The sequence below is a fragment of the Bombus pascuorum genome, chromosome 9 (genome assembly GCF_905332965.1).
Source record: "Bombus pascuorum chromosome 9, iyBomPasc1.1, whole genome shotgun sequence".
Classification (NCBI taxonomy): Eukaryota; Metazoa; Arthropoda; class Insecta; order Hymenoptera; family Apidae; genus Bombus; species Bombus pascuorum.
The window spans coordinates 15,504,178-15,562,547 of NC_083496.1; the positions used below are offsets into that span (position 1 = coordinate 15,504,178).

The 58,370-nt window shown below is 38.9% G+C and overlaps 1 protein-coding gene across 1 annotated transcript; it reads left to right on the forward strand.

Annotated features, from left to right (window-relative positions):
• The first annotated feature begins 27,904 nt into the window (after positions 1–27,904).
• LOC132910368 (homeobox protein engrailed-1a-like) lies at positions 27,905–33,300 on the forward strand. Its single transcript, XM_060966017.1, has 2 exons — positions 27,905–29,232; positions 31,990–33,300. The coding sequence occupies exons 1-2, from the start codon at positions 28,533–28,535 to the stop codon at positions 32,343–32,345; spliced, it is 1,056 nt and encodes a 351-aa protein (XP_060822000.1). The 5' UTR covers positions 27,905–28,532; the 3' UTR covers positions 32,346–33,300.
• The last annotated feature ends 25,070 nt before the right edge of the window (positions 33,301–58,370 follow it).

Sequence of the window (58,370 nt, forward strand, 5' to 3'; positions counted from 1 at the left end):
AATATATGAACGTGCTTCCTATTGATTCTATTGTATTGTAACACTAGAGAGCATCTGGATCAGCATAAACTTATACTTATTTTAATATGTTTTTCTATTACAAATTCATCCACTCGTTCTTCTATTAATCGACCTCAACAAATATAACATGATACGATATAAAATATAGAATCGGTTTTATAAAAAAAAAATGCAATTTTTATAAAAAGATAGCATATGTATATTGGACAGTAATCGCGAAGAAAGCAAAAGAAAAAAGATAATGTAAAATGTTGATAACTATCGTGCCAAAGTATACGATTTTTATCAAAGAAATTAAAACTTAATCCATACAGTTTGCAAAAATTCATTGGAAATTGTTATAAATCTATAGCATTTCTAGGAAAAATTGGCAAATATTATTGTGTACGTAGAGGATGGTTAATCGTGAGATGTATTAAACGAGATTGCTCGTTGTTGAAACCGTCAAGTGTATTTAAAATAATAAATAAATTAATAAATACAGGTAATGTCATTAAGACGCTTGTACTAACGTACTCGCTAAGACAGTGTATAAGTCGTTGATAACAAAATAAACTCGTTGATAACTGATAGATAACTGCTAGACTGCCTTTCTTACGATCGCGTCTGTTTATTTATACTGGTCGGGGGAGAGTCAGAAAATTAGAATTTGTGTACGTTCGACGATTGCGCGTAGCCGCGACATTGTTTTGCTCGGAGTTTATTTATTAATACATGTTTGTGTGTATTAATAACTAACGATATTGCTACTCCAAGACAAAACAACAACATGATTCGTATTGTCCTCTAGCTCATGTGCTGCTACATGTATAAGAACTTTGATTCGTGTTATGGGATGCTGAGGCAATAGATGTGCGAGATTTGGCTAATTGACAAGAGGAATGCTGAGTTGTTAAACAAAAGCTGAATAGATATATTTTAGGATTATTTAAAAATGTATAATGAAGCTAAGAAAACGTATGGGGTAATTTGGAACGTTCATCTCGGTCTCATCTACAGATGATGGTGATATTTGAAATATTATGGACTCACCGTAAAGCGATATTTTTCTTATAATGCGACATGTCAAATAATTTGTTAGAAAAGTTACTTTGAACGAAGATACGTTGGTGTGCGTAATGAAATGGTTACTAGTATCACATCTACGACAGAAATCGCTGATTCGACTCTGCATATTCTTCAGATTTACCACCCTCAGACTTCCATCCAAAATTAAGAAATTTCTTGATAGTCAGCGATTTCCGTCGGATGATGAAGCAATAGCCGCAGTAAACAGCTATTTCCAAGAATTCTAAGAAATGTATTTTCCCACGAGTACATGAAGTACATTAAAGTTGAAGAGGACCATATTGTTAAATAAAAATATTTCGCTTACTTGTTATAGAAAATTTTTACAGATATATTACATGGGTTGTAGGAAGCTTTGTAAAATTTCATTTGTACTGTAAAGAGACACGACCATAATGATTGTATTGGTAAGATATGGAAGCAATCTGAAAATGTATATAAGGGTTGCAATATATTTATTGCAAACTAATATTACGAATAAACGCCCTTAACCCTTTGCACTCAAAAATTTATTTCAATTTCGTTAACAGCAGTTCCCAACACTTTTAAGTGTTTTATTTGAAATTTGCTTTAACTAAAAAATAAGACCATTGGAATAAATAAAGGAAGAAAGAAATTCACTTAAATTCCCCTTTATTCACACTATTGTTGTACTTTGTAATTTTTAAGCGTATGATATATCTTGAAACAATTTCCAGGATGAAATCCTGGTTTTCTAGGACATCTATTGATTTGGACATGAAAGAACTGGACATAAGAGTGCAAAGGATTAATAATAACAAGTTTGCTAATGTCAAATGAAATTGTACAAGTGTTAGAATTTAATCTTGAAGTTAAGATTAATAATCTGTGGAAGACACAATGTTTGTGTTGAAGTAATATTCAGTGATGTTTATTAAACAGAACTACAGAACCTGATGTATATAAGTGAGTGTTATAATTAACAACGTATGGAGATTGTAGATTGTTGGCCAGTTACTCTCAGACTAGACTTAGGTAGTGACTCATGATCCCTTAAGTACTGTGAACCCCACTCTCTATACAGTAATGAGTATGACCTGTGTAAGTGTCCTGTTCAAATACCTGTGTAATGTTTATTAAACAGAACTACAAAACCAAATGTATATAAGCGAGTGATATAATTAACAACGAATAGAAGAATTGTTGATAGTTGGCCAGTTACTCTCAGACTAGACTTAGGTAGTGACTCATGATCCCTTAAGTACTGTGAACCCCACTCTCTATACAGTAATGAGTATGACCTGTGTAAGTGTCCTGTTCAAATGCCTGTGTGATGTTTATTAAAAATAACTACAGAACCTGATGTATATAAGCGAGTGATATAATTAACAAAGTATGGAAGAATTGTTGATAGTTGGCTAGTTACTCTCAGACTAGACTTAGGTAGTGACCCATGATCCCTTAATCAGTAATGAATATGACCTGTGTAAGTGTCCTGTTCAAATGCCTGTGTGGGTGTCTGTGTAAGGGTACTTATGCCTATGCGTGAAATATCGTTGTATTCCAACAATAAGTAAACTTGTGAGTTTCCTAATATTATCAATCGGTAAATTATTGTTCAAGTAGTTGCAAATAAATTATTTCATCTTGAAGAAAACGATCATCGATACCCCGCACGAGGCAACATCTGCCAGCGCTCTCATCCCCTAAAAGGTATACCAACTACTTACCAAAAAATCATCTTCCTCGACATGGTCTAGTTTCGAATCTGTTTCGCGGATCTTGCAAGGAAGGAGCGTCTCTAGTTTCTCTCGTTCTCCTGTTAGACGAGGAATTGGAAAAAGTGGTGGACACGGGCCAGGATCCGTATCTTCTTCGGTTCTGGCCTTCTCCCCTTTTGTCGCGGGTCTTTGTGAGAGGTTGTCCGGCCGTCGTTACGTCACGCCGCCACGACGTTCCTCTAACAAGGTGCAGTTTTTACGGGCTCGCAACATAATTGGCCGCTCATTTGCATAGATTCGCGGTACTGGGATCGGTTGAAATCGCTGGAAGGCTGAGGGCACATGCGCGTACGCGAGCCAGGCTTGCGCGCGCACGCCACGTAAGCTGAGCTTAGAGGAAGAATCCGCCTCTTACTAAGCCTCATTAAGCTGCCCCGAAGTTGTTTATCCCCTCCGATACTTCTCTTTTTTTTTTCACATTCACACAGTTGATTTTTCACCCAAACGGAATCCATTTTTTCACACTAAACCTTCTATGTATATTTTCTCTCAACAAGAAATTTCCATTTATTTGTAAAACTTCAAATTTCGAGTCTTTCAGAAGCCAAACTGATCAACTTCACTTTTATATTTTTTTTTATATTCAAGAAATAAATGACACTTTCATAAATTCATTCGCTGCACGAAAATAACATAAGGAAATTCTAAGGTAAATTTAAAAAGCAATGCTTGTAACATCATCTCCTCTTTCTTCTCTCCTGTTTAGTCACGAAATCACACGAAAGTCAGAAAATCAACAAAAATGGGCTTATTATATCTTTCCACGTGAGATCCTCGTATAAAACTTATTATCAGCTACAGATTGTATCAAGAAAAGATTATGCTAATAGACTATAGGTCAACTAGACCTGCATTCTTCCATTAGCTCTTTCTTTTCGTTCATGAACAGACTATGTACGTACATAATGCATATAAAGCTTGCCATTGCACGTAACGATCATTGCCATCGCATCGACTACCGAATAAACATAATCTCGACTTATTAATACTTGGTATAATTCGCTTCATAAATATAATAAGCATCTCGGTGAAGGATGAAAATACGAGTAAAAAATAGTGATCAAGTGAAACTACAAACGAATCAGACACTGCATTCCTTCCACCGGTCTTGCATCCATGGACAGATATACATAAGATAGCATGTAGCGAACGCAGACGTCTCGTCATTACAGGTAACGATGATTTCCACCTCGTCCGCGACTGATTTTCGTCGGAATCGTTGGGGTCTCGAACGTTGGATTAGCAATCCAGAAGCCGGTCGTTCAGAGAGAGGAGAGACGGTGGAGATACGAGGCGATGCGAGAGCGCACCTGAGCGTACCAACGAGCCCGTCCAGATCCTAACGAGTGCGACAAGGACGGTATTAGGCGAGCCGGTAATAAGCCGAGCCAATGGGAGAGTCAGAGAGGGTTGCATGTCCCCTGGGACGAGTTGAAAGAGGACATGGCGAACCCACCTAAAGTAGATTCGTGCCGAGCGGTGTGCCGGTGTATAATGATGCGGTGGCGCGCGCGCGAGTGAGCGAGCGAACTGCGGACCAAAGAGTCAGAGGACGATAGAAAGAAGCAAGAGAGCGAAAGAGGAACGACGGGAAACGAAACTCTGGGACGAGTACCGAGGCTTGGTGGAGGAGCGACGCAGCGAGGATGCGTGTCGTTCCTTCGTTCCTCTTCGTCTGAGGTTTGCTCGCGAGCGACCGAGACGAGCGAGAACGACGGAACAGGCAGAGCGAGGAGGCTAACAATGAAGGGCAGAGGAGAGAAAACAAGAAAAAAACGCGACGAGGAAGAAAGAAGAAGAAGAAGAAGAAGACGAAGAAGACGAGCAGAGGGGGAAGCTTCGAGTGTCGGCACCTCGCCGCTAGAGCGGACCACACACGTCGATGAGTGGCTCTCAACTCGTGGATCTCTTGCAGATTTAAACTGACCGAAATGCTTGTAATGTCACGCCTGAATCTTTGTCGTCGACCACTTCCTTGCGAAGGGTGCTTTTATACTCGTCTAGCTCTGCTATCGAGGAAAGAGGTCCTTTAAGATTTGACTTAAATGGATTTATGCGTTTGCCTGAAAGGAAGGATCTTAATTCTTCCTTTATACAGGCTTTTGTTTAGTTGTGCCGTTTCTTTAGATTGCACAGATTCCTTTGTGTCTTTATCTTTGCCCTCTGTTGTCGTTTCACTGATCGAATGGAACTTTTTGGAGTACGTTACAATTATCTTTTTATTACATCGGTCATTAATTTCCTGACAAATATTTTCTGAATTTGTACAAGATGGAATATAGCCACGAGGTACGTAAAGATTCGTGAACGTTTGTTTCTTAATTTATGCAAAGTTTGGCAAAATAGTAGCTTCGAAAACGCGTGGAACGTTCGCAAGTAAATAGGACAGTCGCTGAAGATTAAACACCACGGACAAATTCGACTCATCGGATTACAATTTATACGCGTTCAAACGGGCGCACGATTTCGGTGCCGATCGCGACCCAACAGCGATATTTTGATGTCGTGACAGTTGAAATCTCAACGAGCATCGTCCGTCTCGCTTTGTACCACGAGCGGTGTTCACCGTCTCGAATCTACCTACCACCGGCAATTTTGCGAATCTCTTTCAGATGAAATCTGAAAGTGCACGCGTAATGACTGGTTTCACCAGGTGGCCTCGCATCCGGAACTAGATGACACGCACAATGGCCTGGGTTGTTCTTCAAAAATATATCGATCGTATCACGCGAGTGCAATTAGCGAAATTAATGAAAATTGAAGTAAATTTCAACGTAATAACACGAAAGTAAATATTCTAGATATTTGAGAGTTGGTATTAGGCTTAATATTAATTCTATCCGATTGTATCTTATTTAGAATTATAAACATGGCATAATTCATATTACGAGCTTAAAGATCCTACGTGAGTTCCAATGAAAACAATTGGAATCATTGAAAATTTCTCACTCTGAGATTTATCTTCTCAGAAATTTTCTCAGGCTCACGTCGGGAAGTGTTAATTTTCCAGCATGAAGAACGGAACTTAATACTAATATACTTAATACTCAAGCTCTATTAGTCAAAAGATTATTGATCAAATAAAAGCAGATCAGAAAACTGTCAGTGGCAACGACTTCACGAGTAGCCGGGCGGAACTTAAAATGAAGATAAATAAAATAGAAGAAGAAGTAGATGTTTTCGTAGTACGCAACGATAACTTCACGTTCGACCTTATCCTAGGATTGGATGCCATAAGGAAATACAAATTAAGACAAGATGAAGACTTAAGAATTACTCAAAAAGTAAATCGCAAAGAAGAAATAATATTCAAGAAGAAAGGAATGACCAGAAGAGAAAAAAGATAAACACCATTACATTTTCCTTTCGTTGTTCCGTTCATTTATTTTTCCTTTCTACTTGCAGCCTACTCGTAGAAAAGCGCTACCAATTAATTAGCCGACACAGCGCATTATGATGAAACGGATTATAAATTGGTGCAACGTTTCCCACGTTGCGTATTATTATTAAAAACTCTAACGGAAAGAAATTTAATTCGATTCAATTTCAATTAAAAAAAAGAATATAGATGGATATATAATATAGTGCTAATTTCCTGGAATCTATTTAGTAGAAATTTATTTGAATTTTTTCTTACATCGGGTATGGAAATATGTGGACATCGGTATAAGCAGATATTCGCAAAAATACCAGCTGTCGACCTCGTGATAACGAGGCTTCCGTCGAAATGAAATCAATTACAAACTCGCAATTACCAGGTGACTTCCGTGAAAGAAGGAAATCGATGTGAGTTAATGACACGTCTTCGCTTCGGTTTAAGATTTCTTTGGCCGATCGACGAACGAGCATGACATTAAAATGTCATGAAACGCGACGAGCCGAATTTCACTGTCAGACAGCCAACGTTCACCGTTCGTTTTACATCGCTGCTTACAATACCGTGATCGTTCCAACCTATACCCGTGTCATAATTTCACAGAAGAATTTCACTGTGAGAAGTTCGTAAGAGGAAAGAAAACCGTCGCATGTTCCTGATGGAATCGCGGCACACTCGCGAGCTTAAAAGGCAATATTAACGCTTTCGCGATCTTAACGAGACGTAATTGCAGCTTTTTCACTGAAAGATGGAAATCATTTTCTGGCACTAAAGAGCCTGCATCGTGGAGTAGAAATATTAAGAAGAAAGAAAGCTTTATTCCCTTCTGTTACGAGAAAATTATAAAACTTCCGCGAGTTATTTTAATTTTGTACACAAAGCTAGTTTAATGCTCGTCTAGGTAACCTGAATACGAGATTATTCAAGTGTATGGAAAAGTTTGCAGCTTCAATATTTGAAACATTTGCATAATACAAAATTAAAATTGACCCTTTGCACTCCTATATCGAGTGTGACTCGACATCAGTTTTTATCTCAGGAGCTCCTTTGTTGAAGTCCTACCTTTTTTATGAAACGTGCGAAAAAAAAAATCAGGATTGCATTCTGGAAATTGTTTCAAGATGTATCATACGCTTAAAAATTATAAAATACAACAATAGTGTGAATAAAACTGGTATCTAAGTGAATTTCTTTCCTCCTTTATTTATTTAAATTGTTTTATTTTTTAGTTAAAGTAAATTTCAAATAAAACAGTTAAAAGCGTTGGGAGCTGCTGCTAACGAAATTGAAATAAAATTCTGAGTGCAAAGGGTTAATGCAATGTAAAATTTCAAATAAAACACTTAAAAGCGTTGGCAGCTGCTGCTAATGAAATTGAAATAAAATTCCGAGTGCAAAGGGTTAATGTAAAATTAAAAAATTAAAGATTGTTAAAAGAACCGTAGAGACCAGTACCTGTATATCAAATTGCCTAATATGTATAAATGATAAATAAACATTTTATGAATGTTTTCAAACATTTACAAATACCTTAACACTAACATGATATATATTTAAATTTCTTGGCGATATTTTTAAAGATAATTTTATCTATCGTTTCTTTATTTCGGTTTTAAATTACATTTTTTAATTATCCTTAGCTGATTTCTCAAAAATGGCTATGCGGTCAAAAGGATCCTCAGTATGATAAACATTACTTTCGATCGTCCTTTGGAACCCTGATAGATATATCAGGTCAGTCAAATACTACGCGATCCCTTCCTTAATCTTCAAGTAATATCTGATGAAACTTGTTTTTCATTTTGTCGCGAGTCATGAAAATCACGTTAACACTTTGACTGCCACGCCGAAATCTCATGTTTCGCTCAGAGTATTTTTATTATTCAAAGCATATAATGATAAAATAATAATAAATAGATGATGTAAGACAATATTCTTCCCCAATGGACCGTTTATTTCATTGGTGGTCACGAGTGACCATCGTGGTACCTTGGTAACAGTTGATGGCGACATATCGTAACAAGGTTTTGTTTACTTCAACAAACCATTCGCATTCGTTATTTCGTCGCAAGCAAAACGTCCAGAATATATTGTAGAAACGTGTATAAGATATTAGTAAACAGTACTTGCTCGTTCTATTTATAGTAGTAAGGTGGAGAGACAAGCGTGACATTGTTATGATTTCGACGAAACATTCGGCCGAAATGGTAGAGGTCTCCAAAACAAATAATGTTTGTGATAAACCAATGGTAGTGGTAGATCACAACAGAGGAAACTGTGCTGTAGATTTATCGGATCAAACGATAGCATGTTCTACTCCACATAGAAGAAACCTCAAGTGGTATTAAATTAGCTTTAGAGTTATTGTTAAATACATCAATTTCAAACGCGATGATACTCTATAAACAAGCAACAAAAACAAAAATCGAGGTATCAGATTTTAGAATGGCACTCGCAATGCATCTTACACAGTGCCATTCACCAGAGCCGTCAAATATACTTATTCGACAAAGATCGCGACACGAAATGCAGAAGAAAGAAGGGCAAGCGTACCTGGCACGAAAATTTTGCAGAGAGTGTTATAAAAAAAATGTTAAACAGTCAGGATCAAAAATTGCTAAGAATCGGACCAAAAAGGTGACCACCTATCGTCCAGATTGTATCGATGAGCCACATTTATGTTTAAAGTGTTTTAACACAGTGCACCGTTAGATGCAAGATTTGTTCTCATTTTTTTATTGATGTTCTAATGAAAATGTTTAATCGCTCAATGGGACACTTTCTATTTCAAAGTATCTTCTATTTATCGGTTATATTCAAAATTTCCTAATTGTCAATTTTCATTCAATTTTTACAATTGTAAGAAGTTGAAGCGCTCCGGTGACCAATGACCACCGTGGCGTCACAGGAGAAACCATGGCGGGTCATATACGACCAACGTGGCAGTCAAAGTGTTAAGAAGCGATGCTTATCGATGAATTACGAATCGATCGCGTTCTCCGAAGGTATCGAGTCGATAGCTTTTGTCGCATACATTGACGTGCCAATTTTAATGCGCGAAACAACGACCTCACGATTATTCAGATTATTCCAGAAGCTAGTGCCGTTTCGAGCGTGCGATTCGCCAACACAATTTCTCGCGCGTGTAATCTTTCACGTCCACATGTTATTTCGAATGGCGGTTAATGACGGTCGTTCCTGCACGCATCCTGAAAACACGATTTATTACTCAACACTGCGGTTGAAATTAATCCTGCCCGTCGATTGCGTGTTTGTCAACTGTTTTTTAAACGACGGCCGTACACTCGAACGATTCTCTCGTTTTTTCTCCATTTGGAAGCTTAAAATTATTAGTACTTGAGAAATAGTATAATTTTCATGGCAAATAATATTCTCGTTTAATCCTTTGACGATGTAATGAAATGCAAGAGAATTCGAAACGAAATATTTAACAGATAATTATTTCCTTATCAAGATGTTTTACAATTCCTGATGCCAAATATAAAAGTATACATATAATAGATATTTTCATTTTATTTCTTAATGACAGATGGATATTGTTAATCGCGTTGTGTATGGCGACTAGATTGCGAATATTTACGCAAATTTATATTTTTATGAAGATAATTTGAAAAACGGAGCTCCGGTAGAAATTTGCTTCACCGACTACAAATTAGAACCAGTAATATAATTTGCATAGTTTATATATTTTTGCACATTAGCATGCATTCTGTGCAATCTTGCTCTTTGAAATTTCCCATAAATGTATAGAGGACTTGCGTAGAACATGGTTGATCGTGAGATTTATTAGACGAGATTGCTCCTTGTTGAAACCGTCAAGTATATTTAAAATGTTAAATAAATAAATACAGTTAATGTTCGCAAAGACGCTCGTACTATAAGTCGCAAAATAAGATCGCTAATAACTCGTTGATAACTGATCGATACTTGGTAGATACTGACTCGTGCGACTAACTGATAACTGTTTGATAACTGAACTTTCTTACGATCGCGTCCGTTTATTTATACTGATCGGGGGAGAGCTAAAAATGTCAAATTCGTCTTCGCTTGATGGTTACACGTAGCGGCGATATTATTTTGCCCCGAGTTTATTTATTATTACATTCCTTGTATCCTAACGATATTGATACTCCGAGGCAAAATAACAAGATGGTTTGAATTGTCCTCCAGCTCATGTTTTTTTTTTTTATTTTGGTTTTTTACAATTTATATCTTATTTTATATTTATCAATTATATCTTATTGGTGAAAAAAAAAATAAAATAAAAATAAATATAGCATGTGGGTGGCTACCCCCAGCGGGGTGCCAGTTTCGTTTTTTTTCTAAGTTATATCTTTTATGCCTCCAGCTCATGTGTCGCTACAAATCCGCAATCTGATGATGACATTTACAATATGAGATTTATAACAGCTCCTACTCCGAGTTTCTCTTGTACTAACCGTGAAAGAGTTAATCAGCTGTTCACCGATGCTGTTCGATCTTTTTCTCGTTGAAGTTTAAATTAGCTATAAATAAACTAACTTACACTAACTACTGTAAACTACAAATTTTAACATACATCGACAACCATATATTTTTTTATAAATATGAGAAACTTTAATGCGATGAAATATCGCCTTAAGGTAAAGCGAATGGAATCGAGCGTTGAAATTAACGTGTCGTCACCTGTGTCTGGTAACCGGTAGCCATTATTACCTGTGTAATCTGCCTTCGACTGATAATTCCCACGTTCTCTGGCCTCATCCTTTTCTCCAGGTGAACGACTGTTGCCTTCCTCGCTGGTTTCTTCGCTAACGAACTTGGCAAATAATATATCTACTAGACGTTCGACTGGTAATTGCAAAAGGCTGGAAGCGATTATTTAAGTAACGATTCCTCAATCGTTCTATCATAATTATCAATTAGAATTTAAGGGACATCGTTAAAGAACCGATTTGTTAGCGACCAGGTGTTCAGTTAAGACGATTTTATAGACGATGAAACCGTGCACTCTAATTTCTACTTGCAAGTTCAAGGTATTCTCTGTTACAAAGAATCATCAACATCAGCAAAGCAGGATATAAAAATAGAACCTTCATTTACCAACGTTTTTCTCTCATGGAAATCTTAGATGTTACGTTTCCTTCGTGTTATTCTCTTCTTCTCTTTGCAATCTGAACGATCTCCTCGACAAAATAAATTTCTTCTTGTCGACCATCTCGCGCTACGATACGTCTTCCTCCTTTCTTCTAGTCTTATTTTCCAGACTGGAATTGCCGTTCGCGTTCTCCCGTTCACCGTTTCACACCACACTCAGCAGAATTACGATTTCCTTGGTGAGCCGGTCGTAAGGCTTCGCTATTTCAATTAAGCGCTTCGTGTTCCCCCCATATGCACTATTATGGCACCGCGGTATCACGACCGATAACGAATATCTCGCGACACGCGAATCCACACTTTTTCTTTTCCTCATTCGCGATTTTCAACTCGTGTTCCAGTCTACTTTCTATTTTTTCGCCTTCCTTCACTCTTACCATAATCTAAACACCTTTTCTTTAGGCTCTTTCTTCCTTTTATTTACGTGCTTCTTGGAATTGTCCAAGATTATAATACACGATATTAAAAATCAGATAGCTACAATGTAGGAGTTAATATAAATGTGCGTTTCATGGTATCGTAGTTGCATTTATTTTTACTTTGCTAACGTGTTTAACGTTTGTAATTATTGGGGCATAAATCTAGCACCGCGCAATTACGGCATCTGTAGTTATAAATTTCCATATAACTGATTAGTCATGCATTTTCATAAGCAGTTGTTCATTTGTTATGGCACAATTGTTCCTCTTTACACGTTATGAAGTATTAGTTATATTTTGTACAACATTAGTCATTTTAACGACTGAGAAAACTTCACATATAGCAAGTAATATTCCTCATTATCGGTTATAATTATTAAACAACAATTATTAGTTATATTTTGTACAACATTAGTAATTTTAACGACTGAGAAAACTTCACATATAGCAAGTAATATTCCTCATTATCGGTTATAATTATTAAACAACAATTATTAGTTATATTTTGTACAACATTAGTAATTTTAACGACTGAGAAAACTTCACATATAGCAAGTAATATTCTTCATTATCGGTTATAATTATTAAACAAAAATTAATAACCAAATACCACGTTGAGCTATCAACCAAATGTAAAATATGCAAATGTAAAATCTGGAAAAAGTTCGTTTCAACAAATGGTACCTCGCCATAATAATTTACTTATAATTCTCAATGAGAATTGATTGTAAAATTCTTCCAAATAATAAAAAAAAAATTAAGCAACATTTTAATTGCGATGGAAATTTTACTTGAAGCTTTCACAAAATAATTCGTGATTCGAAATGGGGAAAAGAATCTTGGACTTTTTAATCGAATCGCAGAAGCAAACCGCAGCGTGGTAAACGAATGTCACAGACAAGAAAACAAGATCGACCATCGTAAACGGGTATTGTAAAACATTGTGGCCGGTCTCGGGCAGAAGCCGCCGTGAACGATCCTTTTCAAGGATCTCGGAAACAACTATGCAAGGTGTACGTTTATCCGCGGGAGATTCGTTCCAGTCGGAAGCCGAAATTTCCTGCGTGTTGAGAAGTTAAAACGTCGACCCTGACCTACTGCGCTTTGTAGTTGCGCTCCAAGATATCACGAAGGTTCATGGTTAGTTGGAAAGTTAATCGGCAAATCCTGTTTGCTCGAGGCCCCAGCTTTCGACACGCTCGTCCTTTGTAATTTCTAAACGTGGCGTCGATGGTTTTCCTCTGACGTGCCTCGCTACCCTTTGCGATCCTTCAAATTTCAGGTCAATTATCCGTAATCCAGTAGAATTTTGCTGTAGAGTTCTTACATCTAAATTTTTTAGAAAATTTTTCCACGCTAACATTTAACTCACAAAGATTGTATGGAATATAAGGGAGGATTTTGTTAGGGGTTATAACGGTTTGATAAGACATTATTGTTACGAATAACGGAGGAATTGTTTGTTATTGTAAGGTCGAAAAGTCGGAATAATCAGCTTGCTTTTATGTAAAGAAGGATTAAGGAAAATGCGAAACACTGGCTTTTCTAGGATTTGGTAAACGTAAATATGACTTAATGACTTCTTAACCTGGATAATAAGATGAATAAATAACTCTATGGTCGACCGACGTGAGGAAGATTATTTTAAATCGCAGGTACATTTTTACTTTCGCAGCTGTGACTAGGGTTTCTGGTCTATTTTCCATGTTTAAACTAAAATTTCATTATCAGATTCAAATTAAAATTAAAATAACGTTACACAACGTTCCTGATTGAAGACTACAATTTTCCTTAACATTAAAACCATTTGCTAAAATATATGAAAAAATAGATATAATATAAACTGCTATCCATATATTGGCGCTATGCACATTCCTTTGTTTTGTCAACGTGTTCAAAGCACCTCTTGTTGTTTGGACTCCCACCTTTAATTTATTAAAAAATTCTATCGATTAGTTGTTTAGTTTCGTTTTATCTCAATTTAAAAATGGAACAACAAGACGCGCATTTCAGACATATTTTATTCTATTATTTCCGAAAAGGCAAGAACGCATCGCAAGCGCACAAGAAGTTACGTGCCGCATATGGGAGTGAAGCCTTGAAAGAAAGGCGGTGTCAAAATTGGTTTGCCAAATTTCGTTTTGGTGATTTTTCACTGAAAAATGCTCAACGGTCTGGCCGTCCAGTCGAAGTTGATGAGATCCATATCGAGGCCGTTATCGATTCAGATCGTCATAGCACAGCGCGTGAGATTGCAGAGAAGCTCAATGTATCGCATACGTGCATTAAAAAAAATTAAAAAAGCTTGGCTATGTCAAGGAACTCGATTTATGGGCCCCTCATCAGCTTAAGGCAATTCATTTGACGTAGCGCATTAGCATCTGCGATTCGCTTCTGAAACGCACCGAAATTGATCCATTTCTGAAGCGACTGATTACTGACGACCAAAAGTGGATAGTTTATAACAACGTTAATGGGAAAAGATCGTGGGTGATGCAAGACGAACCATCCCAGACGACACCAAAAGCTGAGATTCACCAAAAAAGATTATGCCGTCAGTTTGGTGGGATTATAAAGGAATTCTGTACTTTGAACCTTTACCAAGAAACCAAACGATTAATTCAGACGTGTACGTTCAACGACTCGCCAAATTGAGCGATGCAGTTGAAGAAAAGCGGCCAGAATTGGCAAATCGTAAGGGTGTTGTTTTCCAGCATGATAATGCAAAGCTCCACGCGTCTTTGGTCACTCGCCAAAAATTATGGGAACTTAGGTTGGGATGTGTTGTCACATCCACCATATAGCCCAGACCTTGCGCCTTTAGATTACCATTTATTTCGTTCCATGCGGAACTCCTTAAATGGTAAAATTTTTTTGACGCTGATGATGTAAAATCACATTTAATTCAGTTTTTTGCTGGCAAAAGTCAGAAGTTATATGAACATGGAATTATGACACTGCCCGAAAGATGGCAAAAGGTCATCGACAAAGACGGACAATACCTAATTGAATAAAGTTATATTTTTAAGGAAAAATTTTGAATTTTCTTCAATCACTTAGTTGTCAACCCAATATTTTACAAAAAAATTTGTAGATCCTAAAACATGTACCATCTATAAAATTTCTATAAAAAATTGCCAATTAGTATAGCGTTAGATTCAACAGTCGCATGATTTCCAAAATTGCCTGTTATTGTAGAGGACGTTTGTTGGAAAGTCATTTTAGGTGATGCTGGAACTCAAAATATTTTCAAGTGTCAGAAGGACGAGGCGAATCACGTTTCTGCGAAACGTCGTTCGAAACCGAGTTGTCAAGGACGACACAGTTTTGACAACTCAGTCACGGGAAATCTGATTATCTCTGCAGGATAACGGACCCCTACTGTATTCAGGACAGCCGCGACTGGTATACCTGTAACTGCTACCTGAAAACATTTTCCGCTCGGAGTAAGCGCGATGTCCTTCGCGCCGCACGAGAAGCCTTCAATAGCCCTTTCGATATACAGAATGTTGGGAACGAATTGCTGGTAAAACATGTTTTCCTTGCCCGATTTTGTGACCGGATAAACACGAATCGAATGGATGTAGAAAAATATTATTTAGCCTATAGATACCTACAATGTATGTGTCACTCAGGCTGACCAATCTTATTTTCCAATTCCAATTTTATTTTTGTATCAAAATACACGATTAATATTTAATTTTTAGGAAGCAACCGATTAATCTCGACGTAATATTGCTGCAATCCTAATCGATATTATGATTTTATTCTAATTAGATTTTATTTCCAAGTGAAATCTTTTTACTGCTCTAGGCTTTCAAAAATATCTGAAAAATTCTGGAATATTTATCAGTGTGTATAGTTACCGAATTATACAACCTATTGCTAAGTCAAATGTTTAAAACTTATTCGATAAACATACAAATTTGAGGAGAAGAATTTAATACTGAAGATTCAATTTTTCTACAGACGATTAACTTCGACTTAATCGAAGGAGACAGACATCTTTGTGCAGCAACAAGAAACTGGACGCAGTAGTATTTACTGGATTAGGCAAAGATAATTAAGAGATAACGAGACAATAACCTGATTACTCTTGATACGATTTCAAAAGGTAACCGATTCTATGAACTAAAAGCTAGTCTTTTTAATTACTCTACCTCATCTGGACATTCTAGGCCAGAAATGAAAAAGAAGATCGTTGAGAAGATCCTGAGCCAGGAATCTCCTGGTGAGCAATTAGTCATAGCAACAGCAACGAGGCCTTCTGTAAAGCACGAGTATAAACAAACTCCTTTTTCATTACCAGCTTCTTCTTCCAACTACCGCAACGAACAATGCAACACGTATTCTCCTGCTGTGGACGTCGATTTCATTTTTCGTCTACAAATCGGAGGAAACAGAAATAAAATTCAAGATAAAAATGTGAGAAAATATTTCTCCCACAAATTGTCACATTGTAAGATATTATTAAAAAATTAGAACGATGAATCATTTATATCTCGTTGAGGATGAAGCAAGAGTCCTTGGAATTGCTATTGTAAATTGAAAAAAGTTGGAATAGCGGTCGCGAGGGAAATCGTGCAGTCTGGAAAAATTGGTCGACTGACGAGTTCGGCGTGACGAAAACGATGGCTTTTTCAGGTACTGGGCTGCCTTTTCCGGTGATAACAATCCGAATGGAACGAATTGTGTTTTCGAAACATAGACGCCTCTCTACGATTGTTGCGAGCTGCCGAGTCAGCCTCGCCGACACCTGCGCTTCGTTTTTGAACCGGGACTAATCCAAGGGCTCGTTCTTTTTGCCCCACTATTTTCTTCAAAAGAGGATAAAATATATGCCATTTTAATCGATAGACACGATAGAAGAGTTCATTCTTTAGGATACAGAATTTTACGATAATTGTGATACAGTGAACGACTGTACTGACAGCGTAAATCGTACGAATATTTTTAGAAATGTACTTTTCCTTTCAGTTATTGAAAATGTCAAATGCGAGATTTAAAAAGCATAATTAATTACATCGATCAATATTAAATTATCTGCATCAGTAGTACTTGAATTAATTAATTAGTAATAATTTTCTTGAGAATTCTTCAACTCGAAACATTCACAATGTATTTCATTCACAACGTCTTAAGATTGTTATCATTCTGGCTGATTAACAACAACTAAGAAACTGGAAACGCAATCACGATTCATCAGAAAATAATCGAGGCAAAGATCTTCGATCCCAAACGCTCCACTCGAGGATCTTCGACGTACTTTAATATAATACGCATCTGATAAGCCATCACCAATGAAAGAGGGAGAGGGAGAAACGAAAACTACCTCTCAGCTGTCTCAGCTTACCATAATTGCGAACTTCTTTCCGCGCTTAATGCTTCCACTATTACACGAGTAGAACCTGTTTTTCCACGTTGCGACGTTGGACAACGGCTAATTTTCTTTTCTGTCACATCTTTCTCTAAAATATACCCAGCGTTCGTGCGGTGGTGATCAACGACGCGTTTGAGAAGCAAGCGTCTCTCCTACGAACCCTTGCAACCAAGTCGATTCACGTGGACCAATACCTACAGGTTGATTCATAAATTCATGTGAATAGAGGGTGAATCTGATTTGAAAAATAAGGTAATTATTTAGAGTGGGGTGCATTTGGTTGATTTTGATGACCTTGAAATATGTTGTCAGGGTATTTTTTGAGCAGTTTCATATCCATTTTCGATTCTCTCTCCCTCACGTCGATCGTCTCAGCGTAAGTTCGTACATTTTATGATTTTTCGAACAGTCATTGGTAGACTGCATACTTTAAATTTCCCATAAATGAATAAAAGATACGAACTCGTGGATGTTTGTTGTAATATTTAACCCTTTGCACTGCTATGTCGAGTGGGACTGCTGAGATAAAAACTGACGTCGAGTCTTTCAGTCCCAGCTTTTTTAAAATCAGGATTGCATTCTGGAAATTGTTTCAAGATACATCATACGCTTAAAAATTACAAAATACAGCAATAGTGTGAATGAAACTGGTGTTTAAGTGAATTTCTTTCCTCCTTTATTTATTTCAATTGGCTCATTGTTTAGTTAAAGTAAGTTCCAAATAAAACACTTAAAAGCGCTGGGAGCTGCTGCTAACGAAATTGAAATAAAATTCCGAGTGTAAAGGGTGACTAGGTGAAAGGAATCTCTGCCTTGGATTTACTATTTTATCAACTTCGCATAAATATTCGCGCTCTAGTAATTCGGTCTTATTCACATTGATTGATATTGTTCGTAAAGATTAGTTGAAAACTCAAGACGTACTTAAACTGTGTATGGCCAATGTTAGTGTGTTGGGACATGAGGAAACTACTTGGAATGTATTAGTTAGTCCGAAAAGTTTCGTTTTATAAGGAAACAATAGACGCACAATGTTCTTTCTTTTATATTAGTTGATTGAATTATGCACGAACGTAATAATATAGGGATCATACCTAATTCAATAAAATAATATAAAACAAAAATTGCTGTTCATCTATCACCCACACCCAATAGACCTCATAAAAGATATAACTTAGAAAAAACGAAGCTGGCACCCCGCTGGGGGTAGCCGCCCACATGCTATATTATTTTTTATTTATATTTTTTTTTTCTAATAACATATCACTTTACCAAATGTCCGCAAGGACAAATTGTAAAATAACCAAAATAAAATAAAAAAAAAAAAAAAATCTATCACCCACATAAAAGATATAACTTAGAAAACACAAAGTTAGCACTCCGCTGGGGGTAGCCACATGCTATATTTATTTTTATTTTATTTTTTTTATTACCAATGAGATATAACACTTTACCAAATGTACCACGTTACCAACACGAAGTTGGCACCTCGCTGGGGGTAGCCACCCACATCTATATTTATCTTTATTTTTATTTTATTTTTTTTATTACCAATGAGATATAACACTTTACCAAATGTCCTTCAGGACAAATTGTAAAAACCAAAATAAACTATAAAAAAAAAAAAATCTATCACCTTATGAAACGAAAGAAACTTTTCGGACAACCAAATATCATCACTCATAACTCAACAACCAAGTTACGTTGATCGTGTAACGTATAATGTTTTTTATTTATTTTAATGCACACCACTTGAAGTATCGACGCGCGTTTATGCATCAACCTGTATACAACGAGGGAGGAAGTACGAATCTCGTTTCGTCTACTTAACTTGTGGCGAACGTTGCCTCGAGTGTGTGGTCGAGCCATGGCAAAGAAGCTGGTTACGAAGGAAGAGCTGACGACCATTAGAATAGAAGGCACCAGGCACAGGTTCGCTTATGCGAGCAGCACGGCTAGTGCCATATTCGGCCGGACCGAGGTGCTGGATTACGCAGAACACGTACCAATTTTACATCGGGTTCCGCGAGGCCTCGCGGTTCCACCGTATTCGTGCGTTTTTAGCCTGGCTACAGACCAATGTATATATACAGGGCTGGCTGGCTGGCTCGTAAATGGATTAATGTGATTAACGGGCAGAGGGAAAAACTTCGTCCCGGTAATTGGTTCTCTTGTCGGGGCTATAGAGTCTCGTGCCCCTTATGCCCCCTGTGCCCAGTCTTATTGTTCCCTTTTGGCTGCGGACAAGATAGTAGAATGCGGCTTAGGATACGATCAGGGAAAAAAGAAATCCGTGTGACGAGGCGATTCTTCGTGTTTCCCTCTTCTTCAACGTCATAAGAAGAATAGAATTGTACTACCTACATGACGGCGTAATCGGTGTGCGTCGGAGGAAAAAATTGGAGCGCGACAGGGCATTCGAATGGACTCGTTACTCGGCTATTCGTCCGAGACCCTTGTCTACAAATAACGCAAAGAAAGTGGCTCTGCTTCTTACCGACCCGTTCACTTTGTAACTGATTTTATCCAGGAAAAAGTTGCAAGCAAGTTGTTCAGTGAAGAAAGAGAGAGAGAGAGAGAGAGAGTAGTAATATCCTGAGTTTTTATGTATTTATATTTCATTTAGTATAAAATGGATTAGGAACGATTATGGTAAATATTATGATAATCGGATGCGACGAAAGAATATCGTGTAAATAATATGCAGATGTATTGTATTAGGTTGTCCGAAAAGTTTCTTTCGTTTCATAAGGCGATGATGGATGAACAATTTCTGTTTTATATTATTTTATTGAATTAGGTATGATTATGTTCGTGTATAATTCAATAAACTAATATAAAATATTGTGCGTCTATTATTTCCTTATAAAACGAAAGGAACTTTTTAGCGAACCGTTAATTTCTGATATAATAAATAATTGTATATTTGTTTAAATAATCCAACGCGTACTCGCTGAAGCAGAAGCGAAACTCTCGCGCGACAAAATCCATTCATATACATTGAATTACCCCAGTAAATGCAACCGTATTACATTTACACTAAGAAAAGGGAAACCACCAAATATCCAATTGAATGGCACGCACATAACACAAACAAGGCAAGTTAAGTACTCAGGACTGCACTTAGACACACAACTCACTAAAACAATTATAGACAAAGGACGGATAAAAAGAAGACAGATGTACTGGCTACTTCGTCCGAACTCTGAACTCAGCATAGAAAATAAACTAAAAATCTATAAAACGATAGTAAAACCAATTTGAACGTACGGAATATCACTATGGGGTACAGCGGCAATGAGCCACATAAATAAAATAGAGTCGCTACAATCGAAGATACTTACAACAATAGTCAACGCTCCATGACATGTCAGATACGAGGATGTACGCAAAGAGATAAAAAAATATATATATCAGGTTGTCCAAAAAGTTTCTTTCGTTTCATAAGGTGATAATAGATTTTTTTTTTTTTTATTTTATTTTGGTTATTTTACAATTTGTCCTTGCGGACATTTGGTAAAGTGTTATATCTTGTTGGTGAAGAAAAAAAAAAAATATAAATAAAAAATAATATAGCATGTGGGCGGCTACCCCCAGCGGGGTACCAGCTTCGTTTTTTTTTTTTTTCTAAGTTATATCTTTTATGAGGTCTATTGGGTTAGGTGATAATAGATGAACAACAATTTCTGTTTTATACTAGTTTAATGAATTCGTGCATAATTCAGTAAACTAATATAAAACAAGGAACATTATTTCCTTATAAAACGAAAGAAACCTTTGAATTGAATTTTAGGTGAATCTCAGCCTCATAGGCATATTATTGGGTTGGCAACTAACTGTCATTAGCGCCTAATGACAAAATCCGCAGTCACTTAGTTGCCAACCCAATAGAATCTCTAAATATCAATGCATACGCCTATCCTTCTTCGTCACGTCGTGTTAAGTTCATTAGTAGGACAGTTGTTCGAAACGTGGATTTTTTGTCATTACTGTTAAGGTTATTCAGTGGATGGAATTAAAGAAATGCGTGGGCAAACTGCAAGGTATTGAAAGTATATATATATTGAATAGTAAAATACAAAATATGTGGTACTATGTAAGCTGATCCAAATCCTCTCGCTAGCAACGTTACCCTGAGACTAAAGACTACTGCCGAAACCAACGTCGCACGTGTACCGCTTATCGTCTTTCCTCGACGCATTCTTTTGTCTACGCGCTATCGATGACCTTAGGCTCTTGAGAAACCGAAGACCAGATGTAGAGTTTTCTCAGAAGTGACGATCACTTCAACAATTACCACCTGATGACAAAATCCGCAGTCACTTAGTTGCCAATCCAATAGAATCTCTAGATATCAATGCATACGCCTATCTCTCTTCGTCACGTCGTGTTAAGTTCATTAGTAGGACAGTTAATCGGAACGTGGATTTTTTGTCATTACCACCTGATTAGAAACACACCCGAACCAGCTGGCAGCTGAAACGTGCAACACAACAAAAATCGCAAGAAGACTAAAAAGGAAACACCCAATAGACCTCATAAAAGATATAACTTAGAAAAAAACGAAGCTGGCACCCCGCTGGGGGTAGCCACCCACATGCTATATTTATTTTTATTTTTATTTTATTTTTTTTATTACCAATAAGATATAACACTTTACCAAATGTCCGCAAGGACAAATTGTAAAATAACCAAAATAAAATAAAAAAAAAAAAAAAAAAATACCACCTGATGACAAAATCCGCAGTCACTTAGTTGCCAACCCAATAGAATCTCTAGATATCAATGCATACGCCTATCTCTCTTCGTCACGTCGTGTTAAGTTCATTAGTAGGACAGTTGATCGGAACGTGGATTTTTTGTCATTGCCACCTGATGACAAAATCCGCAGTCCCCCCCCCCCCCAAAATCCCACAACGCATAAAAGTAATACACCGAGGAGTCCTGTTTTGCGGCCAAGTTTCAGGACAAAATACAACACACACAAGAATACACAAAAATCACGCTCCAATGCGACTTAAACCCAAAAAAACAAAAAAATAAACGCAAAAACCGAAAATCCACGACACATATTAGACCATGGCTACGTCGTACCGACGCGTATCGGTACTTTTGCCTAAACACACTATACTCAAATTCATTGTTTATTGTGAATCTCAAAAATGTACAAAAAATCAAATATTGGCTAAATAAACTATTAAAAAAAAAAAAAAAAAAAAAAAAAAAAAGAAAAAAAAAAAAACGGCAGTCACTTAGTTGCCAACCCAATAGAATCTCTAGATATCAATGCATACGCCTATCCTTCTTCGTCACGTCGTGTTAAGTTCATTAGTAGGACAGTTGATCGGAACGTGGATTTTTTGTCATTGCCACCTGATGACAAAATCCGCAGTCCCCCCCCCCCCCAAAATCCCACAACGCATAAAAGTAATACACCGAGGAGTCCTGTTTTGCGGCCAAGTTTCAGGACAAAATACAACACACACAAGAATACACAAAAATCACGCTCCAATGCGACTTAAACCCAAAAAACAAAAAAATAAACGCAAAAACCGAAAATCCACGACACATATTAGACCATGGCTACGTCGTACCGACGCGTATCGGTACTTTTGCCTAAACACACTATACTCAAATTCATTGTTTATTGTGAATCTCAAAAATGTACAAAAAATCAAATATTGGCTAAATAAACTATCTAAAAAAAAAAAAAAAAAGAAAAAAAAAATCCGCAGTCACTTAGTTCCCAACCCAATAGAATCTCTAGATATCAATGCATACGCCTATCCTTCTTCGTCACGTCGTGTTAAATTCATTAGTACGACAGTTGATCGGAACGTGGATTTTTTGTCATTACCACCTGATTAGAAACACACCCGAACCAGCTGGCAGCTGAAACGTGCAACACAACAAAAATCGCAAGAAGACTAAAAAGGAAACACCCAATAGACCTCATAAAAGATATAACTTAGAAAAAAACGAAGCTGGCACCCCGCTGGGGGTAGCCGCCCACATGCTATATTATTTTTTATTTATATATTTTTTTTTTTTCTTCACCAACAAGATATAACACTTTACCAAATGTCCGCAAGGACAAATTGTAAAATAACCAAAATAAAATAAAAAAAAAAAAAAAAAATACCACCTGATGACAAAATCCGCAGTCACTTAGTTGCCAACCCAATAGAATCTCTAGATATCAATGCATACACCTATCTTTCTTCGTCACGTCGTGTTAAGTTCATTAGTACGACAGTTAATCGGAACGTGGATTTTTTGTCATTACCACTTAATGATAAAATCCGCAGTCACTTAGTTGCCAACCCAATAGAATCTCTAGATATCAATGCATACGCCTATCCTTCTTCGTCACGTCGTGTTAAGTTCATTAGTACGACAGTTGATCGGAACGTGGATGCACCGTACAAACAGCTGCAAACGGTAACCTAAATTGTACGAAACACACAGGTTCCGTGAAAAAAAATCTATATATAAGGGGGAAGCTTTGAGTTCTCCTTGAAGAGGGAGAGACACGATTTCCTCGTTCATCACCATCCCCGCCGATAAATCAGTACACTTTGCGGTTGCCCATCGCGTTAGAACGGTTTATAAGCAACATACCGCATGCCAGGGGTGCGGTTATCTTCGCATGTACCGGGTGTGCATTATCTCAGTATAAATACACTGGAGCGATCGCCGGACGCGTAACAGGCCGTGAAAATGAGCGACCGACGTATCTCCTGCACGAGGGTAGCAATGGTATCATCCCTCCGCAGCAGGGGAGGTGGGAGTGGTCGTCGAGTGTTTATAAACGAGATTAGGGGAATCATCGATGGTGTCTCGTGTGGCGCAGGGGTGTGTCTGGCGTTAAGGGAAGGAGGGAAGTGCACTTTCGTGGATGTACGACAGGCTTGCCCGTCGGATACTTTCAATCAGCCCGATTGATCGTCTAGTTATTTCGATTCGCACCGCATTCGACGGCCGCATTTATTATCCTTATCCCCACCCTACGGTGTAACGATTGTTCGTGTTACGCTGTTTGCCAGGCTGTTGGAGGGTTCCACCGATCACTGGTTCGATATGCTTCGTGTATAGGGACGAATCTTCCAACGAGTGGAATTACGATAATTTGAAGTTCTGAATCCATGTTACGTCTCTTTTGGAATGATCGTATATTAATTAAGAAGATGTTTCTTTGTGAGAATACGAGCGTCGATACTCGTGGATAAATAAATGGAATATTAGTTGCCAGGAAATTCTCAATTGTCAGCTGTACTCTACATTCACAAAAAACTTATCACGATTATAATCGTTGATAGTTAAAATTGAACACCTTGTATCTGGTTACAAAAGGAAATGATAGCCTGAGCAAGATATCTGGTAGTCCAGTAATTTTTAAACATTTGTCCGAAGAAAAACTAGTGTCGAAAGTTTCGTGGGATCGGACGAATAATGTTGCGCGATATCTGGTCCGGACGCGCATGGCTACGCGCAGGTTCGCTTCTGCTCTAGAAAATATCGCGAGGCTCTGGAAAAAGTGGCGATACCGCGAAAGGGAGAGAGAAAGAGGGGAAGCGGAGAACTCGCACGCCAAGTTGCATGTGGATCGAGTGCTATGGGCGGCGCCAATTCTTGGCCACGCCTCTCGCTTCCCCTCTATGGACTGCGTGGTGGGGAGACCTTTATCGCGATTGGCCGGTAACCGGTTCGTGAGGTCGTACCAACATTAATTATTCTAAATAAGTCGTCGCCCCTGCGGCGGCTGATTATAGAGTTTGCAGTGCCATAAATAGAACCCGTTTACAAATCGCGTTCGGGGAATAATGATCGTCGCTGCAAGATCCCGCGTCCCGTTCTTTCTTTTGCAAGCCAAACGAAAAACCCAATCAATCCCTGACGTACGAGACGTCGCGATTGGTCTCGCCCTAGGCGTTTTCTCTTTTCGACCAGCCAGTCCTTCCGAGTGACGCGTCTGCTCACGTATGTATTCCTAACGAACGAATTAACCACGCTTGCCCCCTCGGATGAATCCGCTTCTTGCTGGAATACATTTGGACGGCAATCAGCCCGCAGACGGATGACAGCGTCAAACTTTCAGGTAGATAAATCCTTGCCTCTTCTTTTTTCCTGCTGCTTCAGCTGGAATTTTGGCTACGCAATGAATTAACAAAGTGATTTTCTTCAGAAAACCTTTGTAATTGCAATATGTATCATTATTTTTAGTCTGCTACTTTCTAATCCTTACATATCGAGTTCATGTAAAACATAGAGTCGACTGAAAATACAACTTTTTTTTTTTTTACCAAAAGTACCGTTTTCTCATGGCTGAATCATTAGATTGATCGTTAAATCAATTTACAGCGATCGATCTCTCCTTGACAAATAACAGTGTACCGGGTTTAGAGACCAAAGGAAGACAGCGTTGGAAACTAGTTTAGAGGATCTCTCCCCTCCAAACGCTGCAATGTTCCAAGTGGAAAGTGGCGTAGAGCGGTGCTCCATTCTCAGACGAGGCCGCTATTGATGGATAGACACGTTATGGTTATTTATAGCGGCTATCTCTATTATTGTTCTTACACGAATCTAACTAGGAACTAACGATCCTTTTGTGGTTCACGTGGCAGCTGGTATCCCTAGGTGTGGTCATTAATAAAACCATGCTCTTTAACAACCATACAGCTACAGCATAGAGTTCCTTCGCCAACTTCAGACTGGCGAAACAAAGGAATTGCCTTCTGTTCCCTCGGCTAACCCGACCGTGGCGTGGTTAGAAATATAATTTTGCAAGCCACGGGTGAAAACGTGTTATGCTCGTAAACACGTTCACGGAGAACAGGTGTTGCGTAACGTAGACAATTTTATGGACATGTAAAGAGCCGACTTTTCGCGATTACAGTATTTCTTCGTTCAGTTATAATCGAGAACCGCCGATTATCATCATTATCTTCGCTAGCATTACCTATTATGTTACCTGCTATCTTGTAAAATGTTCAATTCCACGCTCTTTCCAATAGCCACGTTTATTCCGTCTAATTAACGTTTCTATTTTACGCAACAATTACAATCTCCGTGATTACCCCTGATACGAAAGTTTATTTCCAAATTAGTTGTCAGATTATTTATTAACATCCGGTGAAATTTTCGAATTTTCGTTAATTACGATTCGATAATGTATCGGTTCGCACGTGACGCGGGGAATCACGTTTCCTTACGGGCTTTAATTGGCACGATTTTAACGACGGCTCCTTAGAAGTCTCGCGTGCTCCTAATATATAGGTTGGCTCGTTTCATGTCGTGGGCAAATAACGTTTCCACCAGAACAGCAGAATCTCATGCGATTAGACGTTAAAAGGGTTAATGACTGTAATTTTCTCTTTACTGGTTAATGGTCGAGTGTGTCGTCGCTATTTCTAATGAAGTTAATTGCGCCAGCGGAGTGTCCGCGACAGACGTCGCAATCATGACGATTTACATCTCACCTGAATGATAAACGTTTGTTTAAAAATTACAGTGGAAAAAACGACGTTCTTCGCGATGAGTTTGCGAATAGATACGACTGCAATCGAATAACTTGAGAATTTTTTCATTTTATCACACTTGACAGGAACGATAAGGGGCGTTTGATATACGAGCTTCTAACCATCGTGAGAGAACAAATTCCTAGAAGTAAGTCGTAATGTACGCGGATTGGCCGATGAACCAAGTTGTGCCCGCCCTTAAACAAACAATCAATTGGTGCGCGTAAACCGAAACAAAAGAGAGGCAAGAGGCAACTGTGGATCAGCATCTGCATCACGGGTAATACATTTGTTCGTTAACCGTCACGGGGATGCAACGAAAAAGAAGAAGAGCAATGGCGAGAAGTGGTTCGTTCGATGTGGATGCTCTTGTAAATTTTTGTATAAAGCGATTTCGACGTCGAACGATAAAATTCACGTCAGTGAGAAAACGCCTGTCGACTCAAAGAAATGAATTAGCTGCCTCCGGATAGAAAACCGGGGTGGGGAGGAACAAAAGTATGGAGTAGTGGGCATCGAAAAACGAGAGAGGAGGATCGGAGGGCGTGGCTAGCCGGGGAGGGGCAAGATTGTGGGCAAGATCTTGCCAGAGGATGAGAAGTGGGAGAACGAAACGGGGCGGGGAGAAGCTGGCACTCTTACTGGCATTCGCAGTGGCGCGGATATCTTTGTTTTTTGGAGCAGCATTGCCAAATTACTTGGAAACATTACGAATATTGTACACCTTTCGCGAATTGCAATTAACACGTGTATGCTAACGTGTGCACGTCCTGTAATTACAGTTCTTTGTTCCTTGTATTAAAAAAACGTATTGAAAAGAAGGTAAAACCTTGTACATACTATCTTAAGTAACGATGCTTTTACTTTGTATAATTCCTTCCGAAAATGGACGAGTATTTCATCGACGTAGAAGGAAAGTCGTGCCTCGGAAGAACTTGACAACATATTTTTCCCAAAGTAGCTATACGTAGAAGAGAAGGGAAAAAAAACGGTTATAAGTAAGACAAAAATCTGGTCGCCGTTGAAACGAGACTGGAACGATGCAGTGGCATCGATCGTAGTGAACTCCAGCTCCCTACTCTCCGTACCACTGCTGATGGTGGGGGGCGAACAAACGGAGGGGAGTAGGGTAGAACTTACGCCAGTGGGCGGAGCTTGTGACTGAAGAGTTAATAGAGATACAATCGAGGGTGTCTAGTGCACTGCACTCCAGACTGGGGCGTAGGAGGAGTGAAGGGACGAGGGGGTCGGAGGGGAAAGCGGTAAGTAGGGACCACAGGTCCCCTAGTTTAGACATCACTGAGCGACGGATGGACAGCCAGTCAGACCCGTCACAGCACTCGCTCGAGTCCTCGGAAACCTCGAGAAAAGCCAATACTAAGGAGACTTGCAGCTCTTGGAGCTGATCCAGAGTCGAACCTTTCATCTCGCTTCGGACAACAGCAACGTTCGACGCGACAATGTTTGCGGCTAGATGAGCCTGTCACGTGAGCGCGCAATACCACGCAACATCCGCCGACGAATACGCGGGAACAGAAGTTTCAAGACGTTGTAAGTGGCGCACGAACGGCCGAATGTGATCAATGAATGATCAGTGAATAAAGTACAGTGACGCGTGCGGTGATCCTAAGGGAAACTTTAACGAGCGAGATATGAAACAGTGAGTCAGTGTCTTAAACCAGTGAACTTTGAGCTCTGACAGACTAGATACGCGACAAGTGTGGCTCTGTGCACTTTCACAAATATGACGACAGAGGGTTAGCGTTACGGTTGAAACTTCACCGTTCAACTGTCACGGCTGACATTTACATTTGAATCGTATACGTGACAGAAGATTCGCAAGATCGAAAGATGAGCGTAGCTCTCGTGACGATGGATTCCGCGTACGGTCTTCGACTGGGAATTGGCAGCCATCATCATCATCATCATCATCATCATCATCACCATCATCGAGTGCGTTCGCCCGAAAGTCACGTGGCTTCTCGCCAGGATCAGCAACCAGATCACAAGGACGACATCGAGGCACCGTTGAGATTCAGCGTGGTAAACATTCTGAGACCAGATTTTGGACGAGAGGCAATTCTCAACACGAAAACACCAAAACAAAGCGCTTTGACGCCCGGTCACTCGACGACGATTCCAGTTCCGATACCTCGTCACAGTCCTCTTTCTTTGCCACGTGATCTGACTCTGTCGTCCAATCGATTGTCGCCCACGAGGCCTCAGCCTGGCAATTTTTCCCTGCACAGAGAAAGGGATCTGTTTTCTTCTCACTGCGGGCTGACGTCACCCCTTCAGAGGAACACTGGTCTCAGCAGAAGCGGAAGTCTCGAAAGCCTAGCGAGTAGTAGAAGTTCCGTCACCGGAAGTTCCGTAACTGGAGCACCTTCGCTGGGTTCCACGTCCTCTACCATCGGCAGCGACTCCTTAAGTGGAGACAGCAGTGCCGGAAATGCGAACACCACCACCACCAACCAATCTGCACTCAACGGACAGAGTCCTTGGCCTGCGTGGGTTTATTGTACCAGATACTCGGACAGACCTTCGTCCGGTAGGTTTGTCAGATATTTAAAATCTGAATTTTTTCAAGACAAACTTTCATACTCAGAAAAATACATAAGCATTGTAAAGATATTTTTCATAATAATTTCATCGAAATAGAAAATGTAACAACGTTGATTTCACACGAGTGGCTTTCCAAAACGAAATTTACAATTCCAACAATTTCTAAGAATTTAGAAGAATGTACGTAAATAACTTTTGTACGTCCGTTCAGTTCTTATCAGCAACGATAGTATTTAATAATATTGTTAACAATAAAAGATTTTACCATCGATCATATCGATTCGAGTATGAGAAAAATTGATAGATAACTTTAACATACGCGAGACGCGAAACTCATAGATGACAGGGTGGTCCCACTGGAATTAATACGCAAGATTAATCAAGATCCTACGACCCAATCTGTATCGAGAGAGATATATCTCAGTTAATCGTGGGTATCACGGAAGCGGAGGAACGCAGCTAGCTAGCCATAGCTCGCCACTCTGGTACCACTATTTCTCTGTGTATCGGCTTAATCAATTTACGTTCGGTGACCGTTACATCTGCAAACCAGTTTCTATGTAAATGAACGCGCGTTTCCCGGCACGTCGTGGAAAACGCTACATAAAGTTCCCCTAATTACAGTCTCCTCCGGTGTAACGCGATCGGACTCTATAAAGAAATACCAGTTTAGACTCTAGTCTCAGAAGGAACCGATCGGTACCGAACTACCGGACTGCATACTTTATGTATAATTGCAGTTTCAGCTCAGGGTGAACGTACCGCTTTGAATACACCACCTGTGTCAGTTCACAGAACTCTTGGTTCTTCTGAACCTATAACCGCGATCTACTATCTGCGACCATCGTGTCCCAGATATGCGACTTCTATCTAGTCAACAGGGTGGTCCGCGACCCTACCACCCGATAATCACGGTTACTAATTACCGTAAATCGTGATCGATGTTCCGTTTCTTGATACCGGCTGCTTCTGCGGTTAATTAAATGCTGTTCGACGCTAAAGAGTGATCGATGACCGATGCTAGATTTTAATCGAGCTATTTTAGCTGGTGCTTATCGTTGCATGCATGTATCCTCGAATTGCAGCGATATTAGTTGAGATACTTTGAGGAAATCGACGCAAGCAAGATGTGTTAAACTTGAAAGACAAGTTGCCTCGACAATTTTTTTATTTCTCCCTGCTTCACAGTTTCAATTGGGTGAAACTAAATATTAGCACGTAAACACCTGTTCATTTGTTAACATTCGCGCGTTTTTCAGTTAAACACTTGGTTTATTTGGGAATTTTATTGGAACGATGTTTGGTGTTAATACGCAGATACTTGGTTCATAGAACTTTTCAGTAGAATGATTTGTAGTAAATGTTAACATGGTAAGGTGAATTAACACGTCACTGGGATCTTAGCTTTTTGAATATGTCTAATAATCTTTCTATTTAGGAATTCTTGAATTTTAATTCAACGTAGGGAAATGAGTTAACTCGTAGCTTAAATTTTTAATTTCTTGAATATAGGTAACAATTTGTTCTTATTTACGAATTTTAGACACGTCTTTTGGACGTTATTTCGTTGGCTACTGTTAGGAATAAATTGTATTTAACACTAATTTTACAATTTTACAATTTTATTAAAAGAATAATATAATGAATTTCATTTTGTTTTTTATTTATTCAAACTCAAAATAATCTTATATCAAAGGCTACTTATAACACTATTATAACTAACTTGTCCGATTAACCCTCCAATTAGCCAGTTTCCTAGTTTTCTACAACTTGCCACACGTTTTTAAAATTTTTACTGCGTATCATTCGATATGATGATATCAGCTATGAGGTAAATTCCCCATCGATCGCTAGATCGCTGGAACTACCACAGCAGTTAAAATAACTGGTTCTACAATTTTACCAATGTGTCAACCCTCGTTCATTCAATAAATATAAAAATATTCTATTATTAGGTATTTTTTAAACACCAGTCATTTTGGTTGATTTTGATAAAAATAGCTTCGTGTTAACTATGGGTAATTCTAGTGTTAAGAGCGTAAGGTTTGACACTGATTTGACTGAAATTGATTTGTCTTTATTATCCTTCAACTTTCTGATTGCAGAAATCTTTGATTAACGAATGAGTTGGGAAAGGTTAGTTAACACGTGAGTGCTAAATGTTTGAAGGCAATTCATTAGAAACTTTGCTGGATAACTTCGAAAACACGTATTTCCGTTCCTTTAAAGAAATCTAAATGCTTAAACGATTTGTTTCACTAGGAATTTTAGTTCACTCTCTTGTTAATGTAGTATTTATTGATAAGTTGTCTTATGAATATTCAATAGCTGCCAGCAGTGTTTCCAATAATTCTTCTGAATGTTACAAAAACAGGATAGCAGGTTAGATCGCTAGATAAATTTACACGTGATATAAAAATCTAATCTCCGATCTAAAAGTCCAAAAAGAATTTATCCTCTCCTGCTTCGTTACTCTCTACGTATCTGTCCAACGGAAGGTTATTCGACATTCTCCACCGAATCACCGCTTTCTTCGACGTGCGAGCTTCTGATAATCAACGCGAATGCGTCGCTTACTAAAACAGGATTCGCAGCGTGTAACTCGAGCGAGTTTGGTGTTAGAAATTCCAGAAAGGCAAAACGATGATGTTCGTATGGTTTACTCATAGCTTAATGAAAATCCAAAACAATCATTCTATCGAATGGAATTAAAATTAACCGGCAATTAACCGTTCCGTTCCAGGGCCACGAACGAGGAGAGTGAAACGATCGCAAAACAACGGAAAGAGCGGGTCCCCGGAAGAGAAAAGACCACGGACCGCATTCAGCGCGGAGCAACTGGCTAGGCTGAAGAGGGAATTCACGGAAAATCGATACCTAACCGAGAGAAGACGGCAGCAGCTCTCTCGAGATCTGGGTTTAAACGAGGCGCAGATCAAGATCTGGTTCCAGAACAAAAGGGCAAAAATCAAGAAGGCCAGCGGCCAGAAAAATCCGCTAGCTCTTCAATTGATGGCCCAAGGTCTGTACAATCATTCGACGGTGCCCGTTGACGAGGACGGCGAGGAAATCGTGACTGGAAGCAATCATTCGCACTAATGACGAGTAACGTGTCGTCGAAAAGATTGTTGTTGTACTCGTAAGAAATTTCACTTGTACGATGACTTGTACGATGAAACAATCCGCTCGCCGCTTTACACCAACGTTCTAACCCGACGGAAGTAGTTAAAAATGTCTGGAAAGGACGATTCGAAAACGATTGCGTGTTCTAAAGTCGTCGAATTTCTTACGGAAAAGTTTCACTGAAACGGAGGTAGCAAACACGTGTTTAAAGATATTTTAAACGGTCCACGACAATATTTATCGTCGGTCAGAGCGATAGGATCCTGATCTACTTTACATAGCTACATTAAGCGATTACCAAATAATTTTCTACTCTAGTTTAGACGTAGCAGCAGCGATGAATCTTGAAACGGTGAAATCTTGAGCGATTTATATACCAGAAAGACAGGCAGAGGGAGAGAGAGAGAGAGAGAAAAGTGGAGCAAGATCGGCGTTCGTTTTTCGTATGATCGTATGGCCGCAGACTGAACCTTTATATTTATCGACTATATGTACGTATATCGGCATAGATACGATTCTAGTACACTGACTTCGGTACGATCCTTATCGATTAGACGCTTAAATTATTTATTTCTCTTGTACATAATTGTAAATACAAGTGATCGTAATGTGTATATGTATGATACCAGATAATCCTTAATTGCCGCGCGAAGATTATATTATTGTGTATGTGCGAAGCTGCATACGGTCGCGTGAATACAGAAACGATCTCACACTGTATATTCCTAATTATCGTACGAGTCTACACAGGATTTATATACATCTTTCCCTAAATATACTTATATCTCATGTTCGTGTAGACAGACTTGGAAAGTATGCGTATATGGTAGATATATACCGGTGTCTCACAATATGTGGTCGATATAATCTATGTAACCCGCTTACATGTTGCCACCGATTAAATCGAATTAAATAGATATATGTGTATATATATGTATATGTATATGTATATATATATGCGAGCTGTTTCTACATTATTCTCCTGTCCTTGGATATCTTGCACGATTTCAGATTTACTTTACAACTTCAAACGATCGACAGAGAAATCTGAGAGATTATTTCCATAATGACGAAAAATTTCTCTTCCAATACTGGGAATAATTAATTAAATAAATATTCACCTTGACTAATGGAATGCGAATTCGAATATAGTTCGCCACTCTACGTAGTGGATAATTATTAAAAAAAAAAAAAAAAAGGAAAAACAGGATCGTTTATGGTCGAACGATTTCAAAATGAAAGCGGACCAGAGCAATTAGTAAAATTTACGTGGCCGAAAAGTATGCGGATCGTGGAAGAGACGCCGTCTGTGTATATGGGCGCCATGGACGCGCCTCGTTCTCAGTGCAACGGTGCGGCGCGGCGTGACGCGATAATTGATCCTAAATTAACGAGCCACCCGGTATTCCGAGCGCAACCGACAAATGGAACGTGGCGAGGATGACAGTGCGCGACTAGCTCAAACGCATTCGCGCACATGTCGCTGCCGATCGACATGGGATAAGCGATATGTGCACCTGTTAGTAGCTGCCATACGTGGCTGCCCGCGAACAGATTTACGAAGGTACATTTTTTCTTCCTTAGAGAATGTCTAATACATTCGAAGCTATTAAAATATCGCTATCCTTCCTTAGAAGCTATTTTTCTTCATTACAGACATCTCTACGTTAATTGATAACGTTCGTCTTTGAACCTCGATAGTTATGTTTCTGATTATTTTCTAAATGTCCTTTTTTCATTTTTACGTAGGATAGAATGGGGCTCAAACTACCGCTTTTCGTATAAACCTATGTAAAATTTTGTAATAACAATATAGAGATATATTTGTTTCTTGTATTAAGGTATTTGATTATTTAATACCATTATACTTTATTTTTATTAAGTTTGTTGGTTAACACTCTCACTTTTTCTAAACTTTTATCGTAAAATCTTTGTCGATATAAAAAACTCCTTTCGCATTAACAAATATTTATTAAGTAAACTTCTTTTCGTATATGTGAGAGGAGATCGGATTTATATAATAACGAAAAAGATTGCTGTTGCAACCAAGTATATTTGCAACAAATTGAATAGCTATTGGTATAAAAGTTTATAAACACCGTCGATAGACGCTCGTACAAATAGTCGCAAAGATAGAATATAAAATGCTCGCGGATAATTCGAAGTCTCGCATACTCCGTTAATTCGCAAATAATAGCTCGGTAATATTCGTATGATAACTCGGATAATAGCTCGGTAATAAGTGCTCGCTCGCGATCGCGTCCGTTTATTTATACTAACGTTAATTTCATGTGTCGAAGCGGTGTCCGTGTTCCGAGGCACAACACATGAATCGCTCTCGCTTCGCCTCGTCCTATGACTTATGTGTCGCTACATATACAATATTGAGAGAAAATATTACAAGCGTAATTCCTTAAGCGAAAGAATGAAAATACAGAACAGAGATTCGGCTTGAACGAAAAATAAAAATACGCGTAAGTCAGAGCAGTTTGGTTTAAACTAGGAACTCATAAGGCTGAAGAAGATCTTTTTAAACACTCTGGCATTATTTCTTTATACTTATCTTACTAACGTCATTTTATAATGAAAATAAATAATAAAATCTATCTAACAGCTACTCGGTTAAAATGTTTTCCTGTTCAATATATAAATAAAATATTTGTTGTGCCGATGCATATCCGAAAGAAACTTTATGTGGATATTCTTTATGTCTTGCAATAAATCTTTTGAAGGAATTCTTACAAATATCATATTTCCTGGATACTATACATAATTTTATTTTACCGTTTATTACGTCGTCCGCTGCCTGTTTCATTACTTTCAAAGATTTCGTGCCGCGATCGGTTCGCCTTTTGTAGTGTTACATTTTAACAAAAGAAATAAACGTAAACAATCTCTTAGTTTTAGATAAAGTGGCAATATACCCTTATGTGGGGTAATAAATTACAATACAAAAACCTCCAATATAAGGGAAGACCCAAAAGAACACACAACCTTAATGTACTTGCCTAATACGCTTTTAAGCTGTTACGTCATTTAAATGTAACAATAAAAGCGAGGAACATTTTTAAATTTTTGATCCAAATAATGATAAAGGCGTCGTATAAATCGTGGAATCGCGGAAAATTGAATAGCGGTTTTGCTGCCCTCCCCGTACAATGCTCTAATCGTACGATGTCATTCTTCATCAATTCTTTTATAACGAAGATTTCGAATTCGGGACATTTTACCATAAATTTCGACATAAAAATATTTGAGATGATCCTATGTGTTGTTGTGATATTTTCAATTAGAATAATTATACTAAATTGCAATATTTTGTATTGTTTTATAACGAAGATTTCGAATTCGGGACTTTTTACCATAAATTGCGACATAAAAATATTTGAGATGATCCTATGTATTGTTGTGATATTTTCGATTAGAATAATTATACTAAATTGCAATATTTTGTATTGTTTTATAACGAAGATTTCGAATTCGGGACATTTTACTATAAATTTCGACATAAAAATATTTGAGATGATCCAGTGTGGTGTTGTGATATTTTCGATTAGAATAATTATACTAAATTGCAATATTTTGTATTGTTTTATAACGAAGATTTCGAATTCGGGACTTTTTACCATAAATTGCGACATAAAAATATTTGAGATGATTCTATGTGTTGTTGTGATATTTCAATTAGAATAATTATACTAAATTGCAATATTTTATATTGTTTTATAACGAAGATTTCGAATTCGGGACATTTTACCATAAATTTCGAGATAAAAATATTCCAGATGATCCAGTGTGGTGTTGTGATATTTTCAATTAGAATAATCATGCTATATTGCAATATTTTGTATTGTTTTTGCAAAAGAAAATGGTTTGATGTTTTATAACAAAGATTTCGAATTCGGGACTTTTTACCATAAATTTCGACATAAAAATATTCCAGACGATTCTATGTGTTGTTGTGATATTTCAATTAGAATAATTATACTAAATTGCAATATTTTGTACTGTTTTTGTAAAAGAAAATGGTTTGATGTTTTATAACGAGGATTTCAAATTCGGGACATTTTACCATAAATTTCGACATAAAAATATTCCAGATGATCCTATGTGTTGTTGTGATATTTTCGATTAGAATAATTATACTAAATTGCAATATTTTGTATTGTTTATGCAAAAGAAAATGGTTTGATGTTTTATAACGAAGATTTCAAATTCAGGACATTTTACCATAAATTGCGACATAAAAATATGTGAGATGATCCAGTGTGGTGTTGTGATATTTTCAATTAGAATAATCATGCTATATTGCAATGTTTTGTATTGTTTTTGCAAAAGGAAATGGTTTGATGTTTTATAACGAAGATTTCAAATTCGGGACATTTTACCATAAATTGCGACATAAAAATATTTGAGATGATCCGGTGTGATGTTGTGATATTTTCAATTAGAATAATCATGCTATATTGCAATATTTTTTATTGTTTTTGCAAAAGAAAATGATTCCTTACATTTAATACATCGGGATTATCAGAGTGATAAAAATTTTCAATTTTTTTATACAATTCTAAATTTACAGCAAATGAATGACTCTCTAAATTCAAGTATTTAGTACGTATGCGTACTAAAGGCTTGTTTTTCTCGTTATTTTCTTTTTAGTTTCTTTACTGTAAGTATCACTCCTTTGTCATCAGTAGCTAACAGCGTTTAATATTTTTGAGGTTCTACAAGCAGGAAATTTATATGTCTAACAGCTAATGTCGAATAAAAGGGACAAGTTGAATGTTATTAATTGTCATTAATTTGAACGCATCGGTGGCAATGAGGTTCAGCATCCACAACAACACAGTCTACCGGTACACGGAAACGGATATGTATGCGGATGGTAGCCAAAACCGGGGATAAATTACTGAGTCGTCGTCGTTGGCTATTGTATTTGAACGTGACGATCCCTAATTGGTAATTCTATCGCGAACCCGTTGCATTGTCCGACGTAATTGCGTGCTACGCTACTTTCGTGTACTAAAGGCAGATTCGATTTTACCGATTATCTGCTATGTACCAAATGCGAGGAACATCGTCGTAATTTTATTACAAAACTCTTTCTTTTATCATACTTATTCCTCTATTCGAATTATTATCTTATCTTATCCTTCCAATTAATTTTTAACGAATTGTATTAAACTCGTGCCTCGTTAACTAATCATCATTTTCAGTTTACAACACCGACCATCCGTCTCATTTACCAAACGCAAGTATACAAAATATTAACTACACACTACATTACAGAATAGTTTGTTTTCATGCCACAAAACGAGGTATCTGTAACCTGGACTTGACCTTATAACGACAAATATCAATTGTATCATAAATTTATGGAACAGAGTAGCCGAATAAAAATAAAAGAAAAATACAAAATACACTTCCACACAATTCCAGCTTTCAGAATGGTCATTTCAACATTTTACGATGTCACGCGAAATAGATTAATTTTAATATTCCCAATATATCTAACGAGACGGGAGTGAGGCCGCGGAGGTCGCGTATTTCAAGCCTGACGAACGGCGTCCATACAAGTCGCCATTATTAATTATCATTAATTTAAGCGCGGAGAACCGTGGGGGTTGGTAGTTGTTCGCGGGGCAAAACGGCGCGAGGACCTGGCAGAGGCGGTCACAGGAAGAGTGGAGGCAGGAGAAAGAGGGAAGAACGAAGCGTTGGCGGTGTTCTCTTCCAACGCTGTGAAACGAACGCACAGGATGGTGGCCCAAACCGGGGATAAATTACAGAGTCGTTGTCCTGGCCATTGTATTTAACTGCGACGATGCGTAATTGTTGGAACGCCGTTGCATATACGGCAGAGAGAGATAGCAGAGTGCAAGAGTGGCCGAGTACAGGGTGGAGAAAACGAGTTAGAAACCCTGTGGGGAAGCGGATAGGGTGAGGAGTGGGTGGCTACGGAGGAGACCAGAGGGATGGCGGAAGGGAACTGCCACTGTGGTCGAGAACCATAGTCATCGGAATGGCCATTAGGGGTCTCTACGGTTCCAAGAGTGGCTCACTAAATTTCACCTTCTTGCACGGCTCGTGACCACCTTGCGAACATCTACAATTAATGGCGCCTCAGCAGGATGTTTATTACAATATCAGAGAATACGTAAGGGCTGCGCTCGTGGCTACTTCCGGTATTTCTCTGGTACAATGGTTTAACTGCAGAAATTGGGAAACAACGTTAACTTGGATTTACGCTGTCTGTAGATCCTAAAATTCATTCGTTCCTAGTATTAATGGTAAACTGATTAATGGTACACTATTGAGCGATTAGGATCAATGAATCGATGCATCGAACGCAGACAATGATAAGGAGCGAAACTTTAATTAGTTTCATAGGTCAAGCTTCTCTATTTAAAATCAAATACGATTTTTGCTTAATCGCACCCCATGGGATGGTATCTCTAAATGGTAATATTTTCGAATGAAAGAATATCGACAGCAATGATTAGTATAAAAAAAGTCTACTTATTATTTGTTTGTATAATATTTGTATGTACCTTTTACGATTTTCAGAGAGGACTTTCTATAATTATACCTACTAAATAATAGTATAATTCTACTCTATAACATTCTGAGATTTGAAGTTCAGCTCCGTTTCCTCTAGAACAATTTGATCATGTAATTTTATTTATTTCGATCGAATCGACTGTATCAACAGACTTCGATATTCAGAATAAAATGAGAAAATTATACTGTTCCATTAAATTAGTTTTCTTTATGATAAATATTATGAGTATTTACGAACGAGCTAGAAAATGCTTTGTTCTTATTCGATTGCCTTCTTCTCAATGAAGATTTGGCTGGTTGAAACGGAATCTACTGTATTCAAAACAGTATTAATCGTGGAATGAAAATTCTGTGGCAAGAATCGCAGCGTTACGAGATCACCTGGATTCACGGTGGATCAAAAGCGTGCTGCACACTCTAGAGACGTTAGTACCCGGTTTCCTCTCGGTCCGACTGCTAACGAGTGTAACGAGGCCTGGCCCGTCAAATTAAAGGCGGGCCGCGCGAGAGGCGAAGGGAAATTTATCGCGCCGCTTTCGGGAACCGCGGGTAAAGGCCACTTAGCTGCCCGTAAATGCGTCGTCTCTATGACGACACGGCGGCAGATGTCTCGCCAATAGATCACCCCGTACGAGCAGAGAAAGAGGCTTTGTGAACGCGTGTCTCTCATCGCAAGCACCGCCAATGGACGTGAAAGAGCCGCGTATGAGTTATGTCGTAACGAGTCGCGACGTTTTTCTCTTACGCACGTGGTCTTCGGCAACGTTAAAAGATCCTTGGACCAGGAAAGATCGAGATTCATTGCGGTTGCGGCGATGAATTTTAATCACTCGCCATCAGACTGCGGATGTTTATTCGTTTAAAAATCTTAGGAAATTCAAAGATAAAAAATTCGCAGAATATATAAGCTACATCTAATAGTATTCCATTAATGTTATTTAGTGGCTGAGATGATTCTACATATAGGTTCTACATATCTTTTTACTTGCGCTCATAAAAATACAAGTGTCCATAAACACTTGCTGTTAGAATTTAGTCTTAAAGTTAAGATTAATAATCTGTGGAAGACACAATATTAAAATAATATTCGGTGATATTTATTAAACAGAACTACAGAACCAAATGTATATAAGTGAGTGACATAATTAACAACGAATGGAAGAATTGTTGATAGTTGGCCAGTTACTCTCAGACTAGACTTAGCTAGTGACCCATGATCCCTTAAGTATTGTGAACCCCACTGTCTATACAGTAATGAGTATGACCTGTATAAGTGTCCTGTTCAAATGCCTGTGTGATGTTTATTAAACAAAACTACAGAACCAAATGTATATAAGCGAGTGATATAATTAACAACGTATGTAAAAATTGTTGATTGTTGGCCAGTTACTCTCAGACTAGACTTAGCTAATGACCCATGATCCTTTAAATACTGTGAACCCCACTGTCTATACAGTAATGAGTATGACCTGTATAAGTGTCCTGTTCAAATGCCTGTGTGATGTTTATTAAACAGAACTATAGAACTAAATGTATATAAGCGAGTGATATAATTAACAACGAATAGAAGAATTGTTGATAGTTGGCCAGTTACTCTCAGACTAGACTTAGCTAATGACCCATGATCCTTTGAGTACTGTGAACCCCACTCTCTATACAGTAATGAGTATGACCTGTGTAAGTGTCCTGTTCAAATGCCTGTGTGATGTTTAGTAAACAGAACTACAGAACCAAATGTATATAAGTAAGTGATAGAATTAACAACGTATGTAAAAATTGTTGATTGTTGGCCAGTTACTCTCAGACTAGACGTAGATAGTGACCCATGATCCCTTAAGTACTGTGAACCCCACTGTCTATACAGTAATGAGTATGACCTGTGTAAGTGTCCTGTTCAAATGCCTGTGTGATGTTTATTAAACAGAACTACAGAACCAAATGTATATAAGTGAGTGATATAATTAACAACGAATAGAAGAATTGTTGATAGTTGGCCAGTTACTCTCAGACTAGATGTAGCTAGTGACCCATGATCCCTTAAGTACTGTGAACCCCACTGTCTATACAGTAATGAGTATGACCTGTGTAAGTGTCCTGTTCAAATGCCTGTGTGATGTTTATTAAACAGAACTACAGAACCAAATGTATATAAGTGAGTGATATAATTAACAACGAATAGAAGAATTGTTGATAGTTGGCCAGTTACTCTCAGACCAGACTTAGCTAATGACCCATGATCCTTTGAGTACTGTGAACCCCACTCTCTATACAGTAATGAGTATGACCTGTGTAAGTGTCCTGTTCAAATGCCTGTGTGATGTTTAGTAAACAGAACTACAGAACCAAATGTATATAAGTAAGTGATAGAATTAACAACGTATGTAAAAATTGTTGATTGTTGGCCAGTTACTCTCAGACTAGACGTAGATAGTGACCCATGATCCCTTAAGTACTGTGAACCCCACTGTCTATACAGTAATGAGTATGACCTGTGTAAGTGTCCTGTTCAAATGCCTGTGTGATGTTTATTAAACAGAACTATAGAACCAAATGTATATAAGTGAGTGATATAATTAACAACGAATAGAAGAATTGTTGATAGTTGGCCAGTTACTTTCAGACTAGACTTAGCTAATGACCCATGATCCTTTAAATACTGTGAACCCCACTGTCTATACAGTAATGAGTATGACCTGTGTAAGTATCCTATTCAAATGCCTGTGTGGGTGTCTGTGTAAGAGTATTTGTGTCTATGTGTCTAATATCGTTGTATTCTAACATATTGTTTAAGTACGGCTATAATAAAAAGTCTGGACTAAAGTATTGGGGACTTTCCCAAACATTCCGAAAGAAAGGCTTCGGTGTCCTTCCATCTCCGACATATAATATAATTTTTATAATATACTTAGTACATATATTTTATATAATATTATATCATTATATAATATTATATAAGAATATTATATACTGTATATACTGTATATATTATAATTATATTACTGTATAATATTATATACTGTATATAATATTCTTAGAGTATTCTTACTTGAATTGTAATTGATCAATCGACGTTGCATCTCTTAGAAACTTCACTTTTATTCAATCAACCTACACAGTCCTAAATATTCTTCAAAACGATAATGAAGAATTCTCTTATCTTAATTTATAATTAGTACAGTTTCTCGGTGTTTAATATTTTTACACTAACTCGAGAAGTATTATAGTGTAATATACGTGTAATATCGTTGTATTCCAACACTTGCATTCTAATTACAATATTTAGTACAAGAAAGGAACTTCCATTCAGATTCCATTATCGTCATAGAAATGCCTGCAAGAAATACTCTTCATTTTCAACAAAATGTTTATCAAGCTATTAACAAGCAACAGTCAACAATGTAACTATCAAGAGTCACTAATCACGTGTCTCTAATTGTGTTTGCTTCGCTATGACAACCTTTCGCACTTCGCATCAATCTTTGGTTCGAAACCAAACGGATTCTTCCTTTGTTGCCCCTCGATATCCTCACTGCATACGCGTTTATTAGATGTCTGCGACGGTTACCGCAAATGCATTCTTCCGAATATTCGGCGAAAGAGCCGTAGGGATATCGATGGTACATTAGGCTTGTCGGCCTTACGCTTTGAAGGTATAGCGCTTTGTGTCGCGAAACCGTTGGAAAGTTCCGTGGTCGACTGCCGCCACAGAAATATGAACTTGCATTAAAATGTCTAGTCTACTTATTATCCACATAAAAGATATAACTTAGAAAAAAAACGAAGCTGGCACCCCGCTGGGGGTAGCCGCCCACATGCTATATTTATTTTTTATTTTTATTTTTTTTCTTCACCAACAAGATATAACACTTTACCAAATGTCCATAAGGACAAATTGTAAAATAACCAAAATAAAATATAAAAAAAAAAAACTTATTATCCACACTTCAATTTTAAATTCACACGATTCAGTAAAAATAATTCTTACTTCAAGAAAAGGTTGTAATTGTCTCGTCATAAAGTATAGGAAAAGGACGGCTATGCCAGCAAGAACATCGTTCGTGTTTTGTACAGGACTCGAAAATTAGTAGGAAGATTTACCGGGAAGTTAAGGAAACGCGATGTTGGTGCGAAGATGGCGAGACGGGGCGTCGTTAAGGTCATTGGTACCGGTTGCATCGTTGCTAGACTGTTTTTCTTAGTAGGAAAAATCGTTTGACGGGAAGTTAGCGACGTAGTAACCGTTTTATTGGCATGCGTGTACATCGACGCGCCAGAAGAAAGCTCTTTGTTCGTAAAATGTCACTTACATCGGTTTAATACTGCATCCCTCGGCTTGCGCCCCCTTCGGTTATCCATACACCGAAACCAATCGCTTCGTCAAGCCGATCTTCGACAATACATTACGCGCTTTTCTCGTCTCTGACATTTATCGATACAGGATACTTGCAGGTCATCTCTCGGGACCTTTGCGTCTTAGTTCTTTCCTCACAATGCATGAGCATCCTTTTAAGTATTCTACTGCATCGAGATATTTCCTTTGATCGTGTTAGAAGAGTAAAGTAATTTGTTAAATTGTTTCAAGCTTCTGCGAGAATATTGGCAAATAAAACGTGTTTGAAAAATAGAAATGGTAAATGATTCATGTAAGAGCTACAAAAGTGGAGCGGAGATTCTTAGTTTTGCGTTAGAAGCATCTATAGAAATTTTCATTTGGTTTTCGTAAGAAAATAGCTTTCCTTATACCTTCAAAATTGATATAAAGATCGATTTACAGGAATCTGCTATTATTTTGATAAGGACAAAAACAATTAAAATAAAGCTACAAACATGCAATCATAAAAGATATAACTTAGAAAAAAAAAAACGAAGCTGGCACCCCGCTGGGGGTAGCCGCCCACATGCTATATTATTTTTTTATTTATATTTTTTTTTATTCTTCACCAACAAGATATAACACTTTACCAAATGACCGCAAGGACAAATTGTAAAATAACCAAAATAAAAAAAATAAAAAAAAAAAAAAAACGTGCAAAGGATTTAACTCTTTAGCGAAATTAATAAGTTTATTAGCGTATTAATAATTTTTATTGAATTAAATTCATCAATAATTTTTACCCCCAACAGCCAAAATAAATTATCGCAGCACTCGCAATATTTAAATCTGTGATATATTCAGCACAAAGTTCAAGTACATAAATCATTCTTCATTTTTTCTCAATTACATCGTCTACCATATAAACTAAACTCTTCAATTGCGAAAGGCAACAGTGTAAATTTCGTAGAAGGAATGAGGACGAAACGGAACGTTCATCAGTCGTCGCTACGATCAGCCAGATTAATCGACCGATTCTTTCGTTTTTGGACACTCTAAATCTTTCTGGAAAAATAGAGCAAAGGATCCAGGCAGATTGCTCGGTTGCTCGATGGCTGTGTGTGCAGGCTCCGCGAATTTTCATCGAGCCACTCTTCTCGAGAGCCGCGTGCTATTTCAGCTCGTTAGGATAACGAGGATCTAATGTCGCGTTCACAGCCCGGCCAATTACGCGTTACGGGCCGAGGAGCGCATCTTTCGGCGGATCCGCATTGCGACCGTGCTGTCCGGAAACGAAACGAAGATAACCACCAGTCCAACTTTGTAATTAATTAAGAGTTTTGCCTGATTTTTTGCCACTCTGTCGTTCCCATTCGGTTCTACCAATAGAAAGTTAATTCTTTTTTCACGTGGCTCTTACAACGTTCGAAATTAAAATACTTTTTAATTCGATGAAAATAGTCGATTATCGCGATAACGATGAATTTTTCGCATAAAGAGCTGACCAAGCCGCAAGCTATAACGCTACATATAAAATACTTATTGTCTACAAAATTTTTAATACCACAAATGCAATAATCCTGAGGATAGAGAGCTACGTAATTATTTTCTAAATTGTTCATTCTGAATTCATCGTTAATGAGTTAAAATTCAATCAGCCAATAGAGAACCCTGAACTCAATGATCAGATTGCCATTACTTGTTAAAAATTTGGTTTTGAAGACGAAACGGAAGGTAAATAGTTGCTGTTGCAAAACAGTGAGACGATACAAGCGGCGTTTCTCGTCCACATCCGACGGTTCGATGAAAAACGGAAAAAGACGGCGTGAAAGTGGGGTGTCCGGGTGGTGCGAAGAAATACGCGGACGCATCTGGTTACCTCGGCCCCCCACGCGTTCCCTTGCGCTTTGTCGCGAGTTAGCTAGCCACGGTACGTGAGCGCCTCGCGTTTAAGGTATAAGGGCATAAAGGTTTGCTTTCGGTTGTCTGTCGTGAAGGTCCCGAACATGGTAGAACGTGCGCACGTCTCTCGGCTATATGGGACCAAGAGTCGGTAAGAGTAGAGAGACCACCCAACGCGATCGCGCGAGACTTCTGAAGCGGGAGAGAAGCAGAGGAGAAAGAGAAGAAGAGGAAGAGGATCGTCAGAGAGGAAGAGACAGAGCCGATGGAGAGACAGAACGACACAAAAAGGGGAAGGAAAGAGAAGGAAAGTGGGAGAGCAGAATAAAGCGAAGAAAAGGAGAGGAAACCACGAGGTGGATGGAAAGAGAAGAATCTTAAAGGGACGAGGCGAGAGAGGATCGGGCATCTGGGCAAGGAATGCTTGTCGGGTCATTAATGCTCCTCGCTATGCACGCTCCTTATGGATCTGACCAAATCAGTGACCGATTGCCCTCCCCCTCTTCCCTCTGCCGGTCTGTGGCCGCAAAGTGGACCGCGCTCCACCGCTGCAACTGGTATATTCTGATGCGAGAAAGCTTCTGTAGGCTTCCTGATGCTCGTATTTCCTTCTCTCCATTTTCGTCAATTCTTAATTATCGGTTAACGAACGGTTCCGCGAGTTTATCCCCGCGCGTTTACCAGTGGCTTTCCATTCTTCGTTTCCAGCTACCAGATAGCCATTTGCCACGTTTATACGACATCGCATATACATACCTCCGTGATTCTTTGCCGAGTATTCGTGTCCAGTGTGAGTTCGCGTGTTTTCATAGTTACCGACAACTTTCTTAAGTTTCTCGCGCATCAGTGGAAAAACTCGTATAACACCGTGGATTCAATTGAAATCCGTAAGTGGATTTGGTTGGAGATCCGCGATAATTTACCTTTTAGCGGAACAATTAAGTTTTTACCGAGCTTGTTCTCCCCTCTGGTCGCCGATCGCGATCGTTCGAATGGTTCTCGAGCGGCAAAGCGGGAAAGAAACCGCTGCGCATAAACAGAGCGCGTTCACATGGCATCCATGAGCCGAGAGTAAGAGTGAAAGAGAGAGGGAAAGAGCGAGAGAGAGAACCAAGTCTTGCGCGTCTCTTACGCGGAACAGGTGCTGCTCGCGATTGTAACGGCGCGCATTGTTACACTGTAACCCTGTACTCGGCGAGATACGTAATCTTAATACGTGGTCTTAAACAATGTTGAAGAACGTCAGACACGAGGACGATAGGTGGAGAGAAAAACGTACGGAGAAAAGGGAAAAGTGGTAATGATCCAAGGTTGGTCCTAAATAAAGCTTTATGTCGTATCCATTTCATGCGTAATTGCAGCACCGTCGGGTAGATAGAGCAGCGACGCGACGGGGTGGCGGAGCGTGGATACCTGCCATACGCGCCGGTAATTAAATTCTTTGAGAGAACGATCGTGGAATGTACAGGCCGGAGCGCGCAATTAAAAGGGAAACGTTTCGTTTCGTTGCCCCAAAGGACTCTGGTAATTAAAAGAATACGGCCCGTAATCGAGCCGAATCCTTCGCCAGTTTTTCTTTCTCTCCCCTTCTCACCCCATCCTTTCTCATTTTTGCACTCTTTTCCTCCCTCTTCCTTCGGTTTAATTTCTTCCTTTCTTACTATCGTCGCCCGAGTCCTGCCTTTTACCGTCTGTAACTTTTCGCGAAAACTGTCCGCTAGGGATGGGAACGCAGCTTCGTGGAAAGCTCGTCGAGTAGCATGCTAATATTCTTTTTCACCCCTCTCACCGTTTCTCTGATGGTGCTCACTTTCCTTTTTCTTTTACCTTTTATCCGTGACGCTTTTACGAGAAGCGAGGGTACCGACCGATTGAAATAGTTCGCAGCAATTATCACGCAAGAGTACCACTTCGTCGACGACTGTTTTCCACCCTTATCAAACGGAGGACCCCTTCGCCATCCGCCTAACCAATGGCGCGAGAGAAAAAATCATTATCTCAGTCCAGTCGATGGTCTTTCGTTTAACGCGTACGAAGAACCGTGCTCTCTCTTCATACGAATGGTCGATTTACGATAAAACTTTTATGGTTCCTTTCAATTCATCTTCTGCCTTCCCTTTGAATTCTTTTTTATTCGCTTAACTTTTTGACCGGCCATTTCGACATACGGTGCTTTCTCGATCGAAAAAATTTGGAAAGCCTTCGCTTTCCATCGAATCTTCCTCTTCTTTTAAACGAACCTGGATTGCACATAACGCGTCTCGACAATTAAATTAATTTAGGTTAAAGTCGTGTAATTCACTTATTCGAAAATTAAACGATTTTTGTTGGCCTGAAAATGGAACTGATGCTGAGAGTCGAGTTCAGAGACGAAAATTGTCTACGGGGCTAGGGGGGTTGCCATAAACGCGAGACGAAGAGGCGACACTACGAAGCGAGAGAGGGAATACTTTCAAGTTTTATTGGCCTGGCGTGACTGATTCGTCACGCTTTCAGGTGCCGCTCAAAAATTCGACTTGATTAAATTTTTGATCAAATTACTTTCAGTTAAATAAACATGCAGCAGCGAGTCAGCTTTACAATGCTGGTTCTCCCGTCGCTGGAAATTCGAAAGTGGAAATTAGTAACCTTCCCCTCTTCCAATTTCGAATATTTTTCCACTCGATCGATTGTTTCAAAATCAACGAATCTTTTAAAATGATTTTTTAACTTTTTCTTACATAGATAATAAACAAGAAAATAGGAGAAAAATAGAATTCTCTCGAGATATTTTAATTCTTTCGACTTTTTCTTCAAACGACTGTTCATATTTCTGAACGAAGAAACAGCAGTAGTTCGCCACTAAAACAAAACGCAATTACCCGAGGCCGGTTGCCGGGTGAAATTAAAAAGTCGACGAATCAACAGAAGATAATAGAGGTCCGGGCAAGCCTCCAAGACTAAGACGTACTTACATCTCTACAAGAAAATTGATTTACAGGATCCGTTAATTAATCACCAGACTAATGGCCTGCGAGAATAAAGCTTGGCTTGAATCACGAACTGCGAGAAGGAGAATAAGCTGAAATATCATTACTCGACGACTATTCATGACTTCTCCATGTGTTTGAACTCCGGTGACACAATCTCCATGATCTGGAGTACACCTATCATACCGCTGTGCGTTATGATTTTAAAATGATTTTCAATACGAATTATTTTATTATATTTGCCAGTGGTATCATATTTATGGTTTATGGTGTATGTCAGAAGAATGCGTATTCAAATCACATCGGTGTAGCCAATTTATGGTGGATGTTGAACGCGTTGTTCCAAACGATGAAACGAGTTAATAATTGATATAGTCAGACGTATTTAAAATTGTTCTAAGTATAGAATACTGAATAATAATTACTGAATGCGGACTACCGAATACTCGGTACTAACTGTCCTAGAGATCATGTTCGTTTATTTATACTGGCCGGGGGAGTACCAGAAAGCTTGAATTCGACTCCCGTTGACGATTGCACGTAGCGGCGATAGTGTTTTGTTCGGAGTTTGTTTATTGTTACTTTTCGTACATCGAGACGGTGTCATTGCCCCGAGGCAAAACAACAACATGAGTCACTCTCGATTCGAATCGTGACTCATGTGCCGCTGCAGGTTCATCCTGACTTTTAAGTGGCTTTAATAAAACATGAAAACACTTTCATCCTGCGCGATTTGTAAATAATTTAGACCAGAAATAACGCAATTTCGAAGAATACTAATTTACACTTAGAAGAATACTAATAACCTCGATAATCATTGTAAACGCTAGATTGGATGGATTGTAGATCGCAATGAATAGGTGCAGGGAAAGGAGTGGACAAAAGCTGCTTCTTCGTGTAGAGGGTGGAGCGTAACAGCCTGCAATATAACGGGTGGCGTCGTTTTCCGCCCCAAGAGGGTTGTCCGCGCCCAAGGGCTGGTAATGAGACTAATAGACACGTACCGCTCGTAAAAACTGCTTGCGCGAGTTACTAAAGTTAAATGTTGGCCCGCCGCTAGCTAGGGGCTGGGATGCAATTTTATTTTGCGGTACTTTCTTGCTAACACTGCCACTATGCCACATTGTCGATGAATGCAAATTAACACCGTTTTCGTTCCTGCCTCCGACGAATCATTGTCGCATAATTAACGATCATTCAGGAATGACAACGCGTACGCTTTCACCGAATTTGACACCTGATCGTTTTCGGTTTCCATTGGGTAAACAACAATTTTGATTAACTGATCTGATCGTTCAATCGCTTCAGATTATGCCAGTCGAGCTACGACTATGTCATTTATCGTATACTTGAACGGCATGTGTATATCATTGAGCAGAATTTAATAACTGAGGAAGAAAAATAGGGCATGAAATTTTGTACGATGCGTTGTGTATAATGAAAATTGTTTTGAATGTTCCACGGAACACCGAGTAAACTTACGTCGTTGGAATCTGAAGATTAGCCACCCTCGTTTCACGTCAAGGGGTTCTTAAGGCAGTTAATGAAAAAGCGGCAAAGTCGAATCATCTTAGGGAGCAAAGATGCTCGTGTCAGAGGAAGCTTTACGTTTTAAAAGCAATCAACGTCATGATGTAAAACTTTTTCTTCTTACTTCTACGTTTAAATTAACCAAAGAGAAATAAACACAGAACATTCTTCTGTCTTTTATGTGAACGATCTGAAAGGAATAAAATGTTTCGAAATATCTTCCCCTTAGAGTCGCTCATTGCAATGCACCCCTTCGAAAGCACAAGTCATGCACTTCATCGCTAGTTTCTATTCATCGATGCGGTTATTTAATCAAACATTTCTCCCTGGTCGGCGTTAACAGTGGAGGGTGCGACCCTTCTCAGCACCCATGTACAATCGCAAGGGATAGAAAGCATTTCATCCGCAGAATCCGACCTTCCAACGGCAGTTCACCTTCCCTCGAACCGACTGTTACCAGTGAAACAGACCGATAACGTTGGATCACGATATAACACTTACTTTTCCGGCCATTTGTCGGGATTTGTTGGAGCTGGGGTTCGCGTGGACTCATCTTGAGGTCACCAAACAATATGCTACCCCTCGAGGGTAATTCTTCCACCCTTACACTTATATATCGTCAAAATAATCGTAAACCGCGAAGTGGATTTCGTACATTGTTTTGGGGTTCTATTTGCATACTAATTTTTCTAATAAATTTTCAACCCTTTCACACTCGTATCCTACGTAACATTGTATTGGATTACCCTGACTGGACAGTTCTGTGGAGTACGATTAAACGTGTTGGTGTATATAGCGATGAGACGGGTTGATACTTAGTGTAGTTCTCCAGTCTTTTCTTATTCTCCCGTACTAATTTATATTATTTATTAATTATTCGTCTCTTGGATTAAAGTACAGTGGAAGTCCGTGTATTATACGAATACTATGCTGAACCATACACATTTTCTTCAAAATTATTTTTCAATCAGTACTGTTCGTGCTACCTTCTTCTAATATAAATAGAAATATGGAAGACGATTAAACGTGTTGGTGCATATAGTGATACTTAGTGTAGTTCTCTAGTCTTTTCTTATTCTCCCATATTAATTTATATTATTAATTAATTATTCGTCTCTTGGATTGAAGTACAGTGGAAGTCTGTATATTATATGAATTATACGAATACTATGTCGAACCACATATACTTTTTTCAAAATTATTTTTCAATCAGTACTGTTCGTGTTATCTTCTTCTAATGTAACTTCTAATATAAATACAAGTATGGAGGACGATTAAAAGTGTATAATATAGTAATGAGACGAGTTGATAATTAGTGTAGTTCTCCAGTCTTTTCTTATTCTCTCATAGTAATTTATATTATTTATCTCTTGGATTGAAGTACAGTGGATGTCCGTATATTATACGAATACTATGCTGAACCATACACATTTTTTTCAAAATTATTTTTCAATCAGTACTGTTCGTGTTATCTTCTTCTAATGTAACTTCTAATATAAATACAAGTATGGAGGACGATTGAAAGTATATATAGTAATGAGACGAGTGGATACTTATTGTAGTTCTCAAGTCTTTTCTTATTCTCCCATACTAATTTATATTATTTATCTCTTGGATTGAAGTACAGTGGAAGTCCGTGTATTATACGAATACTATGCTGAACCATACACATTTTCTTCAAAATTATTTTTCAATCAGTACTGTTCGTGTTATCTTCTTGTAGTGTAACTTCTAATATAAATAGAAGTATGGAGGACGATTAAACGTGTATCTATTGATGAGACGAGTTGATACTTAGTGTAGTTCTCTAGTCTTTTCTTATTCTCCCATAGTAATTTATATTATTTATCTCTTGGATTGAAGTACAGTGGAAGTCCGTGTATTATACGAATTATACGAATACTATATCGAACTAAACAAATTTTTTTCAAAATTATTTTTCAATCGGTACTGTTCGTGTTATCTTCTTCTAATGTAACTTCTAATATAAATACAAGTATGGAGGACGATTAAAAGTGTATATAGTGATGAGGCGAGTTGATACCTGTTGTAGTCAAATGTATTTAAAATTATTTGCAGTACAGAGTTAGTCGTCGTTCGCTCAGTATTACTCGATAGGCGTATACAAGGTAATTCTTATGTTCGCTCGATATTAATTCGCTATGAGAATGCTCGATACTCACTGTCACGTCCCGCGACCCGCGCGATCCGTGGCGCGGAAGTAAAATTAATAAATTCTTTTAAACCGAGATAATTTAAAACGTTTATTCGAATCCTTATTTTGCAGTATTTGAAGTGAAAGGCAGTTAAAGCCGTTAAAAGCTATATCTTGCGAAAACTCATCTAACTACGTTTTTATATTATGTCTTTATAACGATACTAAAACAATTTAAATTGTAAACAAAGTCGGCAGTTGAACAAACGTTGGGAATCTTCCCAAACATTTTCAAGAGAAAGACTCCGACGTTTTTCATCTCCGACGGATATAAATGTAGCGACTCGGAGAAGTCAGTATGAATTTTGAGAATATTTACCGTTTGGTTATCGCGTAAATTAATTAGCGTTCGTCTATCGAAGAGTCAGTTATCGTCTTGTCTATCGAAGAGTCAGTTATCATTTTGTTTATTGAAGAATTAGTTATCATTTGTGTACCAAAGAATCATCACGTGTTAACCGAAGAATTTCATATCCGTCAATCAATTGTCAATATCGAAATATGAGTAAGATTTCAATAAAACATTTTAAATTGATAATCTACTTTCGAACAACTTTAATCCTCTCCCGTGCCAGTATTCCCGCACATAGCAGGTTAGCCGAAAGTGGAGCTTATTGCCAGTTGCATTAAACGTCAGTTGACGCTAGCTTCTCGTCGGCTACTAAATAGAACGTTACACTCACTGATTCTCTTAACAATCGTGTTCGTTTATTGTTGAGGTTATTAGATGTGTGAACGGAGGATAAATTGTAAAGTAGAAAATATATTTTAATACAGAAGTGTAAGTACCAGTAGGGATATAATTTGAGCTGGTCCAGATCTACACGCTAACAGTGTTACCCTATGACCGAAAGCCCCGAAGCCATCGTCGCCTGTCTACTGTTTATGGTCTGCCTTCGTCCCAGTATTTGTCTACACGCTGTCGATGGCTTCAGTGCTTGAGAAAACTTCGATTGACGGTTGCACATAGCGGCAACACTGTTTTGCTCAACGTTTGTTTATCGTTACGTTTTGTACGTTAAGACGGTGTCAATGTCCCGAGGCAAAACAACAACATTAGTCGCTCTCGATTCGCATCGTCCTGTGACTCTGTCTGTGACTGTGCTTTTAAGGAATTTGGTCGACGTGAAAGATCATATTGAAAAGTTCTTCGCCGAAAAATCTGAGAGGTTCTGGGAGGATGGAATATTCAAGTAGCACGAAAGATGGAGAAACGTTGTGGAAGAAAATGGCACCTATATAATTCAATAAATGTATATAGAATGGAAATGTAAATGGGAACGTGGTTTCCAGGACTCGATACTTAATTTTGCTCTGGTCTTCGAATATTTTATGCCTCTTTCTCGCTTTAATTTCTACCGAAAAAAGATTTGTAACTTTAATTTCCAATTTTAATTTTTAAAAGCATTTTTTGTCGTAAGATACGATTTAATTGAAAACGATCTAAAAGAAACAACAGAGTTAGTTATTGATTGACTACACGATAAATATTCTCGGCAAATTTAGTTTCAAATTTTAATGCGTTACATCTTTACTAAACACGAAGAGACACGTTTTTATTAATAATTAATAAAAGATCATTCCTTTCGGATTAAAAGAATTTCGGCCCTGAAAAAGTTAACTGTTTTCAACTTATAAAAGTTAGCTTTTAATTTATCAGAAATGTGTTATCGTTCTGTTATCGAATTATTTTATTGATTTAATAATCGGTCGCACGCAACATTAAAATCAACATGATCGACACCTAGCTGTCGTAAAATCAGGAGAAAGTGTGAACGAAAGGCGTAGAAATTTCCATAAGACGTCGTAAAAACGTCGTACGCGGAGATAATCGGTTAAATATGTTCCATACAGAATAGAATTTCGTATTCGACTATTTGAATTTTACGGACATCGTACTTTCTACGAACGGTCGATACCGAGTAACACGTTTGTTTAAAATTCATGTTCTTTTTATTTCGACTCACAGCTGGATTCCCATCTGTGTCCACATTTTTCTACCCAAGGTTGAAGGTAAAAATTTAGCTCTTAACTTTTAATTTTTAACAATGACAATTCAGATTCGTAGTTCTCTTTTGCTATTATACAGCAACCGAGCCTTGAAGACACAGGAAGTTGCGACGACTATTTATAGTTCGCTAGCTATGATAAATGGAGCTCGTAAAAATTACTCGACAATGAAGTCGACATAATGACCTTTAATGATACGATAAACGAACAAGACACGATGAGTCGACAATTAAATTACCGATAATTTTTAATTTATAAAAATGATCAAATCGTTTATCTAGAGTAATTGTAAGTGAATCTAATATGGTCTAGCATATAATACTTTGAGCGAAAAACATTATTATATTTGCAGCTTTAGTGTAGACATTTGTTAAGTAGCAACAATTTAGAATTAAGTGAGTAGGTACATTTCGGAAAAGGAATGAGCCACGATATATGTAAATTAAAAGGATGAATGCGACATAACAAATATGTAACAACTGCTAGTTTTATTCACTATTTTGAGAATCAGCCAATCATTTTCCTATGTTCTGTCGAATCACAAATTCATCGCATCCACATAAGAGGAATGACATATCACGAGTAAATATGAAAGAAAAGACAAGTATTCACCCTTACTTAATTGCATAAATGCTTTCTAAAGAAACTCGCGATAGTTTGCCTGGCAAATGAACTGCAACCTTTAACAACGTTCATCGTTTCATTTAAACAAGAGTCGAGAACCCTCTGTTACACCTATGTCGAACGTCTAAACAATTTTCTATTCGGAATTCGACCAGTGTATTTCCAATGGCCTGGTACTATCGGCGGAGCAAAACGTTTATATTTACCGGCCGGTTCAAGACAATAAATCGCTCTGGGCGAAGCGTGTCGTCGCGATGGCGCGCGCTTGCTCGTCGTCGGGGCGGCGATCGCTGAGCGTGCAACAATCAACGCGTCCTCAAAGAGAACGTTGTAGCGAAACCATTAAAGCTCGTTCGGTGACGTTTCACAAGAGGGGTTTAATACGTCGGAAAGCGCATCGCCTGGTGCGTTTGCGGGCGAAGCGAGCGTGCATCGAGGAGGTCGTGCAAAACCAGCGCGATTTCCGCCGATAATTTATGGCGATTATTATTTTCGCGCGGTCTAGAGAGAAAGAACCGAGAGACAGAGGAGACTTGGCTCGACGAAGACGGACGAATTGAAAGATAAAGAGAGAGAGAGAGAGAGAGAAGAAAAGGGGAAATGGAGGGGAGGTAAAAAGGAGCCCGGTGAATCAGATTTATCGCCGGTTTCTGAGTTATAAGGCGGTATAGGAACCGAGTCTAAGGCTCGTAAGTCATTCTGCATGTACGTGTGTACACGCTCGAGCACTTGGTTATACGCGCGTCTCTTAGCGAGCAGAAAGTAACGAGAAGATCCGCGAGAGGCAAGGGCAAGGAGCTCTTTGTTCCTGATTGCACTGTCGTGCTTATAATTAGCAACGGATCGCGGGAATTCATTGTGAATAGTATCCACGTGTACGATGTCGAATCGCTTTGGTGTCGTATGCAAACGCGTTGTCCCCTCCGGTGTAAATTCCTGTTCGATGTACGTAAACGACGAGCTAGCTATTCGACGATTCACTTTCATTTTTTCCTTTATTCTTCGTTTTTCACAAAGAATAAAATAACGAGACGTATAATTGTATCGCGTACAGACAAACCAAGGTACACGGGCTGAATCTCTTCGATGGTATAATAAGACTCGAAGAGTATACGAATCATCGTTTTGTGGAAGGACGGTCGGTCATCGTAATCGCGGCTCGCGGGGTCACAATCATTTATCACACCCCTCCGGCCGACGTAACCCCCTCGATGATAGATACCTGGCGGAGTGTACTTCGAATTTTCATCGAGAAATCAAGAGAGCGCGGCTGGTGTATTCTTCTCGCGGCGGCGCGATAAATCGCAGGAAAAAAGCACGCCGAGCAGAGAAAATCAATTTCTTTGATAGATAAATCATACGTGGTCGCGGCAGAATGCCTACGGAGTGCTTCCTGAACAAATGTTCGTGGAAGCCCGTAATACATAGCGATCCTTCGAGATACAGAAAGTCAGTCACTTATCACTGGGCCCGTACTGCAAGAGAGTTTTCTTCTTCTCTCTGGAAGAGAGAAGAGGAATAAAATTGGCCGAGACGTTGCGTGTACCTTGAGAAATCGCGGGGGCGGCTTGGCCACGATAGGGGAGGTAAAACACAAAGGGGGAGGGATAGAGAGAAGGAGGGGGTGTTGACCGCGCTTTACAGATCGGTGAAGTGTAAGTTATTGTTTATGGGACCGACGGGATGATCTATCGCGATGCTTGCTGAGTCACGATAGCGCCCAGCGCGAAACCTAGCCAACGCGGCCACCGTATCTAACCCCATTACAGAGTCACCGATGCCGGGACACGATCTCAAATACATAGACCCGGGGTGCTCTTCTTATCAAGGGAAGAACAGTCGTATACACTGTGAACCTTGTCATTAATCAGCTGGAATATTGTATTTTCAGTCCACGAGACTGAAGGAGGTTTTGACAGGTTACAATTTCTGAGATTCTCTATAGGTTTTCTAGCGGGTGTTTCAGAAACTTGGTGTGAAACATCAGTGGCATATCATTCATGGGAATAATAAACAACGTACGAATAAACGTAAATCCAAATACCATTAGTTTCGGAATTATAAAACGTTTTAATCCGGAAATCCCTAACATTATCCTAACTCGTAACGCTTTAAGTGTCTCAGAATTAAAATTCAAACGAGATTTGCACTAAGTGGGCGATTCGTGACGAAGGACGGTGAAAATGAAAAAAAGCGACGTAGATACGAATTGCAAACGTGATTGGTTCGCCGAGCACGAAAATACGCGCGTGTCGTTCCGATCATGAAAATGGTTTCGCGGAAGGCGAATCGGGGCCACCGTGAAGCCAACGGTCAGCTCACGTTGACCTGCGGCCAACTAAAAGAACTCGAATCGCGTAATGCGTGTACTCGACGCCGGACGACGACGACGATGAAAACAATGAGGACGACGATCAAACGAGAGGCGCACCGAGTTTTCGCGGCTGGTTTCTTGCGGTCGTTTCGCGCGGGAACTGCCGTACGTTCTCCGGATGACACTCGAACGCTTTTATTACCCGTAATCGGCAGTACTTAAGGCTCGTACACGTGCGCGATAACGTGCGGCGCCTTGAAAGAAATGCCAACCGTCTAATTCCTGCCGACCGCCGGGAAACATGGCGTTGGATCCCCAACCAATCCCTCCTTCACCAGCGATGTTCGCTTTTTTCGAACACGATCATCACACAACGACACTTTCAAGGGGAAGAAATTAATTTTGCATCAGGTGGAAGAAGAACTGGCAAAATCATTGATATACTAAAAAATAATCGATCGTTTCGATGTTGATTAAAATTCTCATTACTGGAACAAGAAATACGGAGAATCTTAACAGATACGAAGCGATTAAATTCTTTTTGCTACGCTACACCAAACTTGGCGTAAAGTAGCGCGTTAGTTAGTCTCTTTAAATCGCAAACATCGGAGGACACACGATACGATCGCACGAAATGATCGACGACGACAAAAAGAAAAATACAAGAGAATAAAAGAGAGAGATACGGAGATTAAATGGAAGTAAAGAGAAGGAGATCGAGGGAGGCGAAAAATTCTCACGCGGATCTAACGAGTGGTAGGAAAGAGCGGCACATTCCGGTATTCAAATCTCAGCGCTTGGCAGTTGGAGGGGGCGGGGAGGAGGCAGTAATGGAATGAGATTTCGCGTGTAGCAATATTTAATAAGGTCCTTAGTAAGGGAGCCACCAAGGGGTATAATAGCGAGAGATGGGTGTTGTGAACGCGTCAGCGGAATGGGACCACCCAACTGGGCCCCGTGCCAAGGCCCGCATATATGCGGCTCTGTATACGTGCACACAGGGCCGCCTGTAACCCATGGAACTCATGGGGTCCCATGGATCACTGCCGCTTCTCTTTCTTCCTTCCTAGCTGGAGGGAATGTCACTCGAGTCACCTAAGTCGGTAGCCGAATTGTTTCCATGCAAACGAACGGGCTACGATTAAGAAAGTGTCCGACCGCGGGTCTTTGGAATGCCGGGCGGCGAGCCACGAAAGAAACTTATCGGAATGTTCATCTTCGTCGTTCTTTTGCGTCTTCTTTCGTCGTTGTCCGTGGTCGACTCCGCAGCGACGAGAAAATTCCGCGACCTGCGCATTATCCGACCAAACGATTCAACCAAACGAGCCGATTCTACGTAGCTGCGTGGAAGGATTCTGCGTTTTTATTGAAACTCGCCGATCAGGTACATGATACTTTCCCTCGCCAACGACTCAATCGCCAGTTTTCTATCGCACGTATCTCGAACGTATCTTAAGATCGAGGGTCGTCAATGTTTGAGAGTCGGGGATGCGAACTGGATGTGGAACATTAATGGCGGTCATAAACGGCGATCGTCGTAAATACGATAGAAAACGTGCTCAGC

Coding starts and splice junctions, on each gene's coding strand:
- LOC132910368 (XM_060966017.1), top strand. CDS start 28,533: ATGAGCGTAGCTCTCGTGACGATGGATTCCGCGTACGGTCTTCGACTG. Junction 29,233..31,989: donor CTCGGACAGACCTTCGTCCG/GTAGGTTTGTCA, acceptor GTTCCGTTCCAG/GGCCACGAACGAGGAGAGTG.